Source organism: Oncorhynchus mykiss, chromosome 27 (assembly GCF_057628025.1).
Source record: "Oncorhynchus mykiss isolate SJ-2025 chromosome 27, ASM5762802v1, whole genome shotgun sequence".
NCBI classification, from domain to species: Eukaryota; Metazoa; Chordata; class Actinopteri; order Salmoniformes; family Salmonidae; genus Oncorhynchus; species Oncorhynchus mykiss.
In genome coordinates, this window is record NC_143048.1 from 36864185 (window position 1) to 36932500 (window position 68316).

Below are 68316 nucleotides of genomic sequence, written 5' to 3' on the forward strand. Positions count from 1 at the left end.
GGGAGAGACAGAAAGACAGGGGATGGCGGGCGGGCGGGAGAGACAGAGAGACAGAGGAGGGCGGGAGAGACAGAAAGACAGAGGAGGGCGGGCGGGAGAGAGAGACAGAGGAGGGCGGGAGAGATAGAAAGACAGAGGTTGGCGGGTGCGAGAGACAGAAAGACAGAGGAGGGCGTCCGAGAGAGACAGAGAGACAGAGGAGGGCGGGCAGGAGAGACAGAGAGACATAGGAGGGCGGGAGAGACAGAGAGACATAGGAGGGCGGGAGAGACAGAGAGACATAGGAGGGCGGGAGAGACAGAGAGACAGAGGAGGGCGGGAGAGACAGAGAGACAGAGGAGGGTGGGAGAGAGAGAGACAGAGGAGGGTGGGAGAGAAAGAGAGACAGAGGAGGGCGGGAGAGACAGAGAGACAGAGGAGGGCGGGAGAGACAGAGAGACAGAGGAGGGCGGGAGAGACAGAGAGACAGAGGAGGGCGAGAGAGACAGAGAGACATAGGAGGGCGGGAGAGACAGAGAGACAGAGAGACAGAGGAGGGCGGGAGAGACAGAGAGACATAGGAGGGCGGGAGAGACAGAGAGACATAGGAGGGCGGGAGAGACAGAGAGACATAGGAGGGCGGGAGAGACAGAGAGACAGAGGAGGGCGGGAGAGACAGAGAGACATAGGAGGGCGGGAGAGACAGAGAGACAGAGAGACAGAGGAGGGCGGGAGAGACAGAGAGACATAGGAGGGCGGGAGAGACAGAGAGACATAGAAGGGCGGGAGAGACAGAAAGACAGAGAGACAGAGGAGGATGTGAGAGACAGAAAGACAGAGGAGGGCTGGCGGGAGAGACAGAGAGACAGAGGAGGACGTGCGGGAGAGACAAAGACAGAGGAGGGCGGGCCGGAGAGACAGAAAGACAGAGAGACAGAGGAGGACGGGCAGGAGAGACAGAAAGACAGGGGAGGGCGGGCGGGAGAGACAGAGGAGGGCGGGCGGGAGAGACAGAGAGACAGAGGAGGGCGGGAGAGACAGAAAGACAGGGAAGGGCGGGAGAGACAGAAAGACAGAGGAGGGCTGGCGGGAGAGACAGAGAGACAGAGGAGGACGTGCGGGAGAGACAGAAAGACAGGGGAGGGCGGGCGGGAGAGACAGAAAGACAGGGGAGGGCGGGCGGGAGAGACAGAGGAGGGCGGGCGGGAGAGACAGAGAGACAGAGGAGGGCGGGAGAGACAGAAAGACAGGGAAGGGCGGGAGAGACAGAAAGACAGAGAGACAGAGGAGGGCGGGAGAGACAGAGAGACATAGGAGGGCGGGAGAGACAGAGAGACATAGAAGGGCGGGAGGGAGAGACAGAGAGACATAGGACGGCGGGAGAGACAGAGAGACATAGGAGGGCGGGAGAGAGAGAGACATAGGAGGGCGGGAGAGACAGAGAGACAGAGGAGGGTGGGAGAGACAGAGAGACAGAGGAGGGCGGGAGAGACAGAGAGACAGAGGAGGGCGGGAGAGACAGAGAGACAGAGGAGGGCGAGAGAGACAGAGAGACATAGGAGGGCGGGAGAGACAGAGAGACATAGGGCAGCGGGAGAGACAGAGAGACATAGGAGGGCGGGAGAGACAGAGAGACATAGGAGGGCGGGAGAGACAGAGAGACAGAAGAGGGCGGGAGAGACAGAGAGACAGAGGAGGGTGGGAGAGACAGAGAGACAGAGGAGGGCGGGAGAGACAGAGAGACAGAGGAGGGCGGGAGAGACAGAGAAACAGAGGAGGGCGAGAGAGACAGAGAGACATAGGAGGGCGGGAGAGACAGAGAGACAGAGAGACTAGGAGGGCGGGAGAGACAGAGACATAGGAGGGCGGGAGAGACAGAGAGACATAGAAGGGCGAGAGAGACAGAAACAGAGGAGGGCGGGAGAGACAGAGAGACAGAGGAGGGCGTGCAGGAGAGAGAGGAGGGCGGGAGAGACAGAAAGACAGAGGAGGGCGCGAGAGACAGAAAGACAGAGGAGGGCGGGAGAGACAGAGAGACAGAGGAGGGCGGGCGGGCGGGAGAGACAGAGAGACAGAGGAGGGCGGGAGAGACAGAGGAGGGCGGGCGGGAGAGACAGAAAGACAGAGGAGGGCGGGCGGGAGAGACAGAAAGACAGAGGAGGACGGGCGGGAGAGACAGAATGACAGGAGGGCGGGCGGGAGAGACAGAAAGACAGAGAGACAGAGCAGGATGGGAGAGACAGAAAGACAGAGGAGGGCTGGCGGGCGAGACAGAGAGACAGAGGAGGACGGGTGGGAGAGACAAAGACAGAGGAGGGCGGGCCGGAGAGACAGAAAGACAGAGAGACAGAGGAGGACGGGCAGGAGAGACAAAAAGACAGGGGAGGACGGGCGGGAGAGACAGAAAGACAGGAGGGCGGGCGGGAGAGACAGAAAGACAGAGAGACAGAGGAGGATGGGAGAGACAGAAAGACAGAGGAGGGCTGGTGGGAGAGACAGAGAGACAGAGGAGGACGGGCGGGAGAGACAAAGACAGAGGAGGGCGGGCCGGAGAGACAGAAAGACAGAGAGACAGAGGAGGACGGGCAGGAGAGACAGAAAGACAGGGGAGGGCGGGCGGGAGAGACAGAGGAGGGCGGGAGAGACAGAGAGACAGAGGAGGGCGGGAGAGACAGAAAGACAGGGGAGGGCGGGCGGGCGGGAGAGACAGAGAGACAGAGGAGGGCGGGAGAGACAGAAAGACAGAGGAGGGCGGGCGGGAGAGAGAGTGGAAGGCGGGAGAGATAGAAAGACAGAGGTTGGCGGGTGCGAGAGACAGAAAGACAGAGGAGGGCGGGCGAGAGAGACAGAGAGACAGAGGAGGGCGGGAGAGACAGAGAGACAGAGAGACAGAGGAGGGCGGGAGAGACAGAGAGACATAGGAGGGCGGGAGAGACAGAGAGACAGAGAGACAGAGGAGGGCGGGAGAGACAGAGAGACATAGGAGGGCGGGAGAGACAGAGAGACATAGGAGGGCGGGAGAGACAGAGAGACATAGGAGGGCGGGAGAGACAGAGAGACAGAGGAGGGCGGGAGAGACAGAGAGACATAGGAGGGCGGGAGAGACAGAGAGACAGAGAGACAGAGGAGGGCGGGAGAGACAGAGAGACATAGGAGGGCGGGAGAGACAGAGAGACATAGAAGGGCGGGAGAGACAGAAAGACAGAGGAGGGCTGGCGGGAGAGACAGAGAGACAGAGGAGGACGTGCGGGAGAGACAAAGACAGAGGAAGGCGGGCCGGAGAGACAGAAAGACAGAGAGACAGAGGAGGACGGGCAGGAGAGACAGAAAGACAGGGGAGGGCGGGCGGGAGAGACAGAGGAGGGCGGGCGGGAGAGACAGAGAGACAGAGGAGGGCGGGAGAGACAGAAAGACAGGGGAGGGCGGGAGAGACAGAAAGACAGAGAGACAGAGGAGGGCGGGAGAGACAGAGAGACATAGGAGGGCGGGAGAGACAGAGAGACATAGAAGGGCGGGAGGGAGAGACAGAGAGACATAGGACGGCGGGAGAGACAGAGAGACATAGGAGGGCGGGAGAGAGAGAGACATAGGAGGGCGGGAGAGACAGAGAGACAGAGGAGGGTGGGAGAGACAGAGAGACAGAGGAGGGCGGGAGAGACAGAGAGACAGAGGAGGGCGGGAGAGACAGAGAGACAGAGGAGGGCGAGAGAGACAGAGAGACATAGGAGGGCGGGAGAGACAGAGAGACATAGGGCAGCGGGAGAGACAGAGAGACATAGGAGGGCGGGAGAGACAGAGAGACATAGGAGGGCGGGAGAGACAGAGAGACAGAAGAGGGCGGGAGAGACAGAGAGACAGAGGAGGGTGGGAGAGACAGAGAGACAGAGGAGGGCGGGAGAGACAGAGAGACAGAGGAGGGCGGGAGAGACAGAGAGACAGAGGAGGGCGAGAGAGACAGAGAGACATAGGAGGGCGGGAGAGACAGAGAGACAGAGAGACAGAGGAGGGCGGGAGAGACAGAGACATAGGAGGGCGGGAGAGACAGAGAGACATAGAAGGGCGAGAGAGACAGAAACAGAGGAGGGCGGGCAGGAGAGAGAGGAGGGCGGGAGAGACAGAAAGACAGAGGAGGGCGGGAGAGACAGAAAGACAGAGGAGGGCGGGAGAGACAGAGAGACAGAGGAGGGCGGGTGGGCGGGAGAGACAGAGAGACAGAGGAGGGCGGGAGAGACAGAGGAGGGCGGGCGGGAGAGACAGAAAGACAGAGGAGGGCGGGCGGGAGAGACAGAAAGACAGAGGAGGACGGGCGGGAGAGACAGAAAGACAGAGGAGGACGGGCGGGAGAGACAGAAAGACAGAGAGACAGAGCAGGATGGGAGAGACAGAAAGACAGAGGAGGGCTGGCGGGCGAGACAGAGAGACAGAGGAGGACGGGTGGGAGAGACAAAGACAGAGGAGGGCGGGCCGGAGAGACAGAAAGACAGAGAGACAGAGGAGGACGGGCAGGAGAGACAGAAAGACAGGGGAGGGCGGGCGGGAGAGACAGAGGAGGGCGGGCGGGAGAGACAGAGAGACAGAGGAGGGCGGGAGAGACAGAAAGACAGGGGAGGGCGGGAGAGACAGAAAGACAGAGAGACAGAGGAGGGCGGGAGAGACAGAGAGACATAGGAGGGCGGGAGAGACAGAGAGACATAGAAGGGCGGGAGGGAGAGACAGAGAGACATAGGACGGCGGGAGAGACAGAGAGACATAGGAGGGCGGGAGAGAGAGAGACATAGGTGGGCGGGAGAGACAGAGAGACAGAGGAGGGTGGGAGAGACAGAGAGACAGAGGAGGGCGGGAGAGACAGAGAGACAGAGGAGGGCGGGAGAGACAGAGAGACAGAGGAGGGCGAGAGAGACAGAGAGACATAGGAGGGCGGGAGAGACAGAGAGACATAGGGCAGCGGGAGAGACAGAGAGACATAGGAGGGCGGGCGGGAGAGACAGAAAGACAGAGGAGGACGGGCGGGAGAGACAGAAAGACAGAGGAGGACGGGCGGGAGAGACAGAAAGACAGGAGGGCGGGCGGGAGAGACAGAAAGACAGAGAGACAGAGCAGGATGGGAGAGACAGAAAGACAGAGGAGGGCTGGCGGGCGAGACAGAGAGACAGAGGAGGACGGGTGGGAGAGACAAAGACAGAGGAGGGCGGGCCGGAGAGACAGAAAGACAGAGAGACAGAGGAGGACGGGCAGGAGAGACAGAAAGACAGGGGAGGGCGGGCGGGAGAGACAGAGGAGGGCGGGCGGGAGAGACAGAGAGACAGAGGAGGGCGGGAGAGACAGAAAGACAGGGGAGGGCGGGAGAGACAGAAAGACAGAGAGACAGAGGAGGGCGGGAGAGACAGAGAGACATAGGAGGGCGGGAGAGACAGAGAGACATAGAAGGGCGGGAGGGAGAGACAGAGAGACATAGGACGGCGGGAGAGACAGAGAGACATAGGAGGGCGGGAGAGAGAGAGACATAGGTGGGCGGGAGAGACAGAGAGACAGAGGAGGGTGGGAGAGACAGAGAGACAGAGGAGGGCGGGAGAGACAGAGAGACAGAGGAGGGCGGGAGAGACAGAGAGACAGAGGAGGGCGAGAGAGACAGAGAGACATAGGAGGAAGGGAGAGACAGAGAGACATAGGGCAGCGGGAGAGACAGAGAGACATAGGAGGGCGGGAGAGACAGAGAGACATAGGAGGGCGGGAGAGACAGAGAGACAGAAGAGGGCGGGAGAGACAGAGAGACAGAGGAGGGTGGGAGAGACAGAGAGACAGAGGAGGGCGGGAGAGACAGAGAGACAGAGGAGGGCGGGAGAGACAGAGAGACAGAGGAGGGCGAGAGAGACAGAAACAGAGGAGGGCGGGCAGGAGAGAGAGGAGGGCGGGAGAGACAGAAAGACAGAGGAGGGCGGGAGAGACAGAAAGACAGAGGAGGGCGGGAGAGACAGAGAGACAGAGGAGGGCGGGCGGGCGGGAGAGACAGAGAGACAGAGAGACAGAGGAGGGCGGGAGAGACAGAGACATAGGAGGGCGGGAGAGACAGAGAGACATAGAAGGGCGAGAGAGACAGAAACAGAGGAGGGCGGGCAGGAGAGAGAGGAGGGCGGGAGAGACAGAAAGACAGAGGAGGGCGGGAGAGACAGAAAGACAGAGGAGGGCGGGAGAGACAGAGAGACAGAGGAGGGCGGGCGGGCGGGAGAGACAGAGAGACAGAGGAGGGCGGGAGAGACAGAGGAGGGCGGGCGGGAGAGACAGAAAGACAGAGGAGGGCGGGCGGGAGAGACAGAAAGACAGAGGAGGACGGGCGGGAGAGACAGAAAGACAGAGGAGGACGGGCGGGAGAGACAGAAAGACAGGAGGGCGGGCGGGAGAGACAGAAAGACAGAGAGACAGAGCAGGATGGGAGAGACAGAAAGACAGAGGAGGGCTGGCGGGCGAGACAGAGAGACAGAGGAGGACGGGTGGGAGAGACAAAGACAGAGGAGGGCGGGCCGGAGAGACAGAAAGACAGAGAGACAGAGGAGGACGGGCAGGAGAGACAAAAAGACAGGGGAGGACGGGCGGGAGAGACAGAAAGACAGGAGGGCGGGCGGGAGAGACAGAAAGACAGAGAGACAGAGGAGGATGGGAGAGACAGAAAGACAGAGGAGGGCTGGTGGGAGAGACAGAGAGACAGAGGAGGACGGGCGGGAGAGACAAAGACAGAGGAGGACGGGCGGGAGAGACAAAGACAGAGGAGGGCGGGCCGGAGAGACAGAAAGACAGAGAGACAGAGGAGGACGGGCAGGAGAGACAGAAAGACAGGGGAGGGCGGGCGGGAGAGACAGAGGAGGGCGGGCGGGAGAGACAGAGAGACAGAGGAGGGCGGGAGAGACAGAAAGACAGGGGAGGGCGGGCGGGCGGGAGAGACAGAGAGACAGAGGAGGGCGGGCGGGAGAGAGAGTGGAAGGCGGGAGAGATAGAAAGACAGAGGTTGGCGGGTGCGAGAGACAGAAAGACAGAGGAGGGCGGGCGAGAGAGACAGAGAGACAGAGGAGGGCGGGCAGGAGAGACAGAGAGACATAGGAGGGCGGGAGAGACAGAGAGACATAGGAGGGCGGGAGAGACAGAGACATAGGAGGGCGGGAGAGACAGAGAGACATAGGAGGGCGGGAGAGACAGAGAGACAGAGGAGGGCGGGAGAGACAGAGAGACAGAGGAGGGCGGGAGAGAAAGAGAGACAGAGGAGGGCGGGAGAGAAAGAGAGACAGAGGAGGGCGGGAGAGACAGAGAGACAGAGGAGGGCGGGAGAGACAGAGAGACAGAGGAGGGCGGGAGAGACAGAGAGACATAGGAGGGCGGGAGAGACAGAGAGACATAGAAGGGCGGGAGGGAGAGACAGAGAGACATAGGACGGCGGGAGAGACAGAGAGACATAGGAGGGCGGGAGAGACAGAGAGACATAGGAGGGCGGGAGAGACAGAGAGACAGAAGAGGGCGGGAGAGACAGAGAGACAGAGGAGGGTGGGAGAGACAGAGAGTCAGAGGAGGGCGGGAGAGACAGAGAGACAGAGGAGGGCGGGAGAGACAGAGAGACAGAGAGACAGAGGAGGGCGGGAGAGACAGAGACATAGGAGGGCGGGAGAGAGAGAGACATAGAAGGGCGAGAGAGACAGAAACAGAGGAGGGCGGGAGAGACAGAGAGACAGAGGAGGGCGGGCAGGAGAGAGAGGAGGGCGGGAGAGACAGAAAGACAGAGGAGGGCGGGAGAGACAGAAAGACAGAGGAGGGCGGGAGAGACAGAGAGACAGAGGAGGGCGGGCGGGCGGGAGAGACAGAGAGACAGAGGAGGGCGGGAGAGACAGAGGAGGGCGGGCGGGAGAGACAGAAAGACAGAGGAGGGCGGGCGGGAGAGACAGAAAGACAGAGGAGGACGGGCGGGAGAGACAGAAAGACAGGAGGGCGGGCGGGAGAGACAGAAAGACAGAGAGACAGAGGAGGATGGGAGAGACAGAAAGACAGAGGAGGGCTGGCGGGCGAGACAGAGAGACAGAGGAGGACGGGTGGGAGAGACAAAGACAGAGGAGGGCGGGCCGGAAAGACAGAAAGACAGAGAGACAGAGGAGGACGGGCAGGAGAGACAAAAAGACAGGGGAGGGCGGGCGGGAGAGACAGAGGAGGGCGGGAGAGACAGAAAGACAGGGGAGGGCGGGAGAGACAGAAAGACAGGGGATGGCGTGTGGGCGGGAGAGACAGAGAGACAGAGGAGGGCGGGAGAGACAGAGAGACATAGGAGGGCGGGCAGGAGAGACAGAGAGACAGAGGAGGGCGGGCGGGAGAGAGAGAGGAAGGCGGGAGAGATAGAAAGACAGAGGTTGGCGGGTGCGAGAGACAGAAAGACAGAGGAGGGCGGGCGAGAGAGACAGAGAGACAGAGGAGGGCGGGCAGGAGAGACAGAAAGACAGAGGAGGGCGGGCGGGAGAGACAGAAAGACAGAGGAGGGAGGGCGAGACAGAAAGACAGAGGAGGGCGGGCGAGACATAAAGACAGAGGATGGCGGGCGGGAGAGACAGAAAGACAGAGAGACAGAGGAGGACAGGCGGGAGAGAGAGACAGAAGAGGGCAGGAGAGAGAGACAGAGACAGAGGAGGGTGAGCGGGCTGGAGAGAGAAACAGAGAGACAGAGGAGGGCGGGAGGGAGAGAGACAGACAGACAGACAGACAGACACAGGCAGGCAGACAGACAGAGAGACAGACAGACAGACAGACAGAGAGAAAAGGAAGCAAGTTTAAAATTCCAGTCTACGTGCAAGCATGACAGTGTGACTGTGTGTATGTGTGTGTGTTCACAGCTGGTCCTGTGCTTCTTCAGGGAGTTCTGGATGGCCTCTATCTGCATGGACACTAGACAGCCTCCTCCAGGCTGTTGAACTCATCAAAGCAGCCCCAAGCCCCACACGTCAGCAACCCCACAAAGATATGTCCCATAGACTTCACATCTATACCCTTCAACACACCATTCATTAATTCATTCATTTACTTTATTTATCTGTCTTTTATTTATTTACTTGATTTATTCATCTTTTCTTCATTTATCTATCCTTTATTAATGAATGTGTTTATTTAGTTATCCATCCCTTATTTATCCATCGTTTATTTATTTATTCATCCTTTATTTATTTACCCTTTATTTATTTATCTATTTATCTATCTTAATTTATGCATCATTTATGTATGTCGATGCCAGCAGGGTTGTAGGGGTTTCCTCCCAAACCCATCATCATCGCCTGGGTCAGATAACACTTATCAGTCATGAGGGTGTGGACCAGCTTAGCCGCATTACCCAGGGAGAGATAGGGGAGAGGATAGAGGGAAAGAGACAGGGAGAGAGAGAGAGGATGACAGTGTGTTGAGGCAGACTTTGCAGAGAGACTGCAGCACACACAGTGTTGCAGTGCTAATTGAGTCATTCAGAGAGGGGTCCTTATCTCTGGGTGAACATCGCCCCCCAGTGGTGCGTACTGTATAGCATTGTAGATGAACTGTTGCCTGGTCCTGAAGTGTGCAGAACTGTCATTTAGACGTACGTGTATGTGTGTAGATGAGGTGTTTCCTGCGGTCAGAAGTGTATCTGTGTAGAGGTTTTGGTACCTGCTACTCGAATGTGTAGCTGAAGTGTGTGTCGACCATTTGTATGGAGCAGCGTTTGTCGTTGTTGACGTAGAGACGGAGCCGTTTCCTCCAAGCCCAGGCATCAGGGCTGCTCACCTCCACCTCACACATCTGCTTCCCCACACTGATGTTATGGACGATGTTCAGGGTCAGCTTCAACTTCACCACACTGATGTTATAGACGATGTTCAGGGTCAGCTTCAGCTTCACCACACTGATGTTATGGACGATGTTCAGGGTCAGCTTCAGCTTCACCACACTGATGTTATGGACGATGTTCAGGGTCAGCTTCAGCTTCACCACACTGATGTTATGGACGATGATCAGAGTCAGCTTCAGCTTCACCACACTGATGTTATGGACGATGTTCAGGGTCAGCTTCAGCTTCACCACACTGATGTTATGGACGATGATCAGGGTCAGCTTCAGCTTCACCACACTGATGTTATGGACGATGTTCAGGGTCAGCTTCAGCTTCACCACACTGATGTTATGGACGATGTTCAGGGTCAGCTTCAGCTTCACCACACTGATGTTATGGACGATGTTCAGGGTCAGCTTCAACTTCACCACACTGATGTTATGGACAATGATCAGGGTCAGCTTCAGCTTCACCACACTGATGTTATGGACGATGATCAGGGTCAGCTTCAGCTTCACCACACTGATGTTATGGACGATGTTCAGGGTCAGCTTCAGCTTCACCACACTGATGTAATGGACGATGTTCAGGGTCAGCTTCAGCTTCACCACACTGATGTTATGGACGATGTTCAGGGTCAGCTTCAGCTTCACCACACTTGACTCTGTAAGGGAGCATACTACCAACACAGACCATACTACCAACACAGACCATACTACCAACACAGACCCTATGTCTCAAAATGTCTCACTTTTACCCATATTGTTCAAGGATTCTGATCAGATGAAGGCCCAAACTCGTTGCTGTGGTTGTTGATAATACCGTTACGGTATTGAGAAGATCCTTTTAGATCTGGCCCTAGTCATGTCTCCCCCAGGACTGTATCGAATGCTTAGGTATTATCACCGTAGCCTCTCCCTCAGACGGAGAGCTTCTCCTCCCCAGCCGGTCCCCACATCACTGTGGCCTCTCCCTCAGACGGAGAGCTTCTCCTCCCCAGCCGGTCCCCACATCACTGTGGCCTCTCCCTCAGACGGAGAGCTTCTCCTCCCCAGCCGGTCCCCACATCACCGTAGTCTCTCCCTCAGACGGAGAGCTTCTCCTCCCCAGCCGGTCCCCACATCACCGTAGCCTCTCCCTCAGTCGGAGAGCTTCTCCTCCCCAGCCGGTCCCCACATCACCGTAGCCTCTCCCTCAGTCGGAGAGCTTCTCCTCCCCAGCCGGTCCCCACATCACCGTAGCCTGACATACCTTCTACTCCTGCCCAGTGACTCCTCCATCCCCCCTACCTTTATGCTGTTGGAGATGTGAATGAGGATCCGGAGGGGATCACCTCTCCCTCTAGAGAACGCAAGTCAACAATGTTGGTGCCTACAGAGAACACAGTTACAGTATATTCACTGTCATTACAGACACATCAGTTTCACCAGAGGACAGCTTCTTTATTTGTTACTGTATGACATTGGGATTTGGGTGTGCGTGTGTGCGTGTGTGCGTGCGTGCGTGTGTGCGTGTGTGCGTGCGTGTGCGTGTGCGCGTGTGTGTGTGTGTGTGTGTGTGTACCAGTGAACAGCTTCTTGAGGTGTGACTGTATGGCAGTGGCGTTTGTGGCCTGGCCCAGAATCTCCAGCAGGTAAAACCACGACAATGCAGAATGCTTCTCCTATAAGGGATAGAGACATACACTTCTACACTGAGTGTCCAAAACATTATGAACACCTGCTCTTTTCATGACATAGACTGACCAGCTGAATCTAGGTGAAAGTTGTCCATTGCGGTATAGATTTATTGGTGTTAATTTACTGATTCCTGGTTGGTAGTTGATCGTTCGGTACCTCTAGAAACCCGATGAGTGATTTCAGGCAGCGCTGGAGCTGGTCAAAGATGGTGATGGGGGAGTTTCTGATGCCGTCCTGAGAGCTCAGAGACGTCACCATGCTGTCTCTCTGGATGTCAGCCAAAAAACTTAACCTTACACAGGGACAGGCGTGCCTGAAGTCCTCGTTGATTTATTTGAAACGGGCTTGTTCCCTGGGCGGGGCCCCCTGACCGAACACGGGCTCCAGGTAGACCCAGCACCTCTGGATGGCATTCAGACTGACCAGGTACTCATCTAGATCAGACAGACGCACCTCCCACAGGCTCACCTGGACACACACAAGGTAACACTAGGTAAAACAGCTACCCCTCAAAGCCTGGTTCCTCTCTAGGTTTCTTCCTAGGTTCCTGCCTTTCTAGGGAGTTTTTACTAGCCACCGTGCTTCTACACCTGCATTGCTTGCTGTTTGGGGTTTTAGGCTGGGTCTCTGTATAAGTACATTGTGACATCTGCTGATGTAAAAAGGTTGTTATACATGAATGTGATTGAGTGATTGATAGACAGAATACACTTTAACATCCCTGCTTCGCAGAGGAGGCTATCCTCCACCGTTCTCCCTCTCTTTCTACCCCTCACCTTGTCAACTTCTCCCTGTACTTTGACAGACAAACTGGTGTGCTGCTCAAGCTTCCTCATTCTGTCCTGTCACGTAAACAGGAACCCCTCAAACACATAGGTCTTACTCCTGCAAAACACACACACACAAATAATTTCTACCTTCTTAACAGCACTGTCAACAAGGCAGGTCCTACTGGCCCTGTTTCTACCTTCTTAACAACACTATCAACAAGGCAGGTCTTACAGGCCCTAGTTTCTGCCTTCTTAATAGCACTGTCAACAAGGCAGGTCCTACTGGCCCTGTTTCTACCTTCTTAACAGCGCTATCAACAAAGCAGATCCTACAGGCCCTAGTTTTGTTGCATCTGGACTACTGTTCAGTCGTGTGGTCAGGTGCCACAAAAAAGGACTCCGAAAATTGCAATTGGTTCAGAACAGGGCAGCACGGCTGGCCCTTGGATGTACACAGAGAGCTAATATTAATAATATGCATGTCAATCTCTCCTGGCTCAAAGTGGAGGAGAAATTGACTTCATCACTGCTTGTATTTATGAGAGGTATTGACATGTTGAAAGCACCGAGCTGCCTGTTTGAACTACTGGCGCACAGCTCAGACACCCACGCATATCCCACAAGACATGCCACAAGAGGTCTAGAATGATAAAAATGCCACAATGCCACAATCCCCAAGTCCAGAACAGACTATGGAAGGCACACAGTACTAAATAGAGCCATAGCTGCATGGAGCTCTATTCCACATCAAGTAATTCATGAAAGCAGTACAATTAGATTAAAAAAAAACAGATTAAAAACCACCTTATGGAACAGCTGGGACTGTAAAGCAACACAAACATAGGCAAAGACACATGCATATATACACACACACACACACACACACACACACACGTATTTTGTACTGTATATATGTGGTAGTGGTGGAGTAGGGGTCTGAGGGCACACGGTCTGTGAGTGGCTAGCCAGGTCTTCATCTGTGTCTGGTGTTAGCTATAGTGGCTAGCCAGGTCTTCATCTGTGTCTGGTGTTAGCTATAGTGGCTAGCCAGGTCTTCATCTGTGTCTGGTGTTCGCTATAGTGGCTAGCCAGGTCTTCATCTGTGTCTGGTGTTAGCTATAGTGGCTAGCCAGGTCTTCATCTGTGTCTGGTGTTCGCTATAGTGGCTAGCCAGGTCTTCATCTGTGTCTGGTGTTAGCTATAGTGGCTAGCCAGTTCTTCATCTGTGTCTGGTGTTAGCTATAGTGGCTAGCCAGGTCTTCATCTATGTCTGGTGTTAGCTATAGTGGCTAGCCAGGTCTTCATCTGTGTCTGGTGTTAGCTATAGTGGCTAGCCAGGTCTTCATCTGTGTCTGGTGTTAGCTATAGTGGCTAGCCGGGTCTTCATCTGTGTCTGGTGTTAGCTATAGTGGCTAGCCGGGTCTTCATCTGTGTCTGGTGTTAGCTATAGTGGCTAGCCGGGTCTCCATGGCCTCAGTCACAAAACTGTCTGTGGGTATAGCCAGGAGGGGGGAGAACAGGGGGAGAAATGGGGAGGGAGAGGGACAGGAAAGTAAAGAACAATGAAAATAAAAGAGAAAGAGAAAGGATATGTGACACTTGTTCCGTGATGTGAACTAAACTGTCGTAAAGCCACTGCACACAAGATACGTCAACAATCATTCACTGGTGTCAGTGGAGGCTGCTGAGGGGAGGACGGCTCATAATAATATCTGGAATGGAGTCAATTGAATAGTATCAAACACATGGTTTCCATTGACTCCATTCCAGCCATTACTATAAGCCGTCCTCCCCTCAGCAGCTTCCACTGACTGGTGTCACTGGGAGATTTGATTTAAATGCATATATTTAATGTGAGGATCAAGGGTTTACTTTGTTTGGAGATCATGAGGGATATCTGCAGGGCGTCAAACAGTCTCTGAATGAGGTCATCAATCATTGCCTTCACTGGCTCACAGTTCACTGAGATAAAGTCTACCATTTCCAAACTGAAAGAGAGAAAACGGTTTAATCACCATATAGCTTATTCACTTGCAACAGTCTGATCAATGGAAGCTATGTGGCATATGGGAGGCTGTTGACGGGTTGAGTTCTAAACTTGAATATATGAAGTATCCTTAACCATGTCGCTGAGGGAGAGAGAGGAATGTAGAACGTTTACATTCTGTCAGGATGTGTTATTGTTAGCCATCAGGGATCATATGGAAGGAGAAGAGCCACAGTCTGGTACAAGTCAACATGACAGCCATGAGCTGGGGAGGAGTCAGGATTATAGGTTATATGAAGTGAGGAAGAACATATATCACTAATCTTCTGGTTAGCAAAAGAGGTGTATTAGCTGTACAGATGTGTTAGGAGGGGCTCGGCATAGGAGAAAGGGTTAAATACCACCGATTGTGTGAAAATGTTTTGTGTTTTAAGCAGCTGTTTGACCCAGTGGGTGAATAAAGTTGGTTTGAGCTTTACCAAACGTCCATGAGTTCTACAAAAGGTTCTACAGCTGCACCATCGAGAGCATCCTGACTGGTTGCATCACTGCCTGGTACGGCAACCGCTCGGCCTCCGACCGCAAAGCATTACAGAGGGTACTGCGTACGGACCAGTACATTCCTGGGGCCAAACTTCCTGCCATCCAGGACCTCAATACCATGCCCTAAAAATTGTCAGACTCCAGCCAGCTGGTCTTTCTTCTACCACACGGCAAGCGGTACCGGAGCGCCAAGTCTCCATCCAAAGGCTTCTAAACAGCTTCTACCTCCAAGCCATAAGACTCCTGAACAGCTAATCAAATGGCTACCCAGACGACTTGCATTGCCCCCACCACTTTTATACTGCTGCTACTCTCTGTTGTAATCTATGCATAGTCACTTTAATAACTCTACCTACATGTACATATTACCTTGACTAACCGGTACCCTGCACATTGACTCTGTACCGGTACCCCTGTATATAGCCTCCACATTGACTCTGTACCGGTACCCCCTGTATAAAGCCTCCACATCAACTCTGTACCAGTACCCCCTGAATATAGCCTCCACATTGACTCTGTACCGGTACACCCTGTGTATAGCCTCCACATTGACTCTGTACCGGTACACCCTGTGTATAGCCTCCACATTGACTCTGTACCGTAACACCCTGTATATAGCCGCCACATTGACTTTGTACCGTAACAACCTGTATATAGCCTCCACATTGACTCTGTATCGTAACACCCTGTATATAGCCTCCACACTGACTCTGTACCGTAACACCCTGTATATAGCCTCCACATTGACTCTGTACCGTAACACCCTGTATATAGCCTCCACATTGACTCTGTATCGTAACACCCTGTATATAGCCTCCACACTGACTCTGTACCGTAACACCCTGTATATAGCCTCCACATTGACTCTGTACCGTAACACCCTGTATATAGCCTCCACATTCCACATTGACTCTGTACCGTAACACCCTGTATATAGCCTCCACACTGACTCTGTACCGTAACACCCTGTATATAGCCTCCACATTGACTCTGTACTGTAACACCCTGTATATAGCCTCCACATTGACTCTGTACCGTAACACCCTGTACATAGCCTCCACATTAACTCTGTACCGTAACACCCTGTATATAGCCTCCACATTAACTCTGTCCCGTAACACCCTGTATATAGCCTCCACATTGACTCTGTACCGTAACACCCTGTATATAGCCTCCACATTAACTCTGTACTGTAACACCCTGTATATAGCCTCCACATTGACTCTGTACCGTAACACCCTGTACATAGCCTCCACATTAACTCTGTACCATAACACCCTGTATATAGCCTCCACATTGACTCTGTACCGTAACACCCTGTATATAGCCTCCACATTGACTCTGTACCGTAACACCCTGTATATAGCCTCCACATTAACTCTGTACCGGTACACCCTGTATATAGCCTCCACATTGACTCTGTACCGTAACACCCTGCATATAGCCCCACTCCTGTTATTTTACTGCTGTATTTTTTTCCCAACATTGACTCTTGTTGGTTAAGGGCTTGTACGTAAGCATTTCACCTTAAGGTCGACACATGTTGTATTCGGCTCATGTGACTAATAACAGTTGATTTGATTTAATTAAGTCATATGGTAAAGCTTCATCAGTAACCACAGGATACAACAGACAGTGTACACACGTCATTAACTCATATGGTATATCGTCATCAGTAACCACAGGATAGAACAGACAGTGTACACACGTCATTAACTCATATGGTATATCGTCATCAGTAACCACAGGATAGAACAGACAGTGTACACACGTCATTAACTCATATGGTAAATCGTCATCAGTAACCACAGGATAGAATATCAAGAACATTCTCACATGAGAAAAAAGGAAGTGGGGTGTAGTGACTTAGCCAAAAGGATCCATAAAGAGGGAGTTCAGAAAGAGGGAGTCATTTACTTGTGACAATGGTGTTAATGACACAGAATGACTGACAGCTGGTGTATCTTGTCCACTCTCTGAGCCAGGCTGTGCAGGGCCTGGGGGTTCTGCTTTTCTCCATTCCATGGTTAAGGGGTGTATCTCTTCCACACAGGTACACTCAGGTACTCACAGGCAGATACCCACTGCTCACAGATGACCACGCCCACTCTCAGGCTCTCACTCACAGACAGGAACGGGGTCCATAAAAAGTTTAAAACCCATCAGCTTCTTGCGCACCGTACCTGCCCAGCGCACAGTACATGCCCAGCGCACCGTACCTGCCCAGAGCACCGCCTGACACGCATAAATACGTAGTCAGAAACACATAGGAGGCCATCTGAAAGAATGCAATAACACCACCATAATAAACTAACTGGACATAGTGTGTGTGTGTGTGTGAGAGTGTGTGTGTGTGTGTGTGTGTGTGTGTGTGGTATACCAATGACATCCATGAGTCTGAGCATGTGTGTCTCAGGAAAGGGATCATGGTCATTCTGCCTCCATACGTCATCCCAGCTGTCTCTGCTCACCCCCACCAGCTCCACAGCGTTAGCCAGACACACCAGCCAGACCACTGTAGTCCTGATACACACAGGCGGATGATACAGTCAATACACACACACACACCCTTTCCTGATGACAATGACATGATTGATTGGGATGAGTCTGGGGTCCGGTGAGTGAACAGATGGCTGATGAGGTCAATCTGGGCTGGAACATTCTTTACTTTACTGCCTTTATTGTCCCCTTGGGGGAAATTTGTTGCAATATCACACACATTTTAAAATGGCGTTTAAGGACAAGAACACACTATGAATGGATAATAAAAGGACGATACCCAAGAAGACTCAAGGCTGTAGTCACTGTCAAAGTTGCTTCAACAAAATACTACTAATTTTCTAAAAACCTGCTTTTGCTTTGTCATTATGGGGTATTGTGTGCAGATTGATTAGTGAAAAAAAACAATTTAACGTAACAAAATGTGTAAAAAGTCAAGGGGTCTGAAGACTTCCCGAAGACACTTTACATGTAAACAGGGGTAAAAGTTACTAGTAGCAGGATAAATGCCAATGGTAATAATAATCCTAATATAAAAATCTAAATAGGTAATAGAATGGGTAGAAGTTACTAGTAGCAGGATAAATACTCATGGTAATAATAATCATAATATTTCCTATCTACAGATTGTGACACCAGATAATGTGATTTAACCAAAGATTTTTGGTTAAATCAACCAACCTTATCCATTCCTGGGAGTTCCAGGTTAGGTACTGTTTGTTGTACCACAGAGTATTTTCGACCAACCTTAACTTGGTGATAATGTGTTTGTTCTCGATTTGGGTCCTGTTGCAGGTGGGGCGTTTGCGTTATTTAAAATAAATAAATGTTTTGATCTGTGAAGTAATCCAACAATATGTACGCTCCCATCATGTCTATTTCAAATCTTCTCTCATTGATTGAGACAGGTGTCTCCTCGCCAAGGTGTCACATGTCATGATGACACTCACCTGTCTCAATCAATGAGAGAAGTAGACAAGCTTGCAGCAAACACATTGTTGGACTGATTTTGAGTTGGGCTACATTGGCTCCATACAGGTCGAACAAGATGGTGCCAAAGTTTGTTTGATGTGAAACTTGTATCGTTGGAATATTTTGTTCATGCTATGTTTGTGTGTTGCTAAACTTGTCTCAAAGAAGTTACAGTTACTTAGCTATTTCATATCGATTTTACAGTATGGAGAGCTTGGAAAGTGCAGCGAAAAGAAGCACGTGTAGGGTCTGCTGACAGTCGAAATGGCGGTGAGTAGTGTGGACGAATTGGAGGAAATGGAGAAAAGGTTGGAGAAGAAAGAGCTGTATTGGAAGCAAACAATATGGGTTTCAGTTCTGATGATATGGAGTGGTGGATGAGGGTCAAAGTCCAGAATGGTCTGAAGTGTGGGGGGGACTCTACACCAAACAGCACCTAACCTGTAACACCCAGCAATTGATACCAAAGATCTTTGGTTAAATCCCGTTATCTGGTGTAACAATCTGTAGCTAAATAGTTGCATGATTTGAAGATTTTATTTTGAATGGTGACTTTTCATGATCAAGATGAGGGTGAGATCTGTAGCAGGCTTTATATGTATTGTACAAAGATCACCTTGCCTTGAAATATTCTAAACGTGTAATGTCAATTCAGTTCTGTGTAAGGGTCCCCTGGCGATCCGCTGCAGCTGATCTGTTGATCCGGGTCACGGCACCAATCTCTAGCGGACTTGATATGGACCACAGAATAACCAAGAAATGAAGAGTGACACCACTGCTGTCTTTTTGGGCTTTTTCTACAATGGCATTTTGAAAAGTCAGGTCAGGAACACATCAGTCTTCAATGCACCATCTGACAAGTTGTTCTTTCTCTCTGTGTTTTTCACAGACTGAGTACGGGAGCATGATGTTAGCAGGTAATGTAGGCACCCAAATCAAATAAAATACATTAAACGAAAGAATATGTTAATAACTTCCAGCTACTGTAGCTGCCTACTTAACACCAATGGACAGTACTAGTAGCACAACAAATGAAAATATAAACCAAAAGTAAAGTTCCTAGGAATCATAGCAATCTGACTTCCCCTTCTGTCTGAATTTGGAACATTCCTGTTTGTGGGCTTGGGCCACTGACCCTTAACCTGAATGTTCTGTTCTAATGTACTAATCTAGTAAATGGAATGGATGGAATAACCATTTCAACTCCTACTTAAGCATGATATATAATGGCATGCATACTTGATAGGAAAAATAGCTGTAATATTTCAAATGTAAAGTTTGATCATTTTATTGTTGCCTGTCAGGTTGGCCCAGTAGGTAGGAGACTTAAAAGCATGGAGGCAGTGGTACGAAGTCTGTCGTGGAAATTTCCTGTATTTACCAAATCATAAGAGCAAACCACACACAAGTCAGGGTTAGTTATCACAAAGTCCATCTTTAATTACAGTGCCTTGCGAAAGTATTCGGCCCCCTTGAACTTTGCGACCTTTTGCCACATTTCAGGCTTCCAACATAAAGATATAAAACTGTATTTTTTTGTGAAGAATCAACAACAAGTGGGACACAATCATGAAGTGGAACGACATTTATTGGATATTTCAAACTTTTTTAACAAATCAAAAACGGAAAAATTGTCCGTGCAAAATTATTCAGCCCCCTTAAGTTAATACTTTGTAGCGCCACCTTTTGCTGCGATTACAGCTGTAAGTCGCTTGGGGTGTGTCTCTATCAGTTTTGCACATCGAGAGACTGACATTTTTTCCCATTCCTCCTTGCAAAACAGCTCGAGCTCAGTGAGGTTGGATGGAGTGCATTTGAACAGCAGTTTTCAGTTCTTTCCACAGATTCTCGATTGGATTCAGGTCTGGACTTTGACTTGGCCATTCTAACACCTGGATATGTTTATTTTTGAACCATTCCATTGTAGATTTTGCTTTATGTTTTGGATCATTGTCTTGTTGGAAGACAAATCTCCGTCCCAGTCTCAGGTCTTTTGCAGACTCCATCAGGTTTTCTTCCAGAATAGTCCTGTATTTGGCTCCATCCATCTTCCCATCAATTTTAACCATCTTCCCTGTCCCTGCTGAAGAAAAGCAGGCCCAAACCATGATGCTGCCACCACCATGTTTGACAGTGGGGATGGTGTGTTCAGCTGTGTTGCTTTTACGCCAAACATAACGTTTTGCATTGTTGCCAAAAAGTTCCATTTTGGTTTCATCTGACCAGAGCACCTTCTTCCAAATGTTTGGTGTGTCTCCCAGGTGGCTTGTGGCAAACTTTAAACGACACTTTTTATGGATATCTTTAAGAAATGGCTTTCTTCTTGCCACTCTTCCATAAAGGCCAGATTTGTGCAATATACAACTGATTGTTGCCCTATGGACAGAGTCTCCCACCTCAGCTGTAGATCTCTGCAGTTCATCCAGAGTGATCATGGGCCTCTTGGCTGCATCTCTGATCAGTCTTCTCCTTGTATGAGCTGAAAGTTTAGAGGGACGGCCAGGTCTTGGTAGATTTGCAGTGGTCTGATACTCCTTCCATTTCAATATTATCGCTTGCACAGTGCTCCTTGGGATGTTTAAAGCTTGGGAAATCTTTTTGTATCCAAATCCGTCTTTAAACTTCTTCACTACAGTATCTCGGACCTGCCTGGTGTGTTCCTTGTTCTTCATGATGCTCTCTGCGCTTTTAACGGACCTCTGAGACTATCACAGTGCAGGTGCATTTATACGGAGACTTGATTACACACAGGTGGATTGTATTTATCATCATTAGTCATTTAGGTCAACATTGGATCATTCAGAGATCCTCACTGAACTTCTGGAGAGAGTTTGCTGCACTGAAAGTAAAGGGGCTGAATAATTTTGCACGCCCAATTTTTCAGTTTTTGATTTGTTAAAAAAGTTTGAAATATCCAATAAATGTCGTTCCACTTCATGATTGTGTCCCACTTGTTGTTGATTCTTCACAAAAAAATACAGTTGTATATCTTTATGTTTGAAGCCTGAAATGTGGCAAAAGGTCGCAAAGTTCAAGGGGGCCGAATACTTTCGCAAGGCACTGTATATGAGCTCCATCACAACCCTGTGACTCTCAGATCAATTCAGTGTCTATAAATTAATTATCTGAGAGTCCCTTACACATTGCAACTGAGAACCTTTATAGCAAAGACACAAATAGCCAGACAGCATTGGCATAATGTATCGTTCAGCTTTGTCTCCTAAACTGTGTTCTTTTCTCAAACTCAGAACCATAAACCAAATCCACATATCAACAGGCATATATCAAATCCATCCTATCTTGACTAGATCACAGAGACATATTGACTGGCACACAGACATTGTGGAGCCAAGAGATACACGCTTGACCTCTCCCCTCTCTCAGATGACTGCAAACCCCGCCACAGTATTATACAAAAATATTCTGATGAGAAGTAACTTACAAACATATGATGAATATTAAACATCTTACCTATGTCACCAACCAATTCTGATTATTCCTCAACAAGTCACCATTGGTTTATTTCACCCCCCAAAATGTGGAGTTCCAGGTATAACGGCAGGACAAAACAAAATGAAAAATTACAAACACATTAGGCTAGGCATGAACTTGGTCTTTACCTGTGTTTAGGCCCATTAAGCTTCCATACAGTAGCATGCTACTGTCAGTATATTCCAAAATCGTTGATGTGTGTGTGTGTGTGTGTGTGTGTCTGTCTCTCTCTCTCTCTCACTCACACACACACACACACACACACACACACACACACACACACACACACACACACACACACACACACACACACACACACACACACACACACACACACACACCACAGGGTTTCTTCTCATGGTCTGGTCTACACAGCCTTTTTGTAGGCTTAGCTCCGCCTCCCACTACCGAGACAGGCCAAACTGATCCAACAACAAAAAATTAAAAGTACAAACAACATTCTTCAAAACATAATAGAAAATTATTCACAGAAAAATGTATACCCGGGTTTCCCACTTGGGAAGTATCAGAATCAACCAATTGAAAACTATACGCAAATAACTTATGTTCAATTTAACTCGGAGGTCCTGAGTTTCCGAGATGACATGAATGTGACAATGTGCTGAATTTGTAAGGAAGTGAGAAGTGGGAATTTACCACATACGACTGGGAAAAATCCACTTGAACTGGCTGCTCCAACTGGTAATTACTAGTGGGAAACTGCTCTATCATCCTGAGCTCCCAATTCTCCCACATGCTGACCTCTGACGTCCCAAAATAAGGAACTGACCTCAACAACAGTATTTTTGTCAGTTAAATTAATATGAATCTATCAATGTGGTTTTTGAACACTATAATTTGTTTACAAGCTGTACTTTTCATTTATGATAAAACTCCATCACTGCTCACACTTTTCGGACCTGTTGTAAGGCAGGTTCTCACCAGACATCACCGGCAACAACGTCGCCTATGGGCACAAACCCAGTCACTGGACCAGACAGGACTGGCAAAAAGTGTTCTTCACTGACGAGTCGCGGTTTTGTCTCACCAGGGGTGATGGTCGGATTTACGTTTATCATCGAAGGAATGAGCGTTACACCGAGGCCTGTACTCTGGAGCGGGATCGATTTGGAGGTGGAGGGTCCGTCATGGTCTGGAACGGTGTGTCACAGCATCATCGGACTGAGCTTGTTGTCATTGCAAGCAATCTCAACGCTGTGCGTTACAGGGAAGACATCCTCCTCCCTCATGTGGTACCCTTCCTGCAGGCTCATCCTGACATGACCCTCCAGCATGACAATGCCACCAGCCATTCTGCTCATTCTGTGCGTGATTTCCTGCAAGACAGGAATGTCAGTGTTCTGCCATGGCCAGCGAAGAGCCCGGATCTCAATCCCATTGAGCACTGTTCGATCTGAGGATGAGGGCTAGGGCCATTCCCCCCAGAAATGTCCGGGAAATTGCAGGTGCCTTGGTGGAAGAGTGGGGTAACATCTCACAACAAGAACTGGCAAATCTGGTGCAGTCCATGAGGAGGAGATGCACTGCAGTACTTAATGCAGCTGGTGGCCACACCAGATACTGACTGTTACTTTTAATATTACCCCCCCCCCCCTTTGTTCAGGGACACATTATTCCATTTCTGTTAATCACATGCTCCCATGAACTTGTTCAGTTTATGTCTCAGTTGTTGAATCTTGTTCTGTTCATACACATATTTTCATATCAGTACCAGATTAGAAAAGCCTTTACCTGGTATGCAGGACACAGTAAGTGCTCTTTTTCCTGATGACCTTACAGCGCCATGGTCAATGAACAACTAATACACAATGTGTATTATGTATGCTGAACAGTATGCACTTTACATTAACAAGGAAAATCTGTTTCAGAAACCTCAGTAAACATGGCTGGAAGAAGATATTCTCATCAGTAGTGGAAATACACTGCTCAAAAAAATAAAGGGACACTTAAACAACACAATGTAACTCCAAGTCAATCACACTTCTGTGAAATGTCCACTTAGGAAGCAACACTGATTGACAATAAATTCCACATGCTGTTGCGCAAATGGAATAGACAACAGGTGGAAATTATAGGAATTTAGCAAGACACCCCCAATAAAGGAGTGGTTCTGCATGTGGGGACCACAGACCACTTCTCAGTTCCTATGCTTCCTGGCTGATGTTTTGGTCACTTTTGAATGCTGGGGGTGCTTTCACTCTAGTGGTAGCATGAGACGGAGTCTACAACCCATACAAGTGGATCAGGTAGTGCAGCTCATCCAGGATGGCACATCAATGCGAGATGTGGCAAGAAGGTTTGCTGTGTCTGTCAGCGTAGTGTCCAGAGCATGCAGGCGCTACCAGGAGACAGGCCAGTACATCAGGAGACGTGGAGGAGGCCGTAGGAGGGCAACAACCCAGCAACCCACCTCCGCCTTTGTGCAAGAAGGAGCAGGAGGGGCACTGCCAGAGCCCTGCAAAATGACCTCCAGCAGGCCACAAATGCGCATGTGTCTGCTCAAACGGTCAGTAACAGACTCCATGAGGGCCCGACGTCCACAGGTGGGGGTTGTGCTTACAGCCCAACACCGTGCAGGACGTTTGGCATTTGCCAGAGAACACCAAGATTAGCAAATTTGCCACTGGCGCCCTGTGCTCTTCACAGATGAAAGCAGGTTCACACTGAGCACATGTGACAGACGTGACAGTCTAGGGATGCCGTGGAGAACGTTCTGCTGCCTGCAACATCCTCCAGCATGACCGGTTTGGCGGTGGGTCAGTCATGGTGTGGGGTGGCATTTCTTTGGGGGGCCGCACAGCCCTCCATGTGCTCGCCAGAGGTAGCCTGACTGCCATTAGGTACCGAGATGAGATCCTCAGACCTCTTGTGAGACCATATGCTGGTGTGGTTGGCCCTGGGTTCCTCCTAATGCAAGACAATGCTAGACCTCATGTGGCTGGAGTGTGTCAGCAGTTCCTGCAAGAGGAAGGCATTGATGCTATGGACTGGCCTGCCCGTTCCCCAGACCTGAATCCAATTGAGCACATCTGGGACATCATGTCTCGCTCCATCCACCAACGCCATGTTGCACCACAGACTGTCCAGGAGTTGGCGGATGCTTTAGTCCAGGTCTGGGAGGAGATCCCTCAGGAGACCATCCGCCACCTCATCAGGAGCATGCCAAGGTGTTGTGGGGAGGCAACACACACTACTGAGCCTCATTCTGACTTGTTTTAAGGACATTACATCAAAGTTGGATCAGCCTGTAGTGTGGTTTTCCACTTTAATTTTGAGTGTGACTCCAAATCCAGACCTCCATGGGTTGATAAATTTGATTTCCATTGATAATTTTTGTGTGATTTTGTTGTCAGCACATTCAACTATGTAAAGAAAAATGTATTTAATAAGAATATTTCATTCATTCAGATCTAGGATGTGTTATTTTAGTGTTCCCTTTATTTTTTTGAGCAGTGTAGTTTAGTTACTGTAGCAGGATGATGTCCAGACAGATCTATAGGCCAACTGCTATTAGTGTAATTTTCAAATTGTACAAAGCATAATGGGATTGCACAACGCATACATTTGAATTACTTCAAAATCATCATGTCGACCACTGAAGTAGGTTTATGCAACATATTCATGCATATTACGCTCCAAAGGCCATTGCAGCATATTAAAACCTGCATACTGGATATGCCTGATGCCCCCACAAAGTGAGAGGGCTCTGAGAAATTTATGTGCCCCAGCAAACAATCACCAACAGTATTGACTGATAAGCCTACCCAATCAGGCCTGCTTTATTTCTCTGGAATTTTAGAATCTATGCCAAGGCACATTAAAGCTGTTCTGGTGGCCAGTGGCCCAACGTCCTATTAAGACACTTCATGTTGGTGTTTCCATTATTTTGGCAGTTACCTGAAGTAACACACACACACACACACACACACACACACACACACACACACACACACACACACACACACACACACACACACACACACACACACACACACACACACACTAACTGTAACGATATTCTTCCTGGGAAGGAGAGGAGGACCAAAATGCAGCGTGGTTATGGTTGAACATCTTTAATAAAGATGATAACGTGAACAATATACATATACAAAACAAGAAAACATGGAAAAACCAAAACAGTCCTAACTGGTGCAAAACACAGAGACAGGAAACAATCAGCCACAAAATACCCAAAGAATATGGCTGCCTAAATATGGTTCCCAATCAGAGACAACGATAAACACCTGCCTCTGATTGAGAATCACTCTAGGCAACCATAGACTAGAATACTACACTGAACACAACCCCATCAATCTACAAAACCCCTAGACAAGACAAACACATAATCACCCATGTCACACCCTGGCCTAACCACAATAATAAAGAAAACACAAAATACTAAGGCCAGGGCGTGACACACATACACACACTCTTTAAATCCCTATGCTTCTTTGAGACCCCTCTTTCAATGTCAGTGATATCTGTTCCAGCCATGGTAGCCAAAATAATGGTCATTTTTACACTTCTGAGACAAAGAATACACTTTACTTAGAAATTAGTTAATATCACTTTCACATAAAATTATTTACCAAATTGTTTCAACATTCACCTGTTGCTATGCAACAGACACAATCCTGCTAATCTTCACTTCATCATAATTTCAACTTCATTGACCCATAACACCTATTCCACCGGGAAATGTATACTGAACAAATATATAATCGCAACTTGCAACAATTTCATAGATTTTACTGAGTACAGTTCATATTAGGAAATCATTCAATTGAAATACATTAATGAGACCCTAATCTATGGGTTTCACCTGACCGGGAATACAGATATGCATCTGTTGGTCACAGATAAAAAAAAAGTTTTTTTAAGTATGGCCGAATATCAGAAAACCAGTCAGTATCTGGTGTGATCACAATTTGCCTCATGCAGCACGACACATCCCTTTTGCATACAGTTGATCAGGCTGTTGATTGTGGCCTGTGGAATGTCATCCCACTTCTCCTCAATTGTAAAAAAAAAAAAATCACTTTTATTTAACCAGGTAGGCTATTTACAACTACGACCTGGCCAAGATAAAGCAAAGCAGTGCAACACAAACAACAACACAGAGTTACACATGGAATAAACAAGCGTACAGTCAATAACAATAGAAAAGTCTATCTACAGTGTGTGCAAATAGCATGAGGAGGTAAGGCAATAAATAGGCCACAGTAGCGAAGTAATTACAATTTAGCAAATTAACACTGGAGTGATAGATGTGCAGATGATGATGTGCAAGTAGAAATACTGGTGTGCAAAAGAGCAGAAAAGTAAATAAATATAAACAGTATGGGGATGAGGTAGGTAAAATTGGGTGGGCAATTTACTGATAGACTATGTACAGCTGCAGTGATCGGTTAGCTGCTCAGATAGCAGATGTTTGAAGTTGGTGAGGTAGATAAAAGTCTCCAACTTCAGCGATTTTTGCAATTCGTTCCAGTCACAGGCAGCAGAGAACTGGAACGAAAGGCGGCCAAATGAGGTGTTGGCTTTAGGGATGATCAGTGAGATACACCTGCTGGAGCGTGTGCTACGGGTGGGTGTTGTCATCGTGACCAGTGAACTGAGATAAGGCGGAGCTTTACCTAGCATGGACTTGTAGATGACCTGGAGAAAGTGGGTCTGGCGACGAATATGTAGCAAGGGCCAGCCGACTAGAGCATACAGATCGCAGTGGTGGGTGGTATAAGGTGCTTTAGTAACAAAACGGATGGCACTGTGATAAACTGCATCCAGTTTGCTGAGTAGAGTATTGGAAGCTATTTTGTAGATGACATCGCCGAAGTCGAGGATCAGTAGGATAGTCAGTTTTACTAGAGTAAGTTTGGCGGCGTGAGTGAAGGAGGATTTGTTGCGGAATAGAAAGCCGACTCTAGATTTGATTTTTTAGATTGGAGATATGAGTCTGGAAGGAGAGTTTACAGTCTAGCCAGACACCTAGGTACTTATAGATGTCCACATATTCTAGGTCGGAACCATCCAGGGTGGTGATGCTAGTCGGGTGTGCGGGTGCAGACAGCAAACGGTTGAAAAGCATGCATTTGGTTTAATCTCTAACATTGTCACCCACTTGTCATTGCAAGCAAAATGCAAACGGTGCATTCACACACACAGCCTTCCAAATCCGTACTGGGTAATGTATTCTGTTTACGGATTTAGGGTTGTACCTGGTAGATTCATTGATCATTTGATTGAGATTGGGCATTAGGCTTAGATTGTAGAATGGCTGGGGTGTTAAAACTTCTTAGAACTACCCCTTCCGGATCCGGGAGAATTGTCATCAACGGACAAAAAATCTTACTAGAAAATACTCATATTCATGAAATCACAAGTGAAATATAGTGAAACACAGCTTAGACTTTTGTTAATCACCCTGTCATCTCAGATTTTGAAATTATGCTTTACAGCCAAAGCAAGACAAACATTTGTGTAAGTTTATCGATAGCCTAGCATAGCATTATGTCCAGCTAGCAGCAGGTAACTTGGTCACGAAAATCAGAAAAGCAGTCAAATTAAATCGTTTACCTTTGATGAGCTTCGGATGTTTTCACTCACGAGACACCCAGTTAGACAGCAATTGTTCATTTTGTTCCATAAAGATTATTTTATAGCCGAAATACCTGTGTTTGTTCTTCACATTTTGTTGAGAAATCCACCGGAAATTGCATTCACAACAACGCCGAAAAATATTCCAAATTAGATCCATAATATCGACAGAAACATGGCAAACGTTTTTTATAATCAATCCTCAAGGTGTTTTTCAAATATCTATTCGATAATATATCAGCTAGGACAATTGGCTTCTTAGTAGGAGTACCTTTGTCTATTATGCACAAATCACTCCACCATCTGACCACTGACGCAATGTTGTTGTTCACACTAATTTTTCAAAATATAAGCCTGAAACTATGTCTAGTGACTGTAGACACATTAGGGAAGCCATAGAAAAAGGAATCTGGTTGATATCCCTTTCAATGCTCAATAGGGATGCATAGGAACGCAGAGGTTTCAAAATAAGAGTCACTTCCTGATTGGATTTCGCCTGCAATATCAGTTCTTTTATACTCACAGACAATATTTTTACAGTTCTGGAAACTTTAGAGTGTTTTCTATCCTATGTGTTCTATTATATGCATATTCTATTATCTTGTCCTGAGAAATAGCCTGTTTACTTTGGGAACTTTATTTTTCCAAAAATGAAAATACTGCCCCCTAGTCTCAAGAGGTTTTTAAGGACGTCCCAGTTTCGGTCACCTAGCAGCACGAGCTCTGAAGATAGATGCGTGACAATCAATTCACATATGGCGTCCAGACCACAGCTGAGGACAGAGGGTGGTCTATAGCATAGCGACAACAGTGAGAGACTTGTTTCTGGAAAGGTGGATTTTTAAAAATAGAAGCTCGAATTGTTTGGGTACAGACCTGGATAGTATGACAGAACTCTCCAGGCTATCTCTGCAGTAGATTGCAACTCCACCCCCTTTTGCAGTTCTATCTTGTCGGAAAATGTTATAGTTAGGGATGGAAATGATGCTACAAGCTTGGCACACCTGTATTTGGAGAGTACCAAAATGTGTAAAAAGTCAATGGGTCTGAATACCTTCTGAATGCATTGTAACAGTATTTTCAAAGAGAGGGCAGCAGTAGAGCCGTTCCTCCTTTTAAAATGTTTTTGAAAGTTGAGGGAATCCCATTAAAAAAAATGGATTGCCGGAATCCCCTCCTTTTATTGTAAACGGCTTGTTTTTCTTTTGAAGTTATTCTTCTGGTCATTTCATACCTCCTCCCACACACCTCGGCCACAGTGTAAGAACTCCTCCACACTTCCTTTAACGTGTGTGTGTGTGTGTGTGTGTGTGTGTGTGTGTGTGTGTGTGTGTGTGTGTGTGTGTATTTGCACTAAGTTTGTACTGAGGTTTCTCACACCTCTGTTTGTGTTGTACCTTGTTTTTTATCCATGTCTGAGATTACCCCTCACGGTGCATACTGTGTCAGCATGGTCTGATCTCTTGGTATCTAAGGTATCTCTTGCCTGAATGGAGTGGAGGAAATGAAAGGGGGGGGGTATGTGTGCTTACAGCTGAGACCTGGGTGCAGAGACTGCAGTTGGTACCCACCTGGCTGGGGTATTTTCCTAACCTTAACCTCAGTCTCCTAACCTGCAACATGAATGATCCTAACCTGCTGCTAAAACCTAACCTGCTACACCACCTGATAGGGCAACTTCACGGCCCACAACCGCAGGGCTCTCCATAGGGTGGTGCAGTCTGCACAACGCATCACCAGGAGCAAACTACCTGCCCTCCAGGACACCTACAGCACCCGATGTCACAGGAAGGCTAAAAAATCATCAAGGACAACAACCACCCGAGCGACTGCCTGTTCACCCCGCTATCATCCAGAAGGCGAGGTCAATACAGGTGCATCAAAGCTGGGACAGAGAGACTGTTAAATAGTCATCACTAGCACAGAGAGGCTACTGACTACATACACAGACCTGAAATCATTGGAACTTTAATGAATGGAACTCTAGCCACTTTAATAATGTATACATATCTTGCATTACTCATCTCATATGTTTAAATATGCTGTATTCTACACTATCTACTGTATCTTAGTCTGTGACACGCTGACATTGTTCATCAATATATTTATATATTCTTAATTCCATTAATTTACTTAGATGTGTGTGTATTAGGTATTGTTGTTAAAGTGTTAGATATTACTTGTTAGATATCGCTGCACTGACGGAACTAGAAGCACAAACATTTTGCTATATCCGCAGTAACATTTGTTAAACACGTGTATGTGACCAATAAAATGTGATTTTACTTGAAAAGTCACTTCGGTATCAAAGTGGCGTGAAAAGAGTGTTTCCCTATATTAGTAGGATATGTTGAGGCTGTGCATGTATTTGTCTTTGACATCAGGACAGGAAACCAGGAAACCCCAGGACATCCCCAGGGGCATACATGTGTCCCAGCAACACCACTGGCTCAAAAAACATTCTCCATTCTGAATCGCTCTTCATCAGGGACACCATGGATACGGTGTTCCATTTCTCAATAATGTTGTTGTGTTCTCGAATAACCATTGCAGTTGGAACTACTGTATTCAGAGAACTGTAGAGTTTATGTGACATATAATTATAAGGAAGTGAGAGTCTCAATTGTCTGTGACATTAACTGACCCCCACCCTGATGTGTATAAACCTTAGGTGACCGACGGGGTGCTGTATTGAAGCCACCAGGCTGGTACTCCTGGCTGGTTTTGAAAGCTGTGGAAAGTCATGTATTAATGTCTACATTCATTTTTGACATTTATTCGATCCTCCTGTACTTTAATGCATACTTTTAAATTATATGTGAGCTAAACATAAAAAGTATATGTTTTTTATTAATAATGTTACTGTCCCCACTACAACAATAAAACATACTTAAATACTTGTTATTTTGTCCTTGAAATATTTAATTTAAATACTGTAGAATTCCATTCATTTATATGGAGGACTAGTTCTACTAGGGAGGGCCAATATGGCCGACCGGTGGCTTCAAACCCTCTCAATGGCCAATACAATCTAGGGTTTATATGCATCATTGACTCACACACACACACACACAACTACGAACAAACACTGCTGTAGTAGTAAAGGTTATTAAACTACCAAAGCGAAACGACTTCCCCTGACCACACCCTCCATCATGCTTTGGAATGAAGAACTGCATAAGTGTGCTGAGAACACTTCACACAACAACCTCTCCGACTTCACACTCAATTACAGCTGTTAAGAAAGGCAAAGCATGGACGTGGTAAGAATGCCTTTATTTCACCATTATAGGCTTTATAAGCTGTTACAAATATGTACAGCTCCTCCAGACTGTCTTGTAGTGGATGTACCAGTGTTGTTGTAGCCTTACTTAGAGAATACAATACTGGTTAAGGTGAAGCATTTTAATTCAACAATGCAATAGAATAGATGGTATTCAGTTTTGCTTACTGAGACAGACAACTGCGAGTATAAATCAAATCATTATATCAACATTATCACTGTTGGTGTTTCGGGTTATTAACCAAAGCAATATCTGTAGAGATTTGAATCATACTCTTGGGTTCATAGTAGTATCTGGAGAAATATAGATAACAGACTAAGAACCCACAGAAAATGACAAGTATTGGCAAAAGATCTGATCTGATTGGCCAAAAGACCAGTTATTGGTACAATTGGGCTGCCTGTGTAAACACAGCCATATTTTCACATTATATATTTTAAATAAACGTTTATCATCATCTCTGTCAAAGTTTAAATAAAACTAATATTGATGCATGGACAGTGCATTATATATTTTTGTCAATTGCTTATTTGAAAACATTGTCAATCACGTAGATAAGTCAAACATTTACACACAGTGGGTTTAAACTAGATATGATCAGATTACTCTGAAGTTCTAATCTCTTGTCTTTTGATAAAGGCTGTATCTGATTCGGCCGTGATCGGGAGTCCTATAGGGCGGCGCACAATTGGTCCAACGTTGTCCGGGTTTGGCCAGGGTAGGCCGTCATTGTAAATAATCATTTGTTTATACCTGATTTGCCTAGTTAAATAAAAATAGGACTTTTGATAATAAGTCCATGGATATGAGTTCCTGTTCACTGCGATATGAGTAACACTGAACATGAACTTCCTCTCAGCACATTTCTCTTACCACTCCTTTCTGACTCACTCTTACTGCATCATAATAAAATGAGCTGTGTCAGAATGACTGTAGGTGTGAGACTACTGTTGGCAACATGCTAAGTGGACCATGAATGTAAACTCATGCATGCTTATGTTATGTGCCAATCTACCACGGCCAAGGGCTGTTCTTAAGCACGACACAATGTGGAGTGCCTGGATACAGCCCTTAGCTGTGGTATATTGGCCATCTACCACAAACCCCCGAGGTGACTTACTGCTGTAATGAACTGGTTACCAGTGTAATTAGAGCAGTAAAAATGCATGTATTGCCTTACCGTGATAAACCACTGCTTTCAGCCAATCAGCATTCAGGGCTCGAAACCACCTAGCAATATATTTAGTTTACTGCACTTGTATTTTCCACAGTTGTGCTATTGATGATACAGTAACCTGTATTAATGAAACTCATCCTACAAGCTGATACCATAACAATGGGGCTCTACACTTCTGGAGATTCCTACTGTACTTGTAGCCCAAAGAGAACAATGTGTTTCCTGAAATAACTCCCTTGTCTCCAGATTTCCCTTAGGGTTTTCTTGACTGAATATTAGAAAACAAAGTAACCACGGAGACAGAATTTCTCTCAATGCCCATTCATTTTGTTTTTATGATAAATATAGAACGGACATTTTTCTTCATAACTTTTTTTTTATATCACCATATTAGCTGAGGATTAATAAGCAAACTCTGCGTCATTTATGAATGAGTTCCTCATGATATAGATCTGATCGTATGAAAGCTGATCATTGGTTGTGAGTGCTGCTGTTTGATCTAATGTGTGTGTTTTCAACAGGTCTATGGGATGTATGTGCAATGGCTACTTCGGTAAGATGTGCTCAATTATTATACTGTGTGTTCATTATTAATATGGCGGGATTGTGCCTGAGCTACATTTATATCTCTAAATCTTGGTTATTTGCATAGAATTTGATTTACATACACCTGTATTGCTATCCACTATCTAGAGTCACGATTCTTCACACCTTTGTTTACATTGGTGTGTGTGTGTGTGGTGATGGTATCTGATAGTCTGCATGCTGCTGTGGGTCTCCAATTAAATGGAAATAATTTATGTTTTCTGAGTGCTATAGCTTTCCAGGTACAGAATACCTTCCTGAAAGCTGGAGTCTCATACTTAGAGTATTTTGTGGCCGTAATAAAGGACAGGATTATTTATGTTAATAGGAAATAAGTACAAGAAATATCCTATTAAATGACTAATATGTAATTATACAATAGGAATACTGACAGTGACCTCACCTAACAGTACTTGGCTGATTGTACTGTTGTATGGTTTCCAACAGGTGTGTCCTCTTCCTGATATCGCTGCCGTTTCTTCAAAGTAAAGGTAAGTGACGAGCCAAGTGACATGAACATGACACCATTACCTGCCATGACTTTATCTTTTCATACCTTTACTGTTGAAGATGTGTGGCTGAAATTGTGTGTGCCGGCCTTAGTGTGTGCCTGCCTACATATACACTGAGTGCACAAAACATTAGGAACACCTGTTCTTTCCATGACATAGACTGACCAGGTGAATCTGGGTGAAAGCTATGTCCCTTATTGATGTCACTTGTTAAATCCACTTCAATCAGTATAGATGAATAAGAGGAGACAGGGTAAAGAAGGATTTTTTAAGCCTTGAGACAATTGAGACACGGATTGTGTATGTGTGGCATTCAGAGGGTGAATGGGGAAGACAAAAGATTGAAGTGCCTTTGAACAGAGGTATGGTAGTAGGTGCCAGTTTTTGTCAAGAACTGCAACACTCCTGGGATTTTCGTGCTCAACAATTTCCAGTGTGTATCAAGAATGGTCCACCACCCAAAGGACATCCAGCCTAACTGACACAACTGTGGGAAGCACTGGAGTCAACATGGGCCAGCATCCCTGTAGAATGCTTTCGACACTTTGTAGAGTTCATGCCCTGACGAATTGAGGCTGTTCTGATGGCAACTCAATATTAGGAAGGTGTCCTTAATGTTTTGTAGACTCAGTGTATGTGTGTATTTGTGTATGTTGTCTCTGTACTATTTGATTTGTAGTAAGAGTATCAGAACCATTATGTATTCTATTCAGTAGAAGGGAATCTACCAGACAGATGAGAGAAAAGGGCAAAAGTGGCAGCTAGATTGGGAAGTGAAAACTAAAATACAGAAGTCACCAAAAAAGACCCTGCCTAATGTCTACCCTCACACCCACACAACCCCACAACCTAACTCTCTGGCATATGCCTCCTGTGACCTCTCTCCCTCTCTCTCAGATGTCACCATGGTGATAGGAGAGGTGGGCGGGGCTGTGACTATCCCCTGTACCTCAGACCTCTTTGAGAACCATCTGGTCTTCATGTACGTTCAGAGACCTGGTTCCAATGGAAATAATCCCCGGTTTATTAATGGCTACCATACGAAGAAGCGCTTAGACCCTAAGGAGTACACTAACCGTACACATGTAGACCCCAGACAGCGAACAATGAAGCTGTGGAGTATATTGCCGTCAGATGAGGGGTTGTACGAGTGCCACATTCAATACCAAACCAAGAAGAAGCAGGAGAACATACAGCTCAATGTGACAGGTAACATTACCTCAGTTCAATCTATCTTTCCATGTTTGTGTTTAATTCAGTTTTCTATTTTATTCTCCCACATGTGAAACATCGCTTTCTGGATGAAAGAGAAGATTAGTTTTTGCTGTCAGATGTGTGCTTGTAATAGCCCAAACCATAGATATATTCACAGAAAATAAAATACAAAAAGAAAGCTGTAAATTGACTATCACTTAGACAGACTGTCTCTCAGCTCTGAGAGAGAGAGAGAGAACTTTCTGTTTTGGCTATCACTTAGACAGGCTGTCTCTCAGCTCTGAGAGAGAGAGAGAGAGAGAACTTTCTGTTTTGGCTATCACTTAGACAGGCTGTCTCTCAGCTCTGAGAGAGAGAGAGTGTGTGTTTATTTGCCCTTTGTGTTTTCAGGAAGTAAAACTAAGATAACATAAATCCCTTCCTATTGGTCCAAAACAGCATTTTCTCTTTTCTTTCCACTCTCATCCCTCTTTATCTCTATTTCTCTCCCCTTCTACAGCCAACTACAGCATCCCCATTGTAACGGTGGCCTGTGACAACGTCAGTTGCTTGGTGACGTGTTCCTCCGACAGTGGTTACCCTCGTAGGGACATTGAGTGGAGCCCAAACCCTCCTCTGAACCAGAGCCACTGGAGAGTAGTGAACAGTAGTGATGTGACAGACCCAGTCTCTATGCTGTTCTCTGTCTACAGTTCCATATCCGTCAACTGCTCCTCCGGACCCCGGCTGAACCTCAGCTGTAATGTAGGGGGCGCCCTTTCACAGGAACACACTGTCTGTGAGTACTGAGACAGTGTGTCTCTATCACTTTGTCCTTAAAGGAAAAGTCAAGTACAGAAGTCATCCCCTTATGATGCATCTTACATCATATAATGTACGATGCAAAATGCATCATATGGGGATGACTTCTGTGTTTTGAAAGTTACATAACTTGAAAACCTGATTGCTGACAAGCAAAACATTTTAGGACTACAGTATGTCAATCAAACCAGCCGATGTCACAAAGTGCTGTACAGAAACCCAGCCAAAAACCCCAAACAGCAAGCAATGCAGATGTAGAAGCACGGTGGCAAGGAAAAACTCCCTAGAAAGGTCAGAGGAAGAAACCTAGAGAAGAAAGAAACCTAGAGAGGAATCAGGCTATCAGGGGTGGCCAGTCCTCTTCTGGCTGTGCCGGGTGGAGATTATAACAGAATATGGCCAAGATGTTCAAACGTTCATAGATGACCATCAGGGTCAGATAATAATAATCACTGTGGTTGTGGAGGGTGCAACAGGTCAGCACCTCAGGAGTAAATGTCAGTTGGCGTTTCATAGCTTCCAAGATGGCGTAGCAGTGAAGACGTGCTTTTGTTCATCCTCTCGTGTATTTTTGTATTTTTCGTATTTTTTGTATATATTTCAAAAAAAAATAATTATCTTTTCGATTTTTAATTCGATTAAACCTTCCGGTAACCTGCCTCACCCAATGTGATACGGAATCGCTATTATTTTTAATTTTAGAACACATTCAAGAACCACCAGAAGCTAACCAGCTAATTAGCTACAAGCTATTTAGTCATTGTTAGCCACTGCTAGGGGCTTTTACCTTCTGCACAGATACCAGCCCTGTTTTTAGCCTGGATAATACTCAACAGTCTACCAGTATCGGACTGTCTCTCCACAACAACGCCGGACTACTAATCCCTGGACCACTACTTCTGATCTTCACTGCTAGCTTGCACTCACCGTGGCACCCAGTACCGAAGCTATCCCTGAGGCCCACCTCCCGGCCTACTCAGCTGTTCACCCGAACCCTACTCATACACGACTAGAGCCCAATACTCCACCGGATCCTTGCTGTAAACTCTGGACCTTGGCACCGGATCACCGCTGCTACCGATTGGCTATAGTGGCTAACGCCACTGCCATGACGCTAGCACCAGTTAGCCGTGAGCCAGGCACATCTCCCGGCTAGCAAACTAAATTCTACAATACCTCTTTCACCATCTGGCTTGGATTTTCTGTCGACACGGCGCCCCGCTGCACCACCACGACTGGTCTGCCGACGAATACTCCATCCGCTGTGCCTTCAACCGGCCTCCGTCGGAGCAGACGCTCCTACTAGCCCCGGGCTACTAACTTTAAACGCTGCGTCGCCCGCGTGCTAGTGTAGTGTTCTACTACTGCTGCCCCCTGGACACTATGATCACTTGACTACATAGCTGATGCCTGCTGGACTGTCCATTAATCACGGTACTCCATTCTGTTTATTTATTTTTTATCTGTCGGCACCAGCCACGAACTCAGACTCTGTGTGTAGTTAATCAGACCCTCTCTGCCTAGTCATCACCATTTTACCTGCTGTTGTTGTGTTAGCTGATTAGCTGTTGTTGTCTCACCTGTTGTTTTAGATAGCTCTCCCAATCAAAACCTGCGATTACTTTATGCCTCGCTGTATGTCTCTCTCAAATGTCAATATGCCTTTTATACTGTTGTTCAGGTTGGTTATCATTGTTTTAGTTTGCAATGGAGCACCTAGTTCCACTCTTCATACCTCTGATACCTCCTTTGTCCCACACATGCGGTGACCTCACCCATTATAACCAGCATGTCCAGAGATATGACCTTTCATTTCATCACCCAGTGCCTGGGCTTACCTCCGCTGTACCCACACCCCACCATACCCCTGTCTGCACATTATGCCCTGAATATATTCTACCACGCCCAGAAACCAACGCTCTAGGTGACCAGTTTTGATAGCCTTTAGCCGCACCCTCATCCTACTCCTCCTCTGTTCCTTGGGTGATGTGGAGGTAAACCCAGGCCCTGCATGTCCCCAGACACCCTCATTTGTTGACTTCTATGATCGAAAAAGCCTTGGATTCATGCATGTCAACATCAGAAGCCTCCTCCCTAAGTTTGTTTTACTCACTGCTTTAGCACACTCTGCTAACCCTGATGTCCTTGCCGTGTCTGAATCCTGGCTTAGGAAGGCCACCAAAAATTCTGAGATTTCCATACCCAACTATAACATTTTCCGTCAAGATAGAACTGCCAAAGGGGGAGGAGTTAGCCTGCAAAGTAATGTCATACTTTCCAGGTCCATACCCAAACAGTTCAAACTTCTAATTTAAAAAATTAATCTCTCCAGAAATCAATCAATCAAATTTCAATCAATCAAATTTATTTTATATAGCCCTTCGTACATCAGCTGATATCTCAAAGTGCTGTACAGAAACCCAGCCTAAAACCCCAAACAGCAAGCAATGCAGTTGAAGAAGCACGGTGGCTAGGAAAAACTCCCTAGAAAGGCCAAAACCTAGGAAGAAACCTAGAGAGGAACCAGGCTATGTGGGGTGGCCAGTCCTCTTCTGGCTGTGCCGGGTGGAGATTATAACAAAACATGGTCAAGATGTTCAAATGTTCATAAATGACCAGCATGGTCGAATAATAATAATAAGGCAGAATAGTTGAAACTGGAGCAGCAGCACAGTCAGGTGGACTGGGGACAGCAAGGAGTCATCATGTCAGGTATTCCTGGGGCATGGTCCTAGGGCTCAGGTCCTCCGAGAGAGAGAAAGAAAGAGAGAATTAGAGAGAGCATATGTGGGATGGCCAGTCCTCTTCTGGCTGTGCCGGGTGGAGATTATAACAGAACATGGCCAAGATGTTCAAATGTTCATAAATGATCAGCATGGTCGAATAATAATAAGGCAGAACAGTTGAAACTGGAGCAGCAGCACAGCCAGGTGGACTGGGGACAGCAAGGAGTCATCATGTCAGGTAGTCCTGGGGCATGGTCCTAGGGCTCAGGTCCTCCGAGAGAGAGAAAGAGAGAAGGAGAGAATTAGAGAACGCACACTTAGATTCACACAGGACACCGAATAGGACAGGAGAAGTACTCCAGATATAACAAACTGACCCTGAAATAAGTCTCTCACTTTTGCCACCTGCTACCGACCCCCCTCAGCTCCCAGCTGTGCCCTGGACACCATTTGTGAATTGATCGCCCCCCCCCCATCTAGCTTCAGAGTGTGTTCTGTTAGGTGACCTAAACTGGGATATGCTTAACACCCCGGCAGTCCTACAGTCTAAGCTAGATGCAATCAATCTCACACAAATCATCAAGGAACCCACCAGGTACAACCCTAAATCTGTGAACATGGGCACCCTCATAGACATTATCCTGACCAACTTGTCCTCCAAATACACCTTTGCTGTCTTCAATCAGGATCTCAGTGATCACTGCCTCATTGCCTGTATCCGCTACGTGTCCGCGGGCAAACGACATCACTGTCAAACACTCCCTAAAACACTTCTTCGAGCAGGCCTTTCTAATCGACCTGGCCCGGGTATCCTGGAAGGATATTGACCTCATCCCATCAGTTGAGGACGCCTGGTCATTCTTTAAAAGTAACTTCCTCACCATCTTAGATAAGCATGCTCCGTTAAAAAAAATGCAGAACTAAGAACAGAAATAGCCCTTGGTTCACTTCAGACCTGACTGCCCTCGACCAGCACAAAAACATCCTGTGGCGGACTGCAATAGCATTGAATAGTCCCCGCGATATGCAACTGTTCAGGGAAGTCAGGAACCAATACACGCAGTCAGCTTTTTCAAGCAGAAATTTGCATCGTGTAGCTCTAACTCCAAAAAGTTCAAGAGCACATCTGCACCTCCTCCCAGCTGTTCACTGCACTGAGGCTAGGTAACAAGGTCACCACTGATAAATGCATGATAATCGAAAACTTCAACAAGCATTTCTCAACGGCTGGCCATGCCTTCCTCCTGGCTACTCCAACCTCGGCCAACAGCTCCGCCCCCCCCCCCCCCCCCCGCAGCTACTCGCCCAAGCCTCCCCAGCTTCTCCTTTACCCAAATCCAGATAGCAGATGTTCTGAAAGAGCTGCAAAACCTGGACCCATACAAATCAGCTGGGCTTGACAATCTGGACCCTCTATTTCTGAAACTATCCGCCGCCATTGTCGCAACCCCTATTACCAGCCTGTTCAACCTCTCTTTCGTATCATCTGAGATCCCCAAGGATTGGAAAGCTGCCGCGGTCATCCTCCTCTGCAAAGGGGGAGACACCCTGGACCCAAACTGTTACAGACCTATATCCATCCTGCCCTGCCTATCTAAGATCTTCGAAAGCCAAGTCAACAAACAGATCACTGACCATCTCGAATCCCACCGTACCTTCTCCGCTGTGCAATCCAGTTTCCGAGCAGGTCACAGGTGCACCACAGGTGCACCTCAGCCACACTCAAGGTACTAAATGATATCATAACCGCCATCGATAAAAGACAGTACTGTGCAGCCGTCTTCATCGACCTGGCCAATGCTTTCGACTCTGTCAATTACCATTTTCTTATCGGAAGACTCAGTAGCCTCGGTTTTTCTAATGACAGCCTTGCCTGGTTCACCAACTACTTTGCAGACAGATTTCAGTGTGTCAAATCGGAGGGCATGTTGTCCGGTCCTCTGGCAGTCTCTATGGGGGTACCACAGGGTTCAATTCTCGGGCCGACTATTTTCTCTGTATATATCAATGATGTTGCTCTTGCTGCGGGCGATTCCCTGATCCACCTCTACGCAGACAAACACCATTCTGTATACCTCTGGCCCTTCCTTGGACATTGTGCTATATAACCTCCAAACGAGCTTCAATGCCATACAACACTTCTTCCGTGGCCTCCAACTGCTCTTAAACGCTAGCAAAACCAAATGCATGCTTTTCAACAGTTCGCTGCCTGCACCTGCACGCCCGACTAGCATCACCACCCTGGATGGTTCCGACCTAGAATATGTGGACATCTATAAGTACCTAGGTGTCTGGCTAGACTGTAAACTCTCCTTCCAGACTCATATCTCCAATCTAAAAAATCAAATCTAGAGTCGGCTTTCTATTTCGCAACAAAGCCTCCTTCACTCACGCCGCCAAACTTACCCTAGTAAAACTGACTATCCTACTGATCCTCGACTTTGGCGATGTCATCTACAAAATAGCTTCCAATACTCTACTCAGCAAACTAGATGCAGTTTATCACAGTACCATCCATTTTGTTTCTAAAGCACCTTATACCACCCACCACTGCGACCTGTATGCTCTAGTCGGCTGGCCCTCGCTACATATTCATCGCCAGACCCACTGGCTCCAGGTTAGGTAATTACGTAAAGCTCAGCCTTATCTCAGGTCACTGGTCACGAAGGCAACACCCACCCGTAGCACACACTCTAGCAGGTGAATCTCACTTATCATCCCTAAAGCCAACACCTCATTTGGCCGCCTTTCCTTCCAGTTCTCTGCTGCCTGTGACTGAAACGAATTGCAAAAATCACTGAAGTTGGAGACTTTTATTACTTTTATTTATTTTTTGCATTTTGTTGTTTTTGGTATCATTTAAAATAAAAGTATAATGTATGCCTACCACGCTGCACCTTGGTCTCCTTCTAACAAGTAAGAATATGTTCATCAAAAGAGAGATCAGGGTCCAGAGTAAGTAGCTGAGGTACTTCACAGTTTTATTAGAGATGCCTGCACAACCAACTAGATTAATTGTCAGATCTAACAGAACATCCCTTTGTTTCTAGCATCTCTATTTTGTCCGAGTTTGAAAGTAAAACATTTGCCTTTTAGTGAGTTTGGTACACATCCGGTGGATAGGTAGCCGTTTATTAAGTTCAACATAGGAGTGCCAAGCACAGGAAGCAGCTCTTTCAGTAGTTTAGTTAGAATAGGGTCCAATATGCAGCTTGAAGGTTTAGAGGCCAAGACTATTTTCATCAATGGGTCAAGAGATATAGTATTAACAAACTTGAGTGTCTCCCTTGATCCTAGGTCCTGGCAGTGTTGTGCAGACACAGAACAACTGAGCTTTGGAGAAATATGCAGATTTAAAGAGGAGTTTGTAATTTGCTTTCTAATGATCATGATATTTTTGTCAAAGAAGTTCATGAATTGATCCCTGCTGAAGTGAAAGCCATCCTCTCTTGTGTAATGCAGCTTTTTAATTAGCTTGGTGACAGTATACATCTTTTCTTTTGGATTGTTCTTATTCTCCTCAGTTAAGTTGGAAAAATAAGAAGATCGAGCAGCAGTGAGGGCTCTTCGATACTGCACGGTACTGTCTTTCCAAGCTAGTTGGAAGACTTCCTGTTTGGTGTAGCGCCATTTCCATTCCAATTTTTTGGAAGCTTTCTTCTGGGCTCGGGTATTTTCTGTATACCAGGGAGCTAGTTTCTTATGAAAAATGTTATTTGATTTAGGGGTGTGACTGCGTCCAAGCTATTACGCAAGGTAAACATGAGTTCCTCAGTTGTAATAAAAGGGTGGTCCAATAGTCCAGGATAACGAGGTAAAACATTAAGATCCAAAATATGTATTCCACGGGACAAAATTAGGTCCAGATTATTACTGTGGCAGTGAGTAGGTTTGGAGAAATGTTGGACAAAACCCACTGAGTTGATGATGGCTCAAAAAGCCTTTTGGATTGGGTCTGTGAACTTTTCCATGTGAATATTAAAGTCACCAAAAATGTGAATATTATTTGCCACGACTACAAGGTCCCGATAGGAACTCATGTAACTCAGTGAGGAACACTGTATACGGCCCAGGAGGCCTGTAAACAGTAGCTATAAAAAGTGATTGAGTTGGTTGCATAGATGTTAAGTTTTACCCAACCTAGATCGAGGCACAGACACGGTCTCAATGGGGATAGCTGAGCTGACTACACTGACTATGCTAGTGGCAGACTCTACTAAGCTGGCAGGATGGCTAACACCCTGCTGCCTGGCCTGCACAATATCTCATTGTGGAGCTAGAGGAGTTAGAGCCCTGTCTATGTTCATAAATAAGATGAGGACACCGCTCCAACTAGGATGGAGTCCGTCACTACACAGCAGGCCAAGGTTGGGCTAGTTTGTGGTTGAGTCCCAGAAAGAGGGCCAATTATCGACAAATTCTATCTTTTGGGAGGAGCAGACAACTGATTTCAACCAGCGATTGAGTTGTGAGACTGCTGTAGAGCTCATCACTCCCCCTAAGTGGGAGGGGGCCAGAGACAATTACTCGATGCCGACACCTCTTTCTAGCTGATTTACACGCTGAAGCTATGTTGCGCTTATTGACCTCTGACTGTTTCACCCTAACATTGTTGGTGTTGACATGGATAAAAATATCTCTATACTCTCTACTCTCACCAGTTTTAGCCTTAGTCAGCACCATCTTCAGATTAGCCTTAACGTCGGTAGCCCTGCCCCCTGGTAAACAGTGTATGATCACTGGATGATTATTTTTAAGTCTAATACTATGGGTAATGGAGTCGCCAATGACTAGGGTGTTCAATTTCTCAGAGCTAATGGATGGGAGGCTTCCGCTCTTCAGACCCCGTAACGCGTGGAGGAAAGACCAGAGAAGACTCTGACTCTGACTCCTATCCGGTTGAAAGTCTCTGTCGGCTGAATGAGCGACACCGGTTGAGCATTCCTACAGCATTTCCTTCCAGAAGCCATGAGAAAATTGTCCGGCTGTGCGGACTGTGCGAGGGGATTTATACTACTATCTGTACTTATTGGTGGCACAGACGCTGTTTTATCCTTTCCAACACTGAAATGATCCTTGCCTAACGATTACGTCTGAAGCTGGGCATGCAGCATGGCTATCCTCGCCATAAGGCGATCGTTCTCCTGTATATTAGGAGTACAATGACTGCAATTAGAAGGCATCATGTTAATGTTACTACTTAGCTTCGGCTGGTGGAGGTCGTGTAGAAACATGTACGGGGTTAAATACTTGAATTAAAAATTAGAGCGAGGGGAAAAATATTAAACGTAATTAAAAAGTAAAAAACGTAAAGTTGGCAGGTAGCAAAGAAACGTTAGCAACAAACCGCACAGCAGCACGTAAACAAGTCCGCAAGTTATGTCAACAATGGACTAATGAAACAAAGAAACGTTAGCAACAAACCGCACAGCAGCACGTAAACAAGTCCGCAAGTTATGTCAACAATGGACTAATGAAACAAAGAAACGTTAGCAACAAACTGCACAGCAGCACGTAAACAAGTCCGCAAGTTATGTCAACAATGGACTAATGAAACAAAGAAACGTTAGCAACAAACTGCACAGCAGCACGTAAACAAGTCCGCAAGTTATGTCAACAATGGACTAATGAAACAAAGAAACGTTAGCAACAAACCGCACAGCAGCACGTAAACAAGTCCGCAAGTTATGTCAACAATGGCCTAATGAAACAAAGAAACGTTAGCAACAAACCGCACAGCAGCACGTAAACAAGTCCGCAAGTTATGTCAACAATGGACTAATGAAACAAAGAAACGTTAGCAACAAACCGCACAGCAGCACGTAAACAAGTCCGCAAGTTATGTCAACAATGGCCTAATGAAACAAAGAAACGTTAGCAACAAACCGCACAGCAGCACGTAAACAAGTCCGCAAGTTATGTCAACAATGGCCTAATGAAACAAAGAAACGTTAGCAACAAACCGCACAGCAGCACGTAAACAAGTCCGCAAGTTATGTCAACAATGGCCTAATGAAACAAAGAAACGTTAGCAACAAACCGCACAGCAGCACGTAAACAAGTCCGCAAGTTATGTCAACAATGGCCTAATGAAACAAAGAAACGTTAGCAACAAACCGCACAGCAGCACGTAAACAAGTCCGCAAGTTATGTCAACAATGGACTAATGAAACAAATACCAAAATATCGTTTTGGTGTGGATTTCCTTGAAATGTGTAACTTTATAAATTTATGTCAAGCAATTTAAAATGAAAATCAACATCTTATTCTCTTCATCTACTATAGGCTGGCCTCAGACAGGCTCTCCTGATGTTTATGTGACCTCTGCCGTTGTCGCTGGTGCTGTTGCTCTGCTGTGTTTCCTGCTGGCTGGGCTGTTTGTCTTCAAGGAAAGGAAGGCTCAGACAGCCAGAGTTGATCAAGGTAACTCACCTATAATAGTGTAAAAACACAGTATTGGCCATTGGAAATGCTCTTTTTTATCTGAGAAATGTATTCTGAATGTAAACCAATCAGGGTTTAGGCCTCGGCATAGCACTATTACAGCAACCACGTTCGTTTTTAATAATCTTGTCTGTGCTTTAGACACTAAAATGAAATGTGCTGCTTTGTTTGTGGACCTGTCAAAAGATGTTGATACTGTTGTTCATGCCATTTTATTGAATAAGTTGTCCTCAATAGGTCTGAGCTCTGACGCCTGTTCATGGTTTCCTTAGTGACAGAACTCAGGCCAACGTGATTGATGGTGTTAAGTCTGAACATCTTAAAGGTGTACCACAGTGGTTGATTTTGGAACCTGTTCTCATGAGTATTTACATAAACACCATTGGTCAATCACATCTATTTAACAAGGCAAGTCAGTTCAGAACAAGTTCTCATTTTCAATGATGGCATAGGAACAGTGGGTTAACTGCCTTGTTCAGGAGCAGAATGAAAGATTTTCACCTTCTCAGTGCAGGGATTTGATCTTGCAACCTTTCTAGTTACTCGTCCAACACTCTAACCACTAGGCTACGCTGCCGTCGCAGATGTACAGTGCCTTGCGAAAGTATTCGGCCCCCTTGAACTTTGCGACCTTTTGCCACATTTCAGGCTTCAAACATAAAGATATAAAACTGTATTTTTTTGTGAAGAATCAACAACAAGTGGGACACAATCATGAAGTGGAACGACATTTATTGGATATTTCAAACTTTTTTAACAAATCAAAAACTGAAAAATTGGGCGTGCAAAATTATTCAGCCCCCTTAAGTTAATACTTTGTAGCGCCACCTTTTGCTGCGATTACAGCTGTAAGTCGCTTGGGGTGTGTCTCTATCAGTTTTGCACATCGAGAGACTGATTTTTTTTCCCATTCCTCCTTGAAAAACAGCTCGAGCTCAGTGAGGTTGGATGGAGAGCATTTGTGAACAACAGTTTTCAGTTCTTTCCACAGATTCTCGATTGGAATCAGGTCTGGACTTTGACTTGGCCATTCTAACACCTGGATATGTTTATTTTTGAACCATTCCATTGTAGATTTTGCTCTATGTTTTGGATCATTGTTTTGTTGGAAGACAAATCTCCGTCCCAGTCTCAGGTCTTTTGCAGACTACATCAGGTTTTCTTCCAGAATGGTCCTGTATTTGGCTCCATCCATCTTCCCATCAATTTTAACCATCTTCCCTGTCCCTGCTGAAGAAAAGCAGGCCCAAACCATGATGCTGCCACCACCATGTTTGACAGTGGGGATGGTGTGTTCAGCTGTGTTGCTTTTACTCCAAACATAACGTTTTGCATTGTTGCCAAAAAGTTCAATTTTGGTTTCATCTGACCAGAGCACCTTCTTCCACATGTTTGGTGTGTCTCCCAGGTGGCTTGTGGCAGACTTTAAACAACACTTTTTATGGATATCTTTAAGAAATGGCTTTCTTCTTGCCACTCTTCCATAAAGGCCAGATTTGTGCAATATACGACTGATTGTTGTCCTATGGACAGAGTCTCCCACCTCAGCTGTAGATCTCTGCAGTTCATCCAGAGTGATCATGGGCCTCTTGGCTGCATCTCTGATCAGTCTTCTCCTTGTATGAGCTGAAAGTTTAGAGGGACGGCCAGGTCTTGGTAGATTTCCAGTGGTCTGATACTCCTTCCATTTCAATATTATCGCTTGCACAGTGCTCCTTGGGATGTTTAAAGCTTGGGAAATATTTTTGTATCCAAATCCGGCTTTAAACTTCTTTACAACAGTATCTCGGATCTGCCTGGTGTGTTCCTTGTTCTTCATGATGCTCTCTGCGCTTTTCACGGACCTCTGAGACTATCACAGTGCAGGTGCATTTATACGGAGACTTGATTACACACAGGTGGATTGTATTTATCATCATTAGTCATTTAGGTCAACATTGGATCATTCAGAGATCCTCACTGAACTTCTGGAGAGAGTTTGCTGCACTGAAAGTAAAGGGGCTGAATAATTTTGCACACCCAATTTTTCAGTTTTTGATTTGTTAAAAAAGTTTGAAATATCCAATAAATGTCGTTCCACTTCATGATTGTGTCCCACTTGTTGTTGATTCTTCACAAAAAAATACAGTTTTATATTTTTATGTTTGAAGCCTGAAATGTGGCAAAAGGTCGCAAAGTTCAAGGGGGCCGAATACTTTCGTAAGGCACTGTATGTGGATATATGCGGATTATAGTAATATGTATGCTACTTCCCTGACTGGCTGCGTCAAAACAGGAATCAGATTTTAGAGCTATGCAGGAATCCATTGCTGATTTAAAACTTGTGTTTAATACAGGCAAAACACAATAAAGTATGGTTCTCCAACCGAACGGAATCCAGCATATAAATAATTGGGAACTGTATTTATATGATTTTGACCTTTAAAAAACATATAGATAAGATTTAAAGTTATATTTTTCTACAGAAACAGGTTGTGCCTTTCTCTAAGCAGTAGGAAGCAGATTATTCAGTCAACCAGTTTTTATCTGTTCTTGATAATGGTGATATTATTTATCAAAGTACAGCTGCTACTACTCTTAAACCTTTGGATGCCATCTACCACAGTGCCCTTCGTTTTGTTACAAGTGACAGTTTTGATACTAATCACTGCATCCTATATCAAAAGGTTGGCTGGAATTCGTTAAAGACCCACAGATCTCTACATTACTCCGTTTTGATTACAAGGCCTGACATCATAAACTTCCGTCTTATCTAAATTTGCTGTTGGAATATAGATACCTGAGTTGCCTAATCCACTCACAGGATTGGTTTACTCTTGAGGTTCCTAAGGTCTCCACCGAGATAGATAAATCTGCTTTTAGTTTGAATTAATTGTATTTCTGGAAAAAATTCTAAATACATTTCATCTTGATACAGTTTGGGCAACTTAAAGTATTGATTGGGGACATGTTTGTGAAGGAATTTGACTATTGTTCTGTGTGATTTGTGATGTTTTATTTGTGCTTCCCATGACTGTGTATATATATATATATATATATATATACCAGTCAAAAGTTTGGACACAACTTCTCATTCAAGGGCTTGTCTTTATTTTTACAATCAAAACTATGAAATAACACATATGGAATCATGTAGTACCCAAAAAAGTGTTAAACAAATCCAAGTATATTTTAGATTTTAGATTCTTAAAAGCAGCCACCCTTCTCCTATGACAGCTTTGCACACTCTTGGCATTATCTCAACCAGCTTCACCGGGATTTTTTTTTACATTTAATTTTACCTTTATTGAACCAGGCAGTTAAGAACACATTCTTATTTTCAATGACGGCCTAGGAACAGTGGTTTAACTGCCTGTTCAGGGACAGAACGACAGATTTGTACCTTGTCAGCTCGGGGGTTTGAACTCGCAACCTTCTGGTTACTAGTCCAACGCTCTAACCACTAGGGTACCCTGCCGCCCCATGCTTTTCCCACAGTCTTGAAGGAGTTCCCACATATGTATGCTGAGCACTTGTTGGATGCTTTTCCTTCAATCTGCGGTTCAACTCATCCCAAACCATCTCAATTGGGTTGAGGTCAGGTGATTGTGGAAACCAGGTCATTTGATGCAGCACTCCATCACTCTCCTTCTTGGTGAAATAGCCCTTACACAGCCTGGAGGTGTGTTGAGTCATTGTCCAGTTGAAAACAAAATGATAGTCCCATTGAGCGCAGTTGGGTCAACGCATTGCCTCAGAATGCTGTAGTAGCCATGCTGGTTAAGTGTGCCTTGAATTCTAAATCAATCACAGACAGTGTCACCAGCAAAGCACCCCCACACTATCACACTCCTTCCACCATGCTTCACAGTGTGAACCACACATGCAGAGATCAACTGTTCACCTACTCTGCATAGACACAGCAAAGACAGTTGGAAACAAAAATCGCAAATATGGACTCATCAGACCAAATGACAGATTTCTTTGCAGCAATTCGACCATGAAGGCCTGATTCACGCAGTCTCCTCTGAACAGTTGATGTTGAGATGTGTCTGTTACTTAAACTCTATGAAGCATTTATCTGGGATGCAATTTCTGAGGCTGGAAACTCTAACGAACTTATCCTCTGCAGCAGAGGTAACTCTGGGTCTTCCATTCCTGTGGCGGTCCTCATGAGAGCCAGTTTCACCATAGCGGTTGATGGTTTTTGTGACTGCACTTGAAGAAACTTTCAAAAGTTCTTGAAATTTTCCAGATTGACTGACCTTCATGTTTTGAAGTAATGATGGACTGTCATTTCTCTTTGCTTATTTGAGCTGCTCTTGTCATAATATAGACTTGGTATTTTACCAAATACGGCTATCCTCTGTATAACACCCCTACCTTGTCACAACACAACTGATTGGCTCAAACGCATTAAGAAGGAAAGAAATTCCACAAATTAACATTTAACAAGGTACACCTGTTAATTGAAATGCATTCCAGGTGACTACTTCATGAAGCCGGTTGAGAGAATGCCAAGAGTGTGCAAAGCTGTCATCAAAGCAAAGGGTGGCTATTTGAAGAATCTCAAATCTCAAATACATTTTGATTTGTTTAACACGCTTTTGTTACTACTTGATTCCATAGGTGTTATTTCATAGTTTTGATGTCTTCACTATTGTTCTACAATGTCATTTTTTTTTAAATAAAGAAAAACCCTTGAATGAGTAGGTGTTCTAAAACGTTTGACCAGTAGTGTAGATATATAGTTTAGGTATGATGTGTATATTTATGTTGTATATTCAGAAGGTGTATGTAAAAGAGACCTGGGTCTCAATATGTCTTTGCTGTTAAAATAAAGGTAATATCAAAAAATACAACATGTATAAATACATCCTGTGTTTCCAGATGGGGAGGAAGAAGCTAGGCCAGCTGAGTGAGTATGTTTCATTGTTTCACTCAAACTCAGAAGACAAAGACCAGATCAAAAACTTGACATTGGTTTATATAACCTCTGCAGCTGACCTGGCCAAACAGTTCAAAATGTTTGTTTTGTTAAAATCTACCTTTTCATTCCTCTCTTTTTTCATTCCTCTCTTCTCTTTCTTCCTGCTTCACAGAAGAGTACAACTCACCTGTAGGAACCTAGATTCTTAATGGAACTTGGAGTCTGCAACATTGTACACTTGGAACCAAGAATATGGGAGGTTATTTTATTGATAAGATATCTATAAATCTGAAGTGCTGTCTTCTGATGGGACCAGGGGAAGGTCACTGAGGTGACCTACATATTGCCTGGACTTGGCGTCATTGAAAATGAGGTTAACTTTCCTCTCCACACTGGAGGACAGGCTGGACATGAGAGGTGTTTTCATGATTTTGAGGAAGACTGGGAGTTGTATAAATATTTAACCAGTATGTTCAAATGACTGAGTTCCAATGAAGAACTAGACATGCAATGACTGTCCTCATGTGTGCACTATTGTAAGACATGGAGTTATCCAGGGAAATGTGTTAAAGTCAATATACATGTGGATTAGGACTAATAACCTGCACTGCACTTAAACAGAGTGTACACGTATTTAATGTGCACTTATCAGGGGTTGACTGTATTCAACTGACTCATGTGCAATTGAAAACTGTGTAACTGTGAAGCTATCAGTGTATTAACCACAGTTTACGCAGTACAGACATGGCCACAACTTGGGGCTTGGTTCCTCTATAGGTTTTTCCTAGGTTCCTGCCTTCTGGGGAGTTTTTCATGATCTGCCTCTGTATTTTTGCTAATGTACGAAGGGCTTTATGAAGTACATTTGAGATGATGAACGGGGGAAGTGAATGTGTCTGTCAGGAGAAGATCTTATATTCCAGTTTCTATACCTGCATCTACCAGTAAGACTGAGTCCACCCCACATATTCCTGCCTGTATGAACTGGTTTTAAGGAACTACATAACATGTGCTGGTTGTTCAGTGAAAGGTGGATGATGAATAAAAAAATGTTTACTGATTATTTCAGGATTTTAAAAAAGGTGAATCTTTGATATGTATGCTACATATTTATGACATATTAAGTTGTTCTCATGTAAAATACTCTTGAAGGCTACATAATATTTGTAACCTCTTTTTGATAAGTTATGAATAAGTTATTTGTGTTAAATTATGTCTTTCGACTTTATACTAGTGCATATTCTATTTTCTCTGCTTCGAATATAATTAAAGTGATAAAGCTGTTGACAAAATTTGTTGAATTGTATAAATCATTTCAATTTTCTAAATCAGTTACATAACCTTTGGATTGCTCAAACTCAATAACGTAATCTGATTACTTTCAGATACATTTGGATTACTTTCCCCTTAAGAGGCATTAGAACACAGGTGTCAAACTCAGGAGGGCAGAGTGTCTGTGGGTTTTTGCTCCTCCCTTGTACAGTACTTGATTGATGAATCAAGGTCACTATTTAGTAAGGAACACCACATCTGGTTGTCTAGGTTTTTATTGAAAGGGGGAAAAAAACTAAAACCTGCTGACACGATGTGTTACATCTGCTCCTGCCACACCCTCTACTGCTCATCCTGTGTCTCATTGACCTGCCTCCACTCCGCCAGTGCTCTCTCCCTCTCTGTCTGTGTGTGTGTGTGTGTGTGTGTGTGTGTGTGTGTGTGTGTGTGTGTGTGTTTGATTGTGTGGGCAGGGTCAGGTGTCCTGGAGTCAGAGCAGATCCCCACCAGCTGCAACCCATTCCATAATCAAGACCTCTACAAATACTCAGCCCTGCCACTTCCACGCTGTCAGATCGTAATCTCTGCTCAGTCAGTCTATGTTTCTAGCTGTTTAGATCCTGTTGTGCCTGTTTTCCCTTGCCTGATTCTGGTTTCCTCTCCGCTACAGTTCTGACTGATCTGACTCTGGTTCCTGTCCCCAGTCCCACGTCACATCATCCTGCTTCTCTGTCCTGGATTCCCCACTCTACTGCTCCCTTGGATTCCCCATCCGGACCTGCTTACCCTGTTCCAACCCCTCTCAGCCTCCGCTCCTGGTTTCCTACAACCCGCCCGAGCTTCACCTGGCCTGCACTCTACCTTCCCCCTGTGTGTTAATAAATACCTTGAATACTTTATCCCAATCTCCTCGTCTGAGTCTGCTCTTGGGTTCCCCTGTTCCACTACGCGTAACACTAGGCCCTCCACGGAATGAGTTTGAAACTCTTACAATAGAAGGCAAAAAGGATCCATCAAACACATTTGGTCTGTCATCATAGGGGTCTCTGACTCGATCAGGTGGAACAAACTTACACTGCGCCACTTATCAATGCTGAATTGAATGTCATCGAGAACACAAAGGTATCAATGTATTTTTTCGCAAACATCCTTTCTGAATTTAAAAGTAATCTAGTTTTTCAAAAGTATCTAGTCTGATTACACAATATTTTTGGTGGTAAAGTATTTGATTACAGTTTGTTTTCTGTAATCAGATTACATGTAACTAATTACATGTAATCAGTTACTCCCAACCCTTGTTATTGGTATAACTCCCCAACACCAAATTGCAGTATCAGTGTTCACCAGCAGATATCAGTCTCCCCACAGATTTATGCTGAGCCACTCCACTGACTGAAGAGACCATTATTGTTTGCAAATCTGCTATCACCTAGGAACCAGTCTTATCCATGCTAAGTATGTTTTACTGTATGTGTAGATCCACTGTGTTGTATAATGCCATTTCTTCCACCTTTGTCTCTACTGCAATCAGCTTGCCTGATTGCCTCTGAGAGGATTTAAGAGATGGGGAAGATGGGAAAGAAGAAGAGAACAGAAAATATACTGTCTCCAATCAGCAGATATAGTTTCCATGTGTATTGGGAGAAGAGAGCAGTCTGGTCTGGATACTGTGACACCAGTTATTGTTTACACAAACCACATCTCTATAACTATTTTTTTCTCTCTCTCTCTCCCACCCCGTTCTCTCCTCTCCCCATCTCTACCCTACTCCTCCATCTCTCCCTTGAACCATTGTGCCAGTCTGTCCCTACCGTGCTTACATTAAACAGCAGAATTACGCCAATCTGCTTAGACTTCAGGAATGTAACTCCCTCCCTCCGTACCTTCCCTCCTGCCCTCCCTCTCTCCTTCCTCTCCCTCCCGCCCGCCAGCCTGCCCTTCCTATCCCTCCTTCCCTGGTCTAACCAGAACAAAATAAATAGAGACAGAGTGCCTCCACTCATCCTCATGGTAGACACACACCATGTTTATCTGAGTTGAACCATAAACACTAGTAAATTAACCAGTTTGGCCTGCTTCTGCAGACATGCAGGAGTAGTTAGAGGAGTCAGAAGGAAGCTGATGTAATGATGGTGTAGCCCTTGAAAAAGCCTTCCATTTTACACACATCTACAGACCACTGAGCTGGCAGAGATTTCTGTCTGTTTTCTTTTAGATAGAGGCAACCTCTGCTCCAGTCTGCTGTGGCCGATACCATACAAGAGCCTAATAATATTATTCCACTTCAGAATCATTAGACCTGCCTTTGTGACGCAAATATCATGCCATTTCCTGTTGAATGTGGAACGAGGGAGGGCTTGGTTTGTTGTAGAAAGTTTGTTCTTTTAAAAAGTTTTAATTCATATATTATTTGTTAATTTTGCTCTGATTGCCATATTAGTATATGTAGCCTTAGGAATAAGGTTAATTAAATTAGTAACTTGCTCAAATCAGATAACATTCATATATTAGCCATTTCTGAGACTCACATAAATAATTAATTTGATGATACAGCAGTAGCAATACAAGGATATAACATCTATAAAAGAGACAGGAATGCTTACGGGGGAGGTGTTGAGAGAGCCATATCCTGTAATTCTTAGAGAACATCTTACTATATCAATCAAACTAATCAAATGTATTTCAAAAGCCCTTTTTTCAAAAGCAGATGTCACAAAGTGCTACACAGAAACCCAGCCTAAAACCCCAAATTAGCAAGCAATGCAGATGTAGAAGCACAGTGGTTAGGAAAAACTCCCTTTAAACGCAGGAACCAAAGAAGAAACCTAGAAAGGAACCAGGCTCTGAGGGATGGCCAGGTGGAGATTATAAAATGACATGGCCATTAAGGCCAGATTGTTCTTCAAGATGTTCAAATGTTCATAGATGACCAGGAGGGTCAAATAATAATCACAGTGGTTGTAGAGGGTGAAACAGGTCAGTACCTCAGGAGTAAATGTCAGTTCGCTTTTCATAGCCGAGCATTCAGAGGTCGGGACAACAGGTGCGGTAGAGAGAGAGTCGGAAACAGCAGGTCAGGGACAAGGTAGCATGTCCGGTAAACAGGCCATGGATTCATAGCCGCAGGCAGAACAGTTGAAACTGGAGCAGCAGCACGACCAGATGGACTGGGGACAGCCAGGTAGACCTGAGGCATGATCCTAGGGCTCAGGTCCTCTGGGAGAGAGAGAATTAGACGAAGCATACTTAAATTCACACAAGACACCAGATAAGACAGGAGAATTACACCAGATATAACAGACTGACCCTAGCCCCCCATCACACAGATCATTGCAGCATAGATACTGAAGGCTGAGACAGGGGTGGGTCAGGGGACACTGTGGCCCCGTCCGACGATACCTCCGGACAGGGCCAACCAGGCAGGATAAGATCTCCTCCACTGCACAAGCCAGAGGGGGTGCAAAACTGTACAGGTAGATCCCATCTGTGACGCACCCCTCATAGGGATGGCATGAAGGAGCATTAGTAAGCCAGTGACTCAGCCCCCGTAATTTTTAATGTATTAATTTTTATTTCACCTTCACCAAGTTGAGAACAAGTTCTCATTTACAATTGCGACCTGGCCAAGATAAAGCGAAGCAGTTCGATACATACAACAACACAGAGTTACACATAGAGTAAAACAAACATGCAGTCAACAATGCAGTAGAAAAATAAGTCTATATACAATGTGAGCAAATGAGGTGAGATAAGGGAGGTAAAGGCAAGAAAAGGCCATGGTGGCAAATTAAATACAATATAACAAGTATGGAATGGTAGATTTGCAGTGGAAGAATGTGCAAAGTAGAGATAGAAATAATTGGGTGCAAAGGAGCAAAATAAATAAATAAATACAGTAGGGGGAGAGGTACAGTGGGGAGAACAAGTATTTGATACACTGCCGATTTTGCAGGTTTTACTATTTACAAAGCATGTAGAGGTCTGTAATTTTTATCATAGGTACACTTCAACTGTGAGAGACGGAATCTAAAAATACAAAAATACAGAAAATCACATTGTATGATTTTTAAGTAATTAATTTGCATTTTATTACATGTATTAAATATCAGCCTCCGGATATATGGTTTCCAGTTTACATAGAGTCCAGTGAAGTTCATTGAGGGCCGTCTTGGAGTTCGCTTGAGGAGGAATGTACACATCTGTGACTATTTTATTTATTTATTTATGTATTTTACCTTTATTTAACCAGGTAGGCAAGTTGAGAACAAGTTCTCATTTACAATTGCGACCTGGCCAAGATGAAGCAAAGCAGTTCGACAGATACAACAACACAGAGTTACACATGGAGTAAAACAAACATACAGTCAATAATAAAGTATAAACAAGTCTATATACAATGTGAGCAAATGAGGTGAGAAGGGAGGTAAAGGCAAAAAAGGCCTTGGTGGCAAGGTAAATACAATATAGCAAGTAAAACACTGGAATGGTAGTTTTGCAATGGAAGAATGTGCAAAGTAGAAATAAAAATAATGGGGTGCAAAGGAGCAAAAGAAATAAATAAATAAAATACAGTTGGGAAAGAGGTAGTTGATAGGGCTAAATTATAGGTGGGCTATGTACAGGTGCAGTAATCTGTGAGCTGCTCTGACAGTTGGTGCTTAAAGCTAGTGAGGGAGATAAGTGTTTCCAGTTTCAGAGATTTTTGTAGTTCGTTCCAGTCATTGGCAGCAGAGAATTGGAAAGAGAGGCGGCCAAAGAAAGAATTGGTTTTGGGGGTGACTAGAGAGATATACCTGCTGGAGCGTGTGCTACAGGTGGGAGATGCTATGGTGACCAGCGAGCTGAGATAGCAGGGTCTTGTAGATGACATGGAGCCAGTGGGTTTGGCGACGAGTATGAAGCGGGGGCCAGCCAACGAGAGCTTACAGGTCGCAATGGTGGGTAGTATATGGGGCTTTGGTGACAAAACGGATTGCACTGTGATAGACTGCATCCAATTTGTTGAGTAGGGTATTGGAGGCTATTTTGTAAATTATATCGCCAAAGTCGAGGATTGGTAGGATGGTCAGTTTTACAAGGGTATGTTTGGCAGCATGAGTGAAGGATGCTTTGTTGCGAAATAGGAAGCCAATTCTAGATTTAACTTTGGATTGGAGATGTTTGATATGGGTCTGGAAGGAGAGTTTACAGTCTAACCAGACACCTAAGTATTTGTAGTTGTCCACGTATTCTAAGTCAGAGCCGTCCAGAGTAGTGATGTTGGACAGGCAGGTAGGTGCAGGTAGCGATCGGTTGAAGAGCATGCATTTAGTTTTACTTGTATTTAAGAGCAATTGGAGGCCACGGAAGGAGAGTTGTATGGCATTGAAGCTTGCCTGGAGGGTTGTTAACACAGTGTCCAAAGAAGGGCCGGAAGTATACAGAATGGTGTCGTCTGCGTCGAGGTGGATCAGAGACTCACCAGCAGCAAGAGCGACCTCATTGATGTATACAGAGAAGAGAGTCGGTCCAAGAATTGAACCCTGTGGCACCCCCATAGAGACTGCCAGAGGTCTGGACAACAGACCCTCCGATTTGACACACTGAACTCTATCAGAGAAGTAGTTGGTGAACCAGGCGAGGCAATCATTTGAGAAACCAAGGCTGTTGAGTCTGCCGATGAGGATGTGGTGATTGACAGAGTCGAAAGCCTTGGCCAGATCAATGAATACGGCTGCACAGTAATGTTTCTTATCGATGGCGGTTAAGATATCGTTTAGGACCTTGAGCGTGGCTGAGGTGCACCCATGACCAGCTCTGAAACCAGATTGCATAGCAGAGAAGGTATGGTGAGATTCAAAATGGTCGGTAATCTGTTTGTTGACTTGGCTTTCGAAGACCTTAGAAAGGCATGGTAGGATAGATATAGGTCTGTAGCAGTTTGGGTCAAGAGTGTCCCCCCCCTTTGAAGAGGGGGATGACCGCAGCTGCTTTCCAATCTTTGGGAATCTCAGACGACACGAAAGAGAGGTTGAACAGGCTAGTAATAGGGGTGGCAACAATTTCGGCAGATAATTTTAGAAAGAAAGGGTCCAGATTGTCTAGCCCGGCTGATTTGTAGGGGTCCAGATTTTGCAGCTCTTTCAGAACATCAGCTGAATGGATTTGGGAGAAGGAGAAATGGGGAAGGCTTGGGCGAGTTGCTGTTGGGGGTGCAGTGCTGTTGACAGGGGTAGGAGTAGCCAGGTGGAAAGCATGGCCAGCAGTAGAAAAATGCTTATTGAAATTTTCAATTATGGTGGATTTATCAGTGGTGACAGTGTTTCCTATCTTCAGTGCAGTGGGCAGCTGGGAGGAGGTGTTCTTATTCTCCATGGACTTTACAGTGTCCCAGAACTTTTTTGAGTTAGTGTTGCAAGAAGCAAATTTCTGCTTGAAAAAGCTAGCTTTTTATAAGCTATACAGTGGTTCCTCCTTCAAAAGTTGTGTCATACTGCGGCACACCCTAAGTGCTGCTGCAGCATTCTGTGGCACGTCATTTAATTCTCAGCCATTTCTTCTGTTACTGCAAGTTATTGCTAGTTTGACCACCAGAGGGCAGCTTTGAGAAGCATATGATAGTATTCCGTATTGGCATTACCAGAGAATTTAAAGCCTTGTTGGTAATAACATAGTATATGGAATTGATTTTAAGAAATGTGGCTTAATTAATTAGAATAATTTTACAGTATTACCATTCAGAGTAAATTCAGATTGCTTCGCTTTCGGAGAGCCCACTGGACGTTTGGGCTGAGGAGTTGACGTGAGTGTTCTGGCCTTACAACGGCAGTCAAGCACCCAAGCTAACGTTGGCTAGCTACTTCCAGACACAAATGATACCACTATGAACATTTACTCGCCCTAGCAGAGCTGGTAAGGCCTTTTTCGTATTAACCAGAGCGTTGGTGACTGTAAATGTACTGCAGGAAACAATTTAATTACACTTTTCCCAATGTTTACTGACACTGGCCATATTCAACGGGTGTTGAGCGCTCGTAAAGTAATTATTCTGCGCTCTGGTACACTCAGACGAGAGTGCTCTGAAATCCATGTAGATAGTAGGCTAGACACATTTTTTAACAACGTTCTTTTCTGATAAAAACTAGTTCATTGCACCCGCCATGGAGCCCAGTTTCATAACATGACCATATTTCCTAGCTACTTGCCGTCATTCTGAAGTAATCTCAAAATTTTGGTGCATAATTTTAGTGCATTTTTCACCCTGCGAGCTCCTATTATTTCTGTTAAGCACCGTTGCACCAACTCGCCTTCCGAACATTCTATTCCCAGCTTATTGTTCTACGTCACAATGCCTGCTTCGCTATTGTTGGCAATGAAACCTGCTCACGTTGTAAACAACAAAATGTAAACAACAAAAATAATATTGGAACTCTGTGGTCTTCCCATTGTTTACAATGGGGGAGATATATGTATATATGTCTATTTTGCCAAATATCTCGCAATGTGTACATTTAGATTTTTTTCAAGTCGGGCGTAACCGGTGTGAAAAGGCTAGCTAGTTATCGGAGTGCATCATTTGCTCGGACACCTTGAAGTAGTTGTTCCCCTTGCTCAGCAAGGGCTATGACTTTTGTGGAGCGATGGGTAATTATTCTTCGAGGGTGGCAGTTGTCTATGTGTGCAGAGGGTTCCTGGTTCGAGCCAGGTAGGGGCGAGGAGCGGGACGGAAGCAAAATTGTTACAATGGCACCATTTTAATCAGGAAAATCTCCTCTGTAATTATGTAAGTGTGGGCAGCGAGTTCGTTTGTCATCGATCGCTAGACCAGAAATAGTCAGAAGTTGTATTTTTTCCCTACTTTTTCATTACGCAGACATAAGCACAGTTGACACCATCGAGGTGCAGATGTTTACTTTCTACAGAAGTCGTTTTTTTTCAGTTTTGTCCGATGAGCAGATTGTAGTGGTAAAATAAAAACCAATATATTTTAATGGAATTCTAAGCATCACTCACAGTCAAAACAGGCTCTGTGAACAATCAATTACATTAATTTGCTATGGGCTCGTGCTAGTGTTCCAGTTTAGCCAACGTTCTTAAGCCGTTTTTCAGCCTTGGGTGAATTTTGACACGTTCTATTGTCCAGCCTATAGAAAGCCAGAGCGAATTTACGAAAGCACCCGGATGTCCATTGAGAAAGCACAATAACTATACCATTTAGCTAAGCTAAGAATGACAAGAATAATCAAGTCAATAAGCGTTGGGTAGTTAGATATAGTTAGCCTATAGTTAATATACTGGCAAGTTTGATGTTTAAATACTAACGTTAGGTAGCTAGCTAACATACCGGTACATACTGCTGTAAGGTGCAACAAATTGCTGTTCCCATCTCATTCCTTGCCCTCTTCCACACGTCATCATTCTGCTCCTGAGTGGCTCGCTTGTGGGTGTGCTGGCAGCATCTTCGGTTATGCGTCAAGAATTCTGCTCACAGTAGCATATATGTATGAAGGTGTGGTTATTCACAGGCAAATTGTTATATGCTATGGAGGTACAGTCGTGTCTTTTTGTCGAGAGCAAAACATTTTATTTTCAATCAAAAATAATTGTTCTGAAAGCTATCTGTTGCTGCCAAGTCATAATTTCCCTGGGGGTTAGCCTTGCAATAATCAAGTGGTATGAGACATAGCCCTATATATTTAAAGGTTTCAAGTACACTTCAATAGGTGTCTGCGTCACAGTATCTTCTATTGACATTATCTTCTATTGTTTGTCCTCATGTGTTTGTTTTTCAGCATAAAGTACTCGGTAGCCACTTAGTGTGGAGGTGAGACTACACACACACAGTAACAGTCTCTCTTATTCACTTCATCCCTCTCCCCCTTGTCCCTAAATCCTCTAGGTTATATCAGCAGTTTTGGTGAACCCCTCCTGCATCTGAACTGAAATCCGAGCAAGGGTTGCCTTCCAGAGAGACATCAGAGATTGTAACCTTCATTGTTTCACGGAAACGTGGCTCACTCAAGACAGTACGGTACAGCCACCTGGTTTCTTCCTGCATCGCGCCGACAGAAACAAACATCTATCTGCTAAGAAGAAGAAGGGGGGGTATGCGTTATGATTAATGAGACGTGGTGTGATCATAACAACATACAGGAACTCAAGTCCTTTAGCTCACCTGACCTAGAATTCCTTACAATCAAATGTCGACCGCATTATCTAACAAGAGAATTCTCTTTGATTATAATCACAGCCGTATATATCCCCTCCAAGCAGACACATCGATGGCCCTGAATGAACTTCATTGGACTCTATGTAAACTGGAATCCACATATCCTGAGGATGCATTCATTGTAGCTGGGGATTTTAACAAGGCTAATCTGAAACAAGACTCCCTAAGTTTGATCAGTATATCAAATGCGCTACCTGTCCGGAAGAATTCCGGGACCATTGTTACTCTATCTTCCGCGACACATACAACGCCCTGCCCCGCCCTCCTTTCAGAAAATCTGACCACGACTCCATTTTGTTGCTCCCAGCCTATAGACAAAAACTAAAACAGGAAATTCCCGTGCTCAGGTCTGTTCAACGCTGGTCCGACCAATCTGATTCCACGCTTCAAGATTGCTTCGATCACGTGGATTGGGATATGTTCCGCATAGCGTCGGACAATAACATTGATGAATACGTTGATTTGGTGAGCGAGTTTATTAGCAAGTGCATCTGTGATGTTGTTCCCACAGCAACTATCTTCCCCAACCATAAACTGTGGATTCAAGGAAGCATTCGTGCAAAACTGAAAGCGCGAACCACTTCTTTTAATCAGGGCAAGGCGACCGGAAACATGACCTAATACAAACAGTGTAGCTATTCCCTCCGCAAGGATATCAAACAAGCTAAGCGTCAGTATAGAGACAAAGTAGAGACTCAGGCACAAGAGGTATGTTGCAGGTTCTACAGTCAATCACAGACTACAAAAAGAAAACCAGCCACGTCGTGGACTACGATGTCCTGCTCCCAGACAAACTAAACAACTTCTTTGCTCGCTTTGAGGACAATACAGTGCCAACGACACGGCCCGCTACCAAAACCTGTGGGTTATCCTTCACCGCAGTCAACGTGAGTAAAGCATTTAAACGTGTTAACCCTCGCAAGGCTGCCGGCACAGACGGCGTCCCTAGCCTCGTCCTCAGAGCATGCGCAGACCAGCTGGCTGGTGTGTTTACGGACATATTCAATCTATCCTTATCCCAGTCTGCTGTTCCCACATGCTTCAAGAGGGCCACCATTGTCCCTGTTCCCAAGAAAGCTAAGGTAACTGAGCTAAACGACTATCGCCCCATGGCACTCACCTCCATCATCATGAAGTGCTTTGAGACACTAGTCAAGGATCATATCACCTCCACCCTACCTGACACCCTAGACCCACTCCAATTTGCTTACCGCAACAATTGGTCCACAGACGATGCAATCGCAATCACACTGCACACTGCCCTAACCCATCTGGACAAGAGGAATACCTATGTAAGAATGCTGTTCAACAACTAAAGCTCAGCATTTAACATCATAATACCCTCCAAACTCATCATTAAGCTCGAGACACTGGGTCTCAACCCCGCCCTGTGCAACTGGGTCCTGAACTTCCTGATGCGCCGCCCCCAGGTGGTGAGGGCAGGAAACAACATCTCCACCCCGCTGATCCTCAACACTGGGCCCCCACAAGCGTGCGTTCTCAGCCCTCTTCTGTGCTCCCTGTTCGCCCATGACTGCATGGCCATGCACGCCTCCAACTCAATCATCAAGTTTGCAGACGACACTACAGTGGTAGGCTTGATCACCAACAATGACGAGACAGCCTACAGGGAGGAGGTGAGGGCCCTCAGAATGTGGTGTCAGGAAAATAACCTCACACTCAACATCAACAAAACAAAGGAGATGATTGTGGACTTCAGTAAACAGCAGAGGGAGCACCCCCCTATCCACATCGACGGGACAGTAGTGGAGAAGGTGGAAAGTTTTAAGTTCCTCGGTGTACACATCACGGACAAACTGAAATGGTCCACCCACACAGACAGCGTGGTGAAGAAGGCACAACAGAGGCTCTTCAACCTCAGGAGGCTGAAGAAATTCGGCTTGTCACCAAAATCACTCACAAACTTTTACAGATGCACAATCGAGAGGATCCTGTCGGGCTGTATCATCGCCTGGTACGGCAACTGCTCCGCCCACAACCGTAAGGCTTTCCAGAGGGTAGTGAGATCTGCACAACGCATCACCGGGGGAAAACTACCTGCTCTCCAGGGCACCTACACCATCCGATATCACAGGAAGGCCAAAAAGATCATCAAGGACAACAACCACCTGAGCCACTGCCTGTTCACCCCGCTTTTCATCCAGAAGGTGAGGTCAGTACAGGTGCAACAAAGCTGGGACCGAGAGACTGAAAAACAGCTTCTATCTCATGGCCATCAGAAGGTTAGGCAGCCATCAATAACATTGAGTGGCTGCTGCTAACATACTGACTCAATCTCTAGCCACTTTAATAATAACAAATTGGATGTAATAAATGTATCACTAGTCACTTTAAACTATGTCACTTTATGTAATGCTTACACACCCTACACTACTCATCTCATTTGTATATAATGTACTCTATACCATCTACTGCATCTTTCCTATGCCGTTCGGCCATCGCTCACCCATGTATATTCTTATGTACATATTCTTATTCATTCCTTTACACTTGTGTGTATAAGGTAGTTGTTGTGAAATTGTTAGATTACTTGTTAGATATTACTGCATGGTCAGAACTAGAAGCACAAGCATTTCGCTACACTCACATTAACATCTGCTAACCGTGTGTATGTGACAAATAAAATTTGATTTGATTTGTTAAAGTGTATAATTGTAATGCATACATGCGGACACAGCATCATTCAAATAATGGAGTTTGATATGACTGAAGAATAATGTCTCAGAGACTCATACCTGAACCGCACCTTTTTTTTTTGCCAAGGAAGAGTACATGATCAGTGAATATATTCAATGTACAGGCTACAATGTGGGAATCTCATGTGTGGTAATAACTACAGTACATGTGTACATAGGACTTGCAACCTTGCCACACAGTACACAGTTATTATATTCTACTCTATCCACAGGCTTCATTAATGCCATACAGACTTGAAGGTGATACAGCAACTATGATAGCTGAGGTTCATAGATTGGTATGAATATTAGTTCAGAACCTAACGTTTTAGGGTCCATACACAGACGGGCTACATACTGTAGATAGCTACACATCCATGGGCATACAGTTATTTTTATCCTCCACTACACAATAAGCAAGAAAAGAGATAGTTAGCTACGTTACTTCAGCTGCATTGCAAGGCAAGCTTACACAATTGTGCATTCAATTTTCAGTAAATACTTTAGCTAGCTAGATTCTTTACACAAATTACAAATGTATTCTCCTAACACTAACTAGCTGGCTAATGTTAGCTGGTCAGATATTTGCGAAATAGTGATTTTCATAAAGTAACTTTATGACAAAAAAATATGCACCAACATTGTGTCTCTACATTAACTAACATATATTCCTCTCAATTGTAATTTATTTGCTTGACTCGTTATGACGTTATAACAACTTACATCAACTTACATTGGAACCACTCGATATGATTGGTCATATAAAAACCTTGGGGCCCAAATGCATAATGACACCCCCTAACACCCCCTTGTGGTGGTCTGGAGCAATGAAGCCCTGACACTGGGTTCCTCTAAATCCCGCGGTGCAAGCTTGCAACTTTAAAAGGAGGAACCACTGTAACTGACAAGAATTCACTTGGTAGGTAAAATGGCCAGCATTTGATTGGAAGTAATTCTAGGTCGGGTGAGCAGAATGACTTGAGTTCTTGTATGTTGTTATGATTACACCATGAGTTGTTAATCATAAAGCATACACCCCCGCTCTTCCTCTTGCCAGAGAGGTGTTTATCTCTGTCGGCGTGATGCATGGAGAAGCCCGGTGGCTGTACCGATTCCGACAACATTTCCCGAGAGAGCCATGTTTCTGTGAAACAGAGAATGTTACAATCTCTGATGTCTCTCTGGAAGGCAACCCTTGCTCGAATTTGGTCTACCTTGTCGTCAAGAGACTGGACATTGGCAAGTAGTATACTCGGGAGTGTTGAGGGATGTGCAGGTCAGCTGAGCCTTCTGCGGCGTCGTTGTTTTGGGTCGCCTACTGGGATCAGATCCATTGTCCTGGGTGGTTGTCCGAACAGAGGATCCGCCTCAGGAAAGTCGTATTCCTGGTCGTAATGTTGGTAAATTGACATTGCTCTAAAATTCAATAGTTCTTCCCGGCTGTATGTAATAACACTTAAAGTTTCCTGGGGTAACAATGTAAGAAATAATACATGAATAAAACAAAATACTGCATAGTTTCTGAAGAACGGGAAGTAGGGTGACCATATCTGTCGGCCTCATTTCATACAGCCTGTCTCTTTCAATAAGGGAGGAGGTCTTTATTCTAGTGAGATTTCTAAAGCGAACACCGCCATCTTTAGATCTACTAAACCTAGATCGAGGCACAGACATGGTCTCAATGGGGATAGCTGAAATGACTACACTGACTGTGCTAGTCACAGACTCCACTATGCTGGCAGGCTGGCTCACTGCACCTTATCTCATTGTGGAGCTAGAGGAGTTAGAGCCCTGTCTATGTTCATAGATAAGATGAGAGCACCCAGCTAGGATGGAGTCTGTCACTCCTCAGCAGGCCAGTATTGGTCCTGTTCGTGGGTGTGTCCCAGAAAGAGGTCAAATTATTGACAAATTCTATCTTTTGGGAGGGGCAGAAAATAGTTTTCAGCCAGTGAGTGAGTTGTGAGACTCTGCTGTAGAGCTCATCACCCCTTACTGGGAGGAGGGCAGAGACAATTACTTGGGTTGTGCCGTGGCGGAGGTCTTTGTGGGCTATACTCAGCCTTGTCTCAGGATGGTAAGTTGGTGGTTGAAGATATCCCTCTAGTGGTGTGGGGGCTGTGCTTTGGCAAAGTGGGTGGGGTTATATCCTTCCTGTTTGGCCCTGTCCGGGGGTGTCCTCGGAGTGGGCCACAGTGTCTCCTGACCCCTCCTGTCTCAGCCTCCAGTATTTATGCTGCAGTAGTTTATGTGTCGGGGGCTGGGGTCAGTTTGTTATATCTGGAGTACTTCTCCTGTCCTATTCGGTGTCCTGTGTGAATCTAAGTGTGCGTTCTCTAATTCTCTCCTTCTCTCTTTCTCTCTCTCGGAGGACCTGAGCCCTAGGACCATGCCCCAGGACTACCTGACATGATGACTCCTTGCTGTCCCCAGTCCACCTGGCTGTGCTGCTGCTCCAGTTTCAACTGTTCTGCCTTATTATTATTCGACCATGCTGGTCATTTATGAACCTTTGAACATCTTGGCCATGTTCTGTTATAATCTCCAACCGGCACAGCCAGAAGAGGACTGGCCATCCCACATATGCTCTCTCTAATTCTCTCTTTCTTTCTCTCTCTCGGAGGACCTGAGCCCTAGGACCATGCCCCAGGAATACCTGACATGATGACTCCTTGCTGTCCCCAGTCCACCTGACTGTGCTGCTGCTCCAGTTTCAACTATTCTGCCTTATTATTTATTATTCGACCATGCTGGTCATTTATGAACATTTGAACATCTTGACCATGTTTTGTTATAATCTCCACCCGGCACAGCCAGAAGAGGACTGGCCACCCCACATAGCCTGGTTCCTCTCTAGGTTTCTTCCTAGGTTTTGGCCTTTCTAGGGAGTTTTTCCTAGCCACCGTGCTTCTACACCTGCATTGCTTGGGGTTTTAGGCTGGGTTTCTGTACAGCACTTTGAGATATCAGCTGATGTACGAAGGGCTATATAAATAATTTTTATTTGATTTGATTTGATTTGAATTACTAAATGCCAAGATCTTTCAAGCTGATTTACACACTGAAGCTATGTTGCACTTGGTGACCTCTGACTGTTTCATCTTAACATAATTTGTGCTAACGTTGATAACAATATCCCTTTACTCTCTGTACTCTACACCAGTTTTAGCCTCAGCCAGCACCATCTCCAGATGGCCTTTACGTCGGTAGCCCTGCCCCCTGGTAAACAGGGTATGATCGCTGGATGATTATTTATAAGTCTAATATTGTGGGTAATGGATTTGCCAATGACTAGGGTTTTCAATTTCTCAGAGTTAATGGTGGGAGGCTTCATCAGATCAGACACCGTAACGGGTGGAGGAAAACCTGAGAATGCTCGGCCTCTGACTCTGTGTAGAACCGTTTCAAAGTTTCTGTCGGCTGAATGAGCGACTCCAGTTAAGCATGCCGACAACATTTCTTTCCAGTAGCCATGAGAAAGTTGTCCGGCTCTGGCAGCAGGTGCGGGGGTATTTATACTACTATTTATACTACTATTTACTTATTGGTGGCACAGACGCTCTCTCATCCTTTCCTACACTTAAATTTCCCTTGCCTAACGATTACATCTGAAGCTGGGCTTGCAGCATGGCTATCCTCACCATAAGGCGATACATTTCCTGTATATCATGAGTACAGAGACTGCAATTGGATGGCATAATGTTACTACTTAGCTTTTTGGGCTGGTGGAGATCCTGTAGAACCATGTCCAGATAAAGCTTCCAGGGTTAAAAAGTTGAATGAAAACATTTGAGCGAGGAAAACATTAAGATGTTGGTAAATGTATTAATAGTAAAAAAAACTCTAAGTTTGGCAGATAGCCAAGTAACAACAGCACAGCAGCACGGAGACAAGTCCGGAAGTTGAGGGCAGAGCTAGCTGATTTCTCCAAGTGAGAAATATCCATTGAAGTGGTCAAGTTATTGTCAGGTGTTTTTGAAGTATTTTTAGGCAAAAACTGGAAGAAAAAAGCGGTGGATCCTGAAGAGGTTTTAATCACAAAATCATGTGATGATGCCAATTGTTTTAATGACTACTTCAGTGGCAAAGTAGGCAAACTTAGGCAGGAAATGTCAACAACTAACAGGGAGCCATTCTACTCATGCATAAAAAAAGCATTGCCAGTTTGAATTATGTAAAGTTAGCGTGGGAGAGGTTGAACAATTATTGTTATCTATCAATAATGGCAAACCTCCTGGCATTGACAGCTTAGATGGAAAGCTACTGAGGATGGTAGCTGAATCTATAGCCACTCCTATCTATCATATCTTTAATCTGAGTTTAGAGGAAAGGCGTTGTTCTCCGCTACTCAAGAGTGTTAAAGCGGCCTTTACTGGTTCTATCAGCAGACCTATCAGCTTGCTGCCAGCTCTTAGAAAACTGCTGGAAAAATAGTGTTTGACCAAATACAATGTTATCAGAGGGCTAATATAAATACTATGCATGCCAGTCTCTCTTGGTTAAGAGTTGAGGAGAGACTGACTGCATCACTTCTTCTTTTTATAAGAAACATTAATTATGTTGAAAATTCCAAATTGTTTGCATAGTCAACTTACACACAGCTCTGACGCACACACTTACCCCACTAGACATGCCACTAGGGTTTTTTTCACAGTCCCCAAATCCAGAACAAATTCAAGATAGCGTACAGTATTATAAAGAGCCATTATTGCATTGAGCTCCCTTCCATCTCATATTGCTCAAATGAACAGCATTTGTGATGTTGGAAACCTGAGGAGTTATTGAAAAGAGTCACATCTCCTTGTTTATTAATAACACTGCTAAGACCTGACCTTTACATTTACTGTCATAACAAGTATAAATGTACGGCACACACCAATGTGTTGCCAGGGGAACACACACCCGAATGGTTAGACATCCCTTTGACCTAATGATAGCAGGCAGTCTAATCATTCTGAGATGCCAGCCATATATCAATACAGGAATACATCAAACAGAGCTCCCATACGACCATGGACACCAGCACACCACAGTCTCTTTTAGTTACTACTGGGACGATAGGGCCATGGATACCAGCACACCACAGACTCTTTTAGTTACTACTGGGACGATAGGGCCATGGATACCA

General features: G+C 45.6%; 1 protein-coding gene and 1 long non-coding RNA gene across 3 annotated transcripts; one reads left to right on the top strand and one right to left on the bottom strand.

The window, feature by feature from the left end:
* Nucleotides 1-14125: 14125 nt before the first annotated feature.
* On the bottom strand, nt 14126-18199 carry LOC110507269 (uncharacterized). The gene is made up of 3 exons (XR_002471097.3): nt 18025-18199; nt 17159-17301; nt 14126-14236 (listed from the first exon to the last, which is right to left on the bottom strand). It is a non-coding gene; the product is annotated as an uncharacterized LOC110507269 (long non-coding RNA).
* Nucleotides 18200-31478: 13279 nt separating this feature from the next.
* LOC110507976 (butyrophilin-like protein 9) lies at nt 31479-51304 on the top strand. 2 transcript variants are annotated; one of them, XM_090223946.1, is made up of 9 exons: nt 31500-31622; nt 32283-32361; nt 33342-33373; nt 33853-33896; nt 34815-35126; nt 35632-35910; nt 44945-45082; nt 49973-50000; nt 50185-51304. In XM_090223946.1, exons 3-9 carry the CDS (start codon nt 33351-33353, stop codon nt 50219-50221), a joined length of 861 nt encoding a protein of 286 aa, XP_090080072.1. In that variant the 5' UTR covers nt 31500-31622; nt 32283-32361; nt 33342-33350; the 3' UTR covers nt 50222-51304. The 2 variants fall into 2 exon arrangements, with proteins under 2 accessions (XP_021444079.3, XP_090080072.1); XM_021588404.3 differs by lacking the exon at nt 32283-32361 and having other exon boundaries at nt 31479-31622.
* The last annotated feature ends 17012 nt before the right edge of the window (nt 51305-68316 follow it).

Excerpts from the sequence above, each read along its gene's own strand:
- LOC110507976 (XM_021588404.3), top strand. Across the intron at positions 33,374-33,852 it reads TATGTGCAATGGCTACTTCG|GTGTGTCCTCTTCCTGATAT; the intron begins GTAAGATGTGCT and ends GGTTTCCAACAG. Across the intron at positions 35,127-35,631 it reads CATACAGCTCAATGTGACAG|CCAACTACAGCATCCCCATT; the intron begins GTAACATTACCT and ends CCCCTTCTACAG.